Source organism: Salvelinus alpinus, chromosome 6 (genome assembly GCF_045679555.1).
Source record: "Salvelinus alpinus chromosome 6, SLU_Salpinus.1, whole genome shotgun sequence".
In the NCBI taxonomy this organism is placed as follows: Eukaryota; Metazoa; Chordata; class Actinopteri; order Salmoniformes; family Salmonidae; genus Salvelinus; species Salvelinus alpinus.
Genome location: NC_092091.1, coordinates 52,570,582 through 52,631,760, shown reverse-complemented (window position 1 = coordinate 52,631,760; position 61,179 = coordinate 52,570,582). Strand labels below are relative to the sequence as shown.

Below are 61,179 nucleotides of genomic sequence, written 5' to 3'. Positions count from 1 at the left end.
AATAAAATCATTGAGGATCATTAGGGAGGGTGGGTGGTAGGGTAGGACACATGGTGCTAAACATTTCTTTCCTTTGTGTACTCTGATCTGTGTACTTGGCTCTGATGTCAGTCAGTATCAACAGTTCTACAACTGGCCACTTGAGGGCGCATTAACCAAGGATGATTTCCTCTGCTTCTGCAAGGTTGACTATTTCAGTTGCAAACAGTGACTTTTGTTCAAAATGCAACTGTTTTCTAATTCCTCTGCTCACTTGGTACAGTAGTGTATGTATAGTAGAATTACCTCTTTCCTCACTTACTCCTTGACAGTCCACTCCTATTCAAATATTTGATACATTTCTCCTATTGTCCCAACTATCTAGCCTGGTGGAAGCAGCCCGATCTCTGCTGGTTCCACCAGCCTACGAACAATCCCCATTACATGCCAGCATGGAAATAAGTAATAAAAAACTAACAAATAAATAATACCACAGCTCTGGTAGCCTCTTTTTATTCAACAAAAATCATCAATGAAACAAACAGTGAATTAATTGATGTAAAAACAATAGTCTTCTCCTACACAATAGCATGCCACGTTGTGAGGCACTTGCACATGAACAAGTTTTTTTGGTTGAACGCAGTTTAAAATAAATGTCACACTTACAGAACAACATATTGGCAGTGTTAGGGAAGCTACTCTGACAATATAATTTATCAAGCTACCAATTACTTCACACTGGAAGAAGTTAAGCTAGACTAAATCTACCCTTAAGAAAAATATAGTTTACTTAACTAAAGTCACTTTGAAAAAGTAGTTCTCTACATCCAAATCGTGAAAATTATGATATGTAAATCTGAAATGTCATTGTCTACAAATTGCAAGAATACATAAAGTTGGGGTCATATGTTAACAGAATATGTAATTTAGCCTGCTAAACACAAAAACGATGTTTCAAGTGAGAATTAGGCAGGTCTGAGGTCGAAAAAGAAAGGAAATGATTGCCTACCTCACCCATTTTTTCTTTTCTTTTTGCAAAAAGAGTAGTGTTTAGTTCCAGTAGTTAGCTACACCACTACATGGCAAAGAAAGTAATTAACTAATGACAACACTACCTAGATTTTAATGTAGTTCAACTACCAACAAGCTACTGCATAATTTAGTTAATTTACTAGTTGAACTACATGTAGTTCACTACTACACAACACTGCTTATTGGTGTTAAAATTAATTTGGACAGTTAAGTGAAATATTTAATGTGTTTAATACATTATACCAAAAGTTCAGTATGTCCTACAGAATATGGAATTCACAGTTGAGATTATGATTTGGCCTATACATTTTGGCCTATACATGTATATTATACCACAAAGAAAAATAACAAAGAAAATCAGTGCACAGATACAACATTAGTGAATAAATACATAGAATACAGAATACCTTGAGGGTAAAATACTACTTTAAATGCTGGAATGGATAGAGAAAAAAAATACATGACATTGTATTACAGTACGTGCCAGTACCTACAGTATATCCATAAAAATAGGTTCTTCATCTGCGTCATATCATACTAACTTAATCCTATAATCTACCTTTGTCACTTGTAACAAACATACATACTAACAATAAGAATAACTGTTGGTGAAGGAGAGAACAAGGTATATTTCTAGACGGTAAAATTGTCTTCAGATACAGCAGGTTCTTGAAACTGACAAGTGACCCAGTGAGCAAAACTGGTCAAGCATGAGTTATGGTAAAATTTTATGCTGATTGTAAAACGTTTTTTAACTTCTCTTTTTAGTGGACAGAAAAGGACATCTTCTCTTGGTTCTAATTTGGTTATCTGACGTCTCTTCAACCCGTAAAACCAAATTAGAACCCAAAAATTACACTTTTATGCATTTTTCCAGTTGGGGAAAGGGAAATACTTTTGTGATCAAACATCGCTTTCAGTACTTTTGCGCGACAGAAAGTACACATTCATGGGCTCCTTCTTGCCTTTCATGGTGATGGGTCCTCGGTACTCCAAATGAAACTGGGGGTCAGCATTCTCTGCCGACTGCAAACATCTGAAATCAAAGGTATTTCCCACATTTTCACAGAATTCAACAATATGTTGTTTCCAAAGGCTGCTTCAAAAGAAGGTGTTTTTTTCCCTTTAGCCCAACCCCCAAGACACACACATACAGAAGGGTTGAAGGACATGGTCAGCAACAGTAATATACCATGCCATGCACGATCTTACAAAGAATGGATCAGCACTTCACAGCAATGTCTCATTCATCTAAATAACGGCATATTTATCCTTACCTGTAAGTATATTCTGAAATGTTGATTTTTCCCTTCTCTCCTGTGGTTTCTGTGCGGCTGGTGAGGTTGACAGTATTTCCAAACAGGCAGTAGCGGGGCATCCTTTGACCTATGACCCCAGTTACCACCTCTCCTGTGTGGATCCCAATGGTTATCTAGGGAGAGAAGAGGATTGTCAAGAAAACTGGGTTTCCCATACAGAGTCACGTTCGAGTAAGTAACACTCCTGGACAGCATATGTACATGCCTCCCCAATGGAGACCGGGGTTTGATCCCCATTTTCAACCCTACCTGCCTGTGTCCCAGCACTTGTTTTATGTCTGTCTAATAAAGCATGAAACATACTAAAGGTAGAGCAGGATTACACTCTGTTTAAAAAACACTTTTATTTAATCCCTGGATTCCCACAATATTGGCACATGCTGAACAGTATGCATGAATCTATTGACTTCATCAAGCTGTTTGGACTTTTCAGTGTCTGATCACCTGCCATGTAATAACCCAGTATATATCAGATAATTCACACAACATTCCTACCATCGTAACTTCCATATAGCTAACCATTTTGTAACCGACTGTCTATAGTAAATGTACTGTGTACATAACACCCACCATGACGTTTACATCTTTGTAACCAAATGTTAAGCCAACGTTAAACAATAGACAGGGTTGATGATTTGTGTTCCACAAAGACATGGATAAACACCAGAGACAAGATAACTAGTCGTTGGTCATGGAATGTTTAACAATGTATCTGCTGCAGTGTTGTTGTTTTTAACATCTCTGCAATGTGTCTAAATGTGAGCACGGTTGAAACAACTGCGAACAGGTTTTTGGAACATTAGTTTGGAGGTGTTACAAGGTCAAGGTTTCTCAGGATCTCTACAGTTCTTTACAGCTCTATGGGACTCAGGGCTGCGTTTGTCCGACCTCCAGGGGGCCCTCAACTGATGAGGTCATATGCTATCTGGGGGGGGGGGGGGGCAACCTCCAGGCGATTCACAACCGTCGATTCACAACCGACGTATTCTGTCTGCAGTGCCCCGTCCTCCTGGGGGCTCACAACCTACGTTTTCAAATACTATCTAGGGGGCCCCCAACCCTGTGTGCCCATTAGGTAATCCGGCCGTGATGGGACTGTGCCAATAGAACTAGGAATTGAGTGTAGCAGTCAAATTGCCATGATCCGAGTATGTTAGTATATTTATATGACTGTGCCAGCCCCTTCCACCCCTTATTGCATGAGGATCCATTTCATTTGACAAATAAGAAGTCTTTACACTGTTTAAAATGTGGCACTGGCTCTGTGTGCCTAGCTAGATGAGCACATAAAAAGAGAGAACATGATAGATGAAGACTGTTATAACTGTTTGTTTTTGGGGAAATTGCTACGGGCGAGCAGTGTTTTGCAATATGCAGTCATTTTTGGACTCTAAATTTCCTGTTTATAGTAGACATACCTTCAATACCTGGTGCCATGATTGGAACTGTTACACTAGCGTAAATACAGGTAATTTGTTTACATATGCCTACATAATGTAATGATGGTATTTGTCATTTAAAACTATGTGTAAGGTGAAAGAAAGGGCACGTAAAATGAAATGAAATATTTAGACTAAATGAAATAACAAATCCATAAACATTCCATTGAATGTAGCAGACCCTCTATTTGTGTCTCTTACGGGTTCAGGACCTTCAGTGCTCGAACAGTGAGAACAGAACACAAGCTGAACACTAAATGTTTAGGATAAAGTGGAATGAGGACCTATTTTTTTTAACCTTGGGCAGTGAGATGATTGGAGGTTGTTTCTACTGCCAAACTGGGATCCTCTCCACCCCATGCCATGTGTCTGATAAACAATGTTTTGTTAGCCAGATGTGATTTTCCAATGCCAAGTCTCCAAGAGTCACTGATACAATAACAAACTCAATCCGCCAGTTAAACAAAAAGTCTGCTGTTTAACATCCAAGTTACAGCTCTTACAATGTCTTATGTGGACAGTGGCTTTAAAAAAAAAAGAGTTTATAAATACTTGATGCTAAAAAATACTAGGGGGTAAAGCGACGAAAACAAATCATTCACTCATTTCTGAGACGGGACGATAAAAAAGAGATGATTAAATAAGAGTCAGTACTGTATATCGCAATATTCTTATAATTTGTTTAATGTAATATGATACATATTTCATGAATGAAATATGCTTATGATTATAATTTCCTGGGTTTATGATTTGTGATATCAAGTATCTTGCATCATATCCTTACTATTTACTTATCTCACTTTCTTATTAATAGGACTAACAAAACCAAACATAGATATACATCTACAAACTTGCACTTCTCCACATTACAACTATAGCCCTGACAACTGTGGCTTGTTTCGGGCCTGCTCTAGTGGTTGTTTCACACACTCTCGCGCTAGCCTGCCTAGTCAGTGAGTCAGTTGAATGAGTTGAACTGAAAACTGAAGAGAAAAGCAGCAGATAAACAAATTATTAACGTTATCATCACGGTGAGTGAGTTATAAAGCATAGGATATGAAACACCAAGTTAAGCGGAGTGTAATGATATAATTGTTATTTTTTATAATATTAGTTTAGTTAATGTATAAAAGACCATTAGCATAGAAGCTAATGTCAGCTAAATTTAGTGCCAGTCAAGATAGCCTGTCGTAGTCATGGCGACAAGAAATGTTCAAAACAGAGTGCAAACAAAGGGAAACATTGTATTTTGCTGTTGTTATGAATATGTTGAGAATTACATGATGAAAATGTATTTATAAGATAAGATGATATTTAATACCATTTTAAATATATTTTTGTTGTACAGCACAAATATCATACCACCCCAAAAATGCTAACCTCCCCTGTTATTGTAATGGTAAGAGGTTAACATGTTTTGGGGGTATAATATTTGTGCATCTGTAACTTTCTCACTCATCATTATTCACGATTCATCCAGGACTATCCGTAGTTATGGTAGCATCCATATTAATGCAAAGTGTTTAGAAACCTATTCTATTCTTATTTACAATAAAAGTGACTCCAAAATGACACTACATTATTTACCATTAATTTCTATGGAGCACAAAACAATCTGAAACACAACCAAAACAAACAGCAAATGCATCCAACAAGTTTGTAGAGTCACAAGCTTGATGTAATCATTGCGTACTAGGAATATGAGACCAAAAAGAAAACGTGTAACTATTTTAATACACATAAGTGAATTTATCCCAATACTTTGGTCCCCTAAAATGGAGGCAATATGTACAAAAAGTTCAGTAATTTCTAAACGGTTCACCCATTATGGATGAAATTACCCTCACATTAAATCTGACAGTCTGCACTTTAACCTCATAGTCGTTGTATCATTTTAAATCCAAAGCGCTGGAGTACAGAGCCAATTAAAACAAATAATTGTCACTGTCCCAATACTTTAGCAGATCACTGTATGTTATTTTCAGAAGTACTGTATACTGGCTCTGGCAGCCAAAACAGCCAAATACTCCATCTGAACAAATTGATTATCAATTGCGATACGATACGATACGGAAACACAAGGCCCTTTACTTTCATATCACATCAAAATAATTTCTCAAATGAAAAATGTACAGTTACTGTACACTGATTTATCCCGGCTTTATCACAGGTACAGTCAACAGTATTTTTCAGTGACAACACGTTTCTGGTGGCCTTCTTCCATTACACACAGGTGTTCAGAGCATGCTAGATAGCTAATTAGCACAGGTGGTCCCTCTGTCTTCCGTCTTCCGTAAACACGCGCTGTAACATGGAGATGTGGCCGTGTGGGAACACTAGCCCTAGCAAGGTGTGTATCAATTTAACCTTTAGTTTTTTCTCTTATTATCTCTCGCTGATATGAAAGATGAGGTCCTTATGCTTCCAAAACCGTACCGCAAGGGATCCATGTTAATGTTCAGACCGAGCATCTTAACAAAACTCCCCCGTACAGAAGACGCCCTCGTCCAATTACTCTTATGTGTAATGTAATGGAACAGATGAACAACGTGGAACAAGGGGTAATCTAGGATATGTACAAGTAAGTATCCCATATTAGGTACTACTACTTGGATAGATAGGAGGCAGAGGTTGCAAACAGATGTAGATACTGCGTACTGTATGTTTGCAAGTCATTACAAGTCATTACTTGGCAGTGATTGTGCCACCCAAAGACACATTGTGTCACACACTGTGAACAGACTGTGTGTGGAGCACCCTTTCTTCTCGCAGGCAGGCACTCAAATGAGTTGGACTTGTTGCTGTCATGTTGCTGAGTTGTGTCCCGATTCTCCTCCTTTCGACCCGAAGTGTGCACTTGCATACTCCCAAGATGAGGAGTTGGCAAGTGCACACCATAAGAGAATTGGGATGTGGCCCTCACGTGCTCTCTCAACCACCTATACGCCTATTCCTGTAACTGAGGGCTACAGCAATGTTACAATGAGAGGATTCGATTAAGCTGACCCGGGTGGGCGGGGATTGCACCAGGAGAATAGTTAGAATAGATTGTTTTGAAAACCAGGTTGCCTCCCAGGCGGGAGCTGGGTGCCCCGGTCAAAGCCCACTGCGAAGTAGGCTCAAAATAAAGTGACATGTCAAGAATGTGGTGTAATAATTTAGGATTCAGAGTGTTCACATGCAAAGTGTTGTTTGCTCTTGGTAAAAAAGAAAAAGTACTTGATCTGCCTTCCCAAGTAGAATTATTAAAATTCTAACATACAGTGCTTCCGGAAATTATTCAGACCCCTTGACTTTTTCCACATTTTGTTACTCCCTTAATCTAAAATGGATTAAATAAAAAAAATCCTCAGAAATCTACACACAATACAGGACAAAGCAAAAACAGGTTTTTACACATTTTTACAAATGTTTTCCTTTGAGTCCACTTGTGGTAAATTCAATTTATTGGACATTATTTGGAAAGGCACAGTTGACAGTGCATGACAGAGCAAAAACCAAGCCATGAGGTTGAAGGAATTGTCTGTAGAGCTCCGAGACAGGATTGTGTCAAGGCACAGATCTGGGGAAGGGTACCAAAAAATGTCTGCAGCATTGAAGGTCCCCAAGAACACAGTGGCCTCCATCATTCTTAAATGGAAGAAGTTTGGAACCACTAAGACTTTTCCTAGAGCTGGCCGCCCGGCCAAACTGAGCAATCGGGGGAGAAGGGCCTTGATCAGGGAGGTGACCAAGAACCCAATGGTCACTCTGACAGAGCTCCAGAGTTCCTCTGTGGAGATGGGAGAAACTTCCAGAAGGACAACCATCTCTGCAGCAATCCACAAATCAGCCCGTTATGGTAGAGTGGCCAGACGGAAGCCACTCCTCAGTAAAAGGCACATGACAGCCCGCTTGGAGTTTGACAAAAGGCACCTAAAGACTCTCAGAACATGAGAAACAAGATTATCTGGTCTGATGAAACTCTTTGGCCTAAATGTCAAGCATCACGTCTGGAGGAAACCTGGCACCATCCCTAAGGTGAAGCATGGTGGTGGCAGCATCATACTGTGGGGATGTTTTTCAGCAGCAGGGACTGGGAGTCAGGATCAAGGCAAAGATGAACAGAGCAAAGTACAGAGAGATCTTTGATGAAAACCTGCTCCAGAGCGCTCAGGCCCTCAGATTAGGACGAAGGTCCACCTTCCAACAGGACATCAACCCTAAGCACACAGCCAAGACAATGCAGGAGTGGCTTTGTGACAAGTGTCTGAATGTCCTTGAGTGGCCCAGCCAGAGCCCGGACTTGAACCCGATCTAACATATCTGGAGAGACCTGAAAATAGCTGTGCAGCGACACTCCACATCCAACCTGACAGAGCTTGAGAGGATCTGCAGAGAAGAATGGGAAAAACTCCTCAAATACAGGTGTGCCAAGATTGTATCGTCATACCCAAGAAGACTCGAGGCTGTAATCGCTGCCAAAGGTGCTTCAACAAAGTACTGAGCAAAAGGTCTGAATACTTATGTAAATGTGATATTTTTATATATTTATTTATAAATTAGCAAACAATTCTAAAAACCTGTTTTTAATCAACTTTAGAATAAGGCTGTAACCTAACAAAATTTGGGAAAAGTCAAGCGGTCTGAATACTTTCCGAAGGCACTGTATACTGAAAAAAAATTCAATTTTTCAGACACCTCAATAGATGTGAACAAATTGGTCCCCAAAAAAATGTGTCACTCAGTTGAATTTCAAAATCCCCATGTGGCCCTCGATGTCACGATCGTCATGGGAAGAAGTGGATCTAAGCGCAGCGTTGTACGTGTTCATTCTATTTATTTATTTAATGAACACCGACAACAACAAAACAAAATATGAACGTGACGTTCTGCAGGGCAAAATAACAACCAATGCAAAAATAAGATCCCACAAGTGAAAGAGGGAAAAAGGACTGCCTAAGTATGATTCCCAATCAGAGACAACGATGGACAGCTGCCTCTGATTGGGAACCACACTCGTTAAAAAACAAAGAAACAGATAACATAGAATGCCCACCCCAAATCACACCCTGACCTAACCAAATAGAGAAATAAAACGGGCGTGACACTCGAGCCAAAATTATTGCCCACCCCTTGTCTAGCGCTTTGTTGTTTCTGGACAAGGCTGCTGATATGGCTCAGCCAGCACCAGCATTTCACGTTTGCTGCATTTCTCAATTGATTTTGGTCAAAATGTTGGAAAAAGGAAACATATCCCATCTTCACCTGTACTGGATCTTCATCCACTTTGACCTGTCCAGCAATCTCCATCATGTCTAGGGCCAGGTGGCAGATAGATTGAGCGTGGTGGGTACATGGTTCTGGCAGCCCACTGACTGTCATGTACTTATCACCCACTGTCTCCACCTATAGAAAGAGAGACATTTTGGTTACTAGGCAGAACGTTATATCAGAAAATGCTGTGTGATGTAAGTGGTTATATGTGAAAAGGACGTGAAGTCTGTCATTTTTAACACTATTCTTTTTGAAACTTTTATATCATGCACTGTTTCCACCTATTGGTAGAGAGAGCTATTTCTGTTACTATGCAGAATGTTATATCACACAATATTTTTTCCCCTTAATGTAAATCCTTATGATGAAAAGGATCTTTGGACTTCAATGGTTCATCAAACTATAAAGTGCCACTTGAGGTCACAAACCATCAAATAAATCTCTAACCAATACATTGGGGTATACAGGTAACTGCCAAAATAAAGAAACCACTTGATTAAATGAGTGATAGAGTATATTGAAAGTAGGTGCTTCCACATAGGTGTGGTTCTTGACTTAAATAAGCAATTAAAATATCCTCATGCTTAGGGTCATGTATACAAATGCCTAGTTCCCTATTACTTTGGCTACCATGCCTAGAAGAAGAGATCTCAATGACTCTGAAAGAGGGGTCTCAAAGGAACTTAGGGGGTTAAAGGGTGTGTGTGTGTGTGTGTGAATCAAATCAAATCACATTTTATTTGTCACATACACATGGTTAGCAGATGTTAATGCGAGTGTAGCGAAATGCTTGTGCTTCTAGTTCCGACAATGCAGTAATAACCAATGAGTAATCTAACCTAACAATTTCACAACAGCTACCTTATACACACAAGTGTAAAGGGATGAAGAATATGTACATAAAGATATATGAATGAGTGATGGTACAGAACGGCATAGGCAAGATGCAGTAGATGGTATCGAGTACAGTATATACATATGAGATGCGTAATGTAGGGTATGTAAACATTATATTAAGTGGCATTGTTTAAAGTGGCTAGTGATACATGTATTACATAAAGATGGCAAGATGCAGTAGGTGGTATAGAGTACAGTATATACATATGAGATGCGTAATGTAGGGTATGTAAACATTATATTAAGTGGCATTGTTTAAAGTGGCTAGTGATATATTTTTTACATGTATGGCAGCAGCCACTCAATGTTAGTGGTGGCTGTTTAACAGTCTGATGGCCTTGAGATAGAAGCTGTTTTTCAGTCTCTCTGTCCCAGCTTTGATGCACCTGTACTGACCTCGCCTTCTGGATGATAGCGGGGTGAACAGGCAGTGGCTCGGGTGGTTGTTGTCTTTGATGATCTTTATCGCCTTCCTGTGACATCGGGTGGTGTAGGTGTCCTGGAGGGCAGGTAGTTTGCCCCCGGTGATGCGTTGTGCAGACCTCACTACCCTCTGGAGAGCCTTACGGTTGTGGGCGGAGCAGTTGCCGTACCAGTCGATGATACAGCCCGACAGGATGCTCTCGATTGTGTATCTGTAAAAGTTTGTGAGTGCTTTTGGTGACAAGCCGAATTTCTTCAGCCTCCTAAGGTTGAAGAGGCGCTGCTGCGCCTTCTTCACCACGCTGTCTGTGTGGGTGGACCAATTCAGTTTGTCCGTGATGTGTACGCCGAGGAACTTAAAACTTTCTACCCTCTCCACTACTGTCCCGTCGATGTGGATAGGGGGGTGCTCCCTCTGCTGTTTCATGAAGTCCACGATCATCTCCTTTGTTTTGTTGACGTTGAGTGTGATGTTATTTTCCTGACACCGCACTCCGAGGGCCCGCACCTCCTCCCTGTAGGCCGCCTCGTCGTTGTTGGTAATCAAGCCTACCACTGTAGTGTCGTCTGCAAACTTGATGATTGAGTTGGAGGCGTGCATGGCCACGCAGTCGTGGGTGAACAAGGAGTACAGGAGAGGGCTCAGAACGCACCCTTGTGGGGCCCCAGTGTTGAGGATCAGCGGGGTGGAGATGTTGTTACCTACCCTCACCACCTGGGGGCGGCCCGTCAGGAAGTCCAGTACCCAGTTGCACAGGGCAGGGTCGAGACCCAGGGTCTGGAGGTGATATGGTGGAGGTGATATGGTCCTTGACTAGTCTCTCAAAGCACTTCATGATGACGGAAGTGAGTGCTACGGGGCGGTAGTCGTTTAGCTCAGTTACCTTAGCTTTCTTGGGAACAGGAACAATGGTGGCCCTCTTGAAGCATGTGGGAACAGCAGACTGGGATAGGGATTGATTTAATATGTCCGTAAACACACCAGCCAGCTGGTCTGCGCATCCTCTGAGGACGCGGCTGGGGATGCCGTCTGGGCCTGCAGCCTTGCGAGGGTTAACACATTTAAATGTTTTACTCACGTCGGCTGCAGTGAAGGAGAGTCCGCAGGTTTTGGTAGCGGGCCGTGTCAGTGGCACTGTATTGTCCTCAAAGCGAGCAAAGAAGTTGTTTAGTCTGTCTGGGAGCAAGACATCCTGGTCCGCAACAGGGCTGGTTTTCTTTTTGTAATCCGTGATTGACTGTAGACCCTGCCACATACCTCTTGTGTCTGAGCCGTTGAATTGTGACTCTACTTTGTCTCTATACTGACGCTTAGCTTGTTTGATTGCTTGATGATTGAGGAGGGAATAGCTACACTGTTTGTATTCGGTCATGTTTCCGGTCACCTTGCCCTGGTTAAAAGCAGTGGTTCGCGCTTTCAGTTTCGCCGAATGCTGACATCTCCTATACATGTCCTGATAAACTCAGTCACCGTTTCAGTCTGCACGATGAACTGAGAATCCCTCTGGCTGGATCGATTTCGACAGAGACATGTTTCCGTGAAACAAATTATGTTACAGGCCCTGATGTCTCTCTGGAAAGAAATCCTTGCCATGAGCTCATCAACTTTGTTATCCAAAAACTGAACATTAGGGAGTAATATACTCAGGAGGCGCGCTCACCACCCACCGCTTCCAAGTCAAACAAGCAGGCCGCTCCAAGTGCCTCTCCTCCGCTGGCGATGTTCTGGGTCGGCCTCTGGAATGAGTTCAATTGCCCTGGGGAGAGCGAACAAAGGATCTGCTTCGGGGAAGTCCTATTCCTGGTCGTAATGCTGGTAGTTCTGGTAAATTACCGCCACTCTGATATCCAATAGTTCCTCTCGGCTGTATGTAATGACACAAAACATTTCCTGAGCCAATAGGTAAAAAATAATACATAAAAATCTAAATACGGCAAAGTTTCCTAAGAGCTAGTCGCGAGGACGTCATCTCTGTCAGCGCCATGTGATCAATACTTAAGTGCCTTGTTGCAAACAGGATGCATGTTTTGGAATATTTTTTATTCGGTACAGGCTTCCTTCTTTTCACTCTGTCATTTATGTTAGTATTGTGGAGTAACTACAACGTTGTTGATCCATCCTCAGTTTTCTCATATCACAACCATTAAACTCTGTAACTGTTTTAAAATCACCATTGGCCTCATGGTGAAATCCTGGAGAGGTTAAGAAGGATGCCTGTATTTTTGTAGTGACTGGGTGTATTAATACACCATCCAATGTATAATTAATAACTTCACCATGCTCAAAGGAATATTCAATGTCTGTTTTTTTTTTACCCATCTACCAATAGGTGCCCTTATTTGCGAGGCATTGGAAAACCTCCCTGGTCTTTGTGGTTGAATCTGTGTCTGAAATTCACTGCTCAACTGAGGGACCTTACAGATAATTGTATGTGTGTGGTACAGAGATGAGGCAGTTATTCACAAATCATGTTAAACACTATTATTCACAAAGAGTGAGTCCAGGCAACATAAGAACATTTTTACTCCTGAACTTATTTAGGCTTGCCATAGCAAAAGAGTTATTGACTCAAGATATTTCAGCTTTTAATTTGTTATTAATTTGTAAAAAGTTTGAAAAGAAAATTACACTTTTAAATTATAGGGTATAGGCCAGTGACAAAAAAAAACTCACTTTAATCCATTTTAAATTCAGGCTGTGACACAACAAAATGTGGAAAAAGTCAAGGGGTGTGAATAATTTCTAAAGGCACTGTATATATCTCAAACCAATTGAACACTTATGGGAGATTCTGGAGTGGCGCCTGAGACAGCGTTTTCCACCACCATCAAATGATGGAATTTCTCATGGAAGAATGGTGTCGCATCCCTCCAATAGAGGTCCAGACACTTGTAGAATCTATGCCAAAGCGCATTGAAGCTGTTCTGGCGACTAGTGGCGGCCCAACGCCCTATTAAGACACTTTATGTTGGTGTTTCCTTATTTTGGCAGTTACCTGTATGTTAGTGGGTATTTGTGTTAAAAGGATGTGAGGTGTTTAAAATAATACTACACTCATTATTGTAATCTTTTAGTAAGTCCACTGTTAATACAATCCTCAAGTGTGCATGTCAATAGTCAAGTTTTCAAGATAAAGCACAGTACAGAGCAAACACTGTCATGATAGTGCGATTTGCAGTAGTATTTCTTTAAGACACTACCCTTTTGGGCTCATCTAGCCCAACTCAGACCCCTTCAGGAGCAGACCGTGATAATGGCAGTTCTTTTAACCTCAGTCAAATGCCCTGCAGTTGAAACATCTCGACACAAACACTTAAACACTTACGTCAGCTTATAGACATTCAAGGCTCTTCGGAGCCAGATAACAACTTGGACCACCTAGTCATTGAGGATGGTAGCGTAAATATTACTTATTTTGGTGACCCAGTGCTGAAGTCCTTCCCTTGGATGTAGTAAGGTTTGTTTGACTTCTTAAAGTGCATTCTTGTCTGAAAGCCTAAAGTGCCCAGTGACGACGACTATAACATTTTGCTCAAAAACAAAATGGGGTTTTAAAGTGAAGTTTACCCAGTGAGGCTTTTGAATAGAGAAACATCCAAATGAATCAATTCTACAGTACATCACACTTGTGTGACAATACGACATTCGAAAAAGGTTGAATTGGTGCTACTATTAAAGGAGCAATCTGCAGTTCGAACAAAAACACACCGCCACTGATTTGGTAAACAGCTGAGGGATGGGGCTGGAGAAATGTAACCACTCTCAAACTCATGGACAGAGCTATGGATACAAGGACTGACTATCCATTATAGCAACATTATAGTTTTAACCATGTTTTAAGGCTATACAGTATTTTTTCACATTAACATTGTTTACAAACAAAGGAGCTAAAACAAGCTTATATTTTGGATTCTGATGGGGTACGACAGTTGAACTAAGCTCCTGAGGAATCTGTAAGTAAAATTCTTCAAGAATCAATGGGTATATACCATTAATATAAAAGTCTAAAAATGGATGCAGCAACTGCAGATTGCCCTGTTTAGTTGATATAATACTGTATACCACAGATTCCGATTAATCTCAACCAACCATTCTGCAACATAAACTGAAGCTTAAAATGGACTTGATTTACATAATGAAAGAATATCTTCAATGTAAATGTTTATAGAACATTCTATTTTTTCATACAGCCTTGCTTTTATACTGTACATTGATTACATTGATTAGTATCTAAAAGTAATTTAACCCTTAGCCTACAATTTCCACGCCGCCATGGAAATTGAATTAACATAAAACAATCTCCATCAAAATCCTGTTTTTTGCATGGGCTGCGCCTCAATCCACTGCATCCGCTAATATCACTATTCTGCATCTGCGGTGAAAGGTGGAAGAGCTAGACGGTGTTTGTAAAACCATGAGACATCCCAAAAATCTGTATTCTCACGAAAACATATGTAGCATTAGAATGGTTTGGACTACACACTAATATGAAAGCTGAGACTCTCACAAACACGATGTTGTTCTCTAGGACGCATGCAAGACTCGTCTGAAGGTCCCCGGTACCCGTTGAAACAAATTACGGAAGTATACAGTGAGCACCATAATTCATTGGACAGTGACCATTTTTTTGTTATTTTGGTTCTGTACTCTAGCACTTTGAGTTTGAAAGGATACAATGACAATGAGGGTGAAGTGCAGACTGTCAGCTTTAATTTGAGGGTATTTTCATACATATCGGATGAACCGTTTAGAAATTACAGCATATTTTGTACATGGTCCCCCCATTTTAAGGTACTACAAGTATTTGTTGAATTAGCTTCACAGATGTGTGTCGTTAGGCAGGTGTATTCATTTGTATCGTTAGTGAATGCATGAGAGCTGTTGATGAATAGTATTGATTCTAGACTTTGCTATTTCCTTTGGAGGTTGTTGTTGGGGTGTGACAACATGGGGAAGACAGCGGTGTCAATGCAAATGAAGCTGGCAGTCATAAGGCTCAGAAATGAAAATCAATCAATCAGGAATATTGCAAAAACCCTAGGCATGCCCAAGTCAACAGTTTGGTTAATCATTAACAAGAAAAAAACAACCGGTGAACTCAATTATGTCAAAAGACCCGGTAGACTGAGGAAGACCACTGTAGTGTATGACCGGAGAATACTCTCTATGGTGAAGAAAACCCCCATGACGACAGCCCAACAGATAAAAACACTTTCCTGGATGCAGGTGTAGATGTGTCAAAGTCTACCATACGTAGAAGACTACACGAGTAGGACTACAGAAGGTACACTACAAGATGCAAACCACTGATAAGCCTGAAGAACAGAAAGGCGAGATTACAGTTTGCTAAAAAGCACCTAAAAGAGCCCCAAGAGTTCTGAAAAAAAGTATTGTGGACAGAAGAGACAAAGATTAACATGTGCCAGAGTGATGGAAAGAGGAAAGTGTGGAGAAAAAAAAGATATGCCCATGATCCAAAGCATACCATCTCATCCGTGAAACATGGTGGAGGGGGTGTTATGGCTTGGGCCTGTATGGCTGCCAGTGGAACAGGCTCACTTGTCTTCATCGATGATGTGACTGCAGACAGAAGTAGAACAATGAATTCTGAAGTCTACAGAAATATTTTATCTGCTCAGATAAAACTAAATGCCTCCAAACTCATTGGACGGCACTTCATCATGCAACAAGACAATGACCCTAAACATACTGCTAGAGCAACGAAGGGGTTTTTGATGGCCAAAATGTGGAAAATCCTTGACTGGCCGAGTCAATCACCGGATCTGAATCCAATTGAACATGCATTTTACATGCTGAAGAGGAGACTGAAGGCAATAAGTCCCCGAAACAGGCAGGAACTGAAGATGGCTGCAGTACAGGCCTGGCAGAGCATCACCAGGGAAGATACCCAGCATCTGGTGATGTCGATGCATCGCAGACTTCAAACAGTCATTGCATGCAAAGGATATGCGACCAAATATTAACAATGATTACTTTATTCTACATTATGTTACTGTCCAATGTTTTTTATGCCCGAAAATGGGGGGAACTATGTACAAAAGCTTCTATAATTTCTAAACGGTTCATCCGATATGTATGAAAATACCCTCAAATTAAAGCGGACAGTCTGCACTTCACCCTCATTGTATCCTTTCAAACTCAAACTGCTAGAGTACAGAACCAAAATAACCAAAAAATGGTCACTGTCCAATGAATTATAGTGCTCACTGTATATGGAGACAGTTGAGTGCCTAAAATAAGGGGATAAATACAATATCCAATACAATACATATTTTATATTGTTTCCTGATCTTTCAAATATAGGACAGACACTTCAGAACAAACTTCCTTTTACTTTTTTGGGGGACTATCTGTTGTTCCATGTAGTGAATCTGTTATTCAAAGTGTTTCTATTGGCTAATAGAAGTAATGCAAAATGCAATGTTTCACCCCCCCCCCCGGCTTAGACAGGGCTTAGACTAGAGGGTTACGAGATTTTGATGTGCGGTACATATCAGACGATATGTTTACATAAAGCCAATTGGTATAATGCTTTATAAATGTTTTACATAAGCATGTTATAAGCCCTCATAATGTCTTATACCTGTTGGCTTTCAGTAGTGTGTTGTCCAATTAATTTCTGTGAGGGTAGCGAAAGGTCAAGCACCTAGTGACAAAATTAGCCTAAGCTAAGTAAGGGATAAACAACGAGGGGCTATGCGTTCTATGGAAAATAATGAACGACATGGAACTGACCTTCCACGGAGTTGCAATATTATCCAGAGAATGCATAGAGCCCCGAGTTGATTATGTCTATGATTTAACACATTTGCCACTAGAAATGTGTTCAGTTGGCGGTAGAAATGTGTTCAACATCCACTGAAGTAGCTAGCAAGTATACCATATAGTAAGGTGACCAGATTTCTGAAATTAAAACCGGGGACATTTCCAGTTCGGCGATCAATATATCATTAAAATATCCAATGTTATTATCTATGAAATAAAAAAGGGGGACAATTCCGGTTTCATCTCTAACAGGCACACTGTGATACAGAGAAAACCACTATATTACAGAAACACTACAGACAAGACAGAACTGTTCGATCTGAACAGCCATTCAGTGGTCCTGGTAGCCTGGGTAGAATAAGAGCAGAAGAGAACATGAGCAAAATTGAAAAAACAGACAATAATATTATTGTATATGTGAAATACTTAACATAGTAAATAACATGACGATGAGATTATATTATGTAGTTACCACTTATACCAACCTAATCTGTATATTTCTCAGAATAATGTATCTTCTTCAGGATTGCTCTGTCTTTGGCCAGCTTCTCCATGAACTCCTGGCAGGGGAGGTTGAAGTTTGTCTTCACAATAAGCATGGCCTTGACGGTAGGAACAGTGAACCTATTTCTTGCTGCTGTCCATATATCATTCATTTGGGAGAACACTCGACTGGTGCATTAATTCCAGGTAAGCACATGACAACAGACGCTAATCTAGCCAGGTTAGTGTGTGGGATGTCGTTCTCTTTGAAGTGGGTAACCACCGTGCTCCATCTCTGACTAATCGGTGTCTCCGATGTTTTCCATTCTTCAAGCGATCCCCCCTTTAGGAACTCTTGCAGGCCAGTAACCTCGTCAAACAATGCGTCCTCATTGATGGTCACATTGGGGCATTTTTCCTGCAGTATGGCTGCTACCTTCTGGATCTCTTTACGCTGAGGTTGCCTTTTTAAACGGAGACAATGTAAATCTTTTAGATTATCTGTGTGCTTTCCCAATGCCTGCAAGTAGTTCACAGCCGTAGTGAAGAATGATTGGGATGTTTTGAGAAAGCTCTATTTAGACATTGCACCATTTCCCTCTAGCTCTCTCAGGAGTCCTCTGACCAAAACTGGAATGAAGTTGTCATCACGTCTTGCAGTCAATTTTGCCTCAATGTTTCTCAGAATTGCAGCTGACTCCACAGCACAGCGGTCCTGGCCTTCAAGCATCTTGATCGTGTCACTGAATACGGTCAAGTTTCCATGGCCAAAGTCCAGCCAAAATTCAGTCAGTGGATCTTCGAACATTGTTCGCAGGACAACAGGGCATTTGTCTTCAGAAAGAAAAAAGGATTTCAATGGCACATACCTTTTTCAGCACTCTTTCTAGAGCAGGGAGCATGGACAGCCAGCAAACATTGCTGTGTCCTAAAATGTTATGGTACTCCTGGCCAACAAACTCACAAAAGCTCTTCAGTCTTTCTACTCTGACGGTGAAAATATGAAAATATCTTTGTGAGCAGGTACACAACATCAAGGGGATTCATATCCAAAGCTGTTCTGGCCGTGTTATGAATGATGTGGGCAGGACAACCTAAGCCAATCACCTCCCGCTGCAGAGCATTTTTAACTTTGGTATGAACATTGACCCTCCTCAGCCTATTCAGTCCTCCAAAGTTGGTATTTGTGTTGTCGGCAGAGAATGCCACGACTTTGTTTTGCAGGTTACATTTTTGGATGACCACCAGGACCTCAGCTGCAATCTCCTCTGCTGTTTCTCCTTTCAATTCAACAAAATCAAGCAGTTTTGTTTCCACAGATGTGTTGCCACTATATATCTTACAATATCTGACTACTATTGGCAGCAGCTTTGCATGTCCATGATTGGACGCATCAAAGGCGAGGGACACAAATTCAATCTGGTCTAGGTCCTGTGTTACCAAAGTAGTTGCCCATGGTGCTAACACGTTAATCACTGTGGCGTCACATTTTGTCCTAGCACATGTAAACTTCGGCTCATAAAACTTTCGTGTAAGTTGTGCTGTGCAGTCCATAGATCTGTAACTATGATTGTGTCGCATAGTATGGTATGCAAAGACACCCTCCTGCACAGCTAAATCATATTCTTCTTGGGAAGGCTATACCTTCTTGAAGAATGTGGTGACAGAGGGCATACCAACACGGGCAATCAGAGAGGCTTTATGCTTTTTTGTCTGTTGATGTTCTACCACTGCCGTTCTTCCTCTGCTGCCAATTGAAAAAGAGGAATTACAAAGGGTGCAGTTAACCATTCTATCGTCTTGACCTGAGCGTATAAATGGAAATTCTCTCATCATGTTGTCATTAAAATGGCATTTCCGTTTCTTGGAAAGAGCCATTGTACCTCCTCTGTCTGCTCTTCTTCACTCTCCTTGTGTCACTCTTCTTACTCTCAACTTTTTCTTCTCCTCCAATCGTCTTCCTGATCTTTCTTCCTTTCCTTCTCTTTACCTTTCCACCTCACTCTTCCACACTCTCCTCGCTTCACTCTTTTTACTCCCTTAATTTTTCCTTCTTCTTCTCCAATCTTTAATAATAAATAGTACACTATTAGATCAAATACTTTGGTTAACAGATTCCCATTGCTTGCCTCATTTTTGTATTTTATCTCAAAAACATTGTTTGGAATAATAAATTGGCAGGCTCTGTAATCATATCTTTATCTTTCCTCTATCTCTTTCACTCTTATTCCTATCCAGTCTTCCTCCTCTCCACTCTCTAACAGAAAACATTATGCAAATGTTACCCATGAAAATTTCAAAATATTTTTTCACACTACTTATAATGCCAAACCATTAAAATTGTAATCTACAAATAAATATTCTTATAATTCTGCATTCATTTAATATAATCATATTTTCAAAATAGCCCGTCCACTGCATGTTTACATGTGAATGTTTTTTAACCTAGCTACCATGACAGTAGCTGGCTACCCTAGCTAGATAACTTAGTCGACATAGCTAATGCTATTTAAAACCTTATAAAGCAGAGCATTTATCTATATATTAAGTTGTGACATAACATCATTAGCTAGTATCTCAAACGAGTGTAACTTACCTGGCTTGAAAAGACGTTTGTGGTGATGTTATGGATTCACTTGACACTTGCTAGCTTCTGGGCCAGTTTTACACAGCAGTTTTCTCTAAAACTAGCGCGAGCAAGTAGTTAGAAGAAGAAGAAGAGTGAATGAAGCTGATATAGCTAGCAGCCCCCTCTGCTGGACAAAACAAGCACAACGCGATTGAGACGTCAACCGGTAGACTGCTGCCCGGTCTTTCTTGCCACGTAAAATATTATTTGACGCAGTTAAACATTTCCGGGGACAGCTCCAGCCGGGGACAGGCCACTAAAAACGGGGACTGTTCCCAGAAAACGGGGACGTCTGGTCACCCTACCATATAGCTACACTAGTTGCCAGGGTAACCAAACATAGTTGCTAGTTTAGCTAACCAAACCATCAGTCCTAGCTTGCTATTATGAAAATCGAATTCAACTATAGCTATTGAATTCTACCGTGCAAATATATTGTGCGTTATAGGGAAATAATGCTCTAGAATGCCCTTCAAGCCAATCAGAAAGGAGTATTCAACAAACAATGCCATGGTATAAGGTGTGATAATGGTGCAATGCATCTGACTGTTGCACATTCAATGTGTCAATGTTACAATTTTATCTGTAAATAAAAGAGAAAAATAAGAAAATATCCCTTCAAACCTTGTACACGTAGGGGTTCTTTCTCGAGTCGGTCAGGATGTCAAATCGGGTGTAGACATCGTTGAGCAGGTTGACTATCTTGATGGCACCCTCGGCTGATGCGTGTTTGCTGCAAAAGGTATTGAATCCCACAATGCCGCTGAAGAGGATGGTCACATTGTCGTAGCGTTTGGCAGGAACTGGACGCTTGTGGCGCAACTCATTGGCCACCGATGGTGGCAGGACTGAGTAGAGCAATCTAAAGAAAAGTGAAAAGAAAACATCTCGTAGATTATTGTTTTTATTCCCCCCCAAAAATCCCCCGTAATACTGATTGTGGTCCTGTATGGCTCAGTTGGTAGAGCATGCTGCTTGCAATGCCAGGAATGTGGGTTCGATTCCAGGGGGCTCCCATAGGTAAATGTATACACGACTGTAAGTCGCTTGGATAAAAGTGTCTGCTAAATGGCATATACACTGAGTGTACAAAACATTATGAGCACCTGCATTTCCATGACATAGACTGAACAGGTGAAAGCTATGATCCCTTATTGATGTCACCTGTTAAATCCACTTCAATCAGTGTAGATGAAGGGGAGGATACAGGTTAAAGAAGGATTCTTGTATTTGTGACATTCAGAATGGGAAAGACAAAAGAGGGCCTTTGAACGGGGTATGGTAGGCGCACCGGTTTGTGTCAAGAACAGTAACGCTACTGGGTTGTTCACGCTCAACAGTTTCCTCTGTGTATCAAGAATGGTCCACCACCCAAGGACATCCAGCCAACTTGACACAACTATGGGAAGCATTGGAGTCAACATGGACAGACCAGCTGGCTGTAGTGTTTACTGACATATTCAATATCTCCCTGTCCCAGTCTGCTGTCCCCACTTGCTTCAATATGTCCACCATTGTTCCTGTACCCAAGAAAGCAAAGGTAACTGAACTAAATTACTATCACCCTGTAGAACTCCCTTCTGTAATCATGAAGTGCTTTGAGAGCCTAGTTAAGGATCATGTCACCTCCACCCTAGACCCACTGCAATTTGCATACCGCCCCAATAAATCCAAGGATGATGCAATCGCCATCAAGCTGCACACTGCACTATCCCATCTGGACAAGAGGAATACCTATATACGAATGCTGTTCATTGACTACAGCTCAGCCTTCAATGCCATAGTACCCTCCAAGCTCATCATTAAGCTAGGGGCACTGGGTCTGAACCCTGCCCTGTGCTACTGGGTCCTGGACTTCCTGACGTACTGCTCCCAGGTGGTGAAGGTAGGCAACAACACCTCCACTACGCTGATCCTCAACATAGGGGCCCCACAATGGTGTGTGCTCAGCCCCCTCCTGTACTCCCTGTTCACCCAAGACTGAGTGGCCACGCACGCCTCCAACTCAATCATCAAGTTTGTAGACGACACAACAGTGGTAGGCCTGATTACCAACAACAACGAGACACCCTACAGGGAGGAGGTGAGGGCCCTGGCGGAGTGGTGCCAGGAAAATAACCTCTCCTTCAACGTCAACAAAATAAAGGAGCTGATTGTGGACTTCAGGAGACAGCAGAAGGAGCACGTCCCCATCCACGTAGACAGGGCCTCAGCGGAGAAGGTGAAAAGATTAAAGTTCCTCGGCATTCACATCACTGACCATCTGAAATGGTCCACCCACATAGAGTGCGGTGAAGAAGGCGCAACAGAGCCTCTTCAAACTCAGGAAGCTGAAGAAATTTGGCTTGGCCCCTAAGACCCTCACAAACTTTTACAGATGCACCTTGAGAGCATCCTGTCGGGCTGTATCACTGCCTGGTTTGGCAACTGCACCGTCCGCAACCGCAGGCATCTCCAGAGGATAGTGAGGTCTGCCCAACGCATTACCCGAGGCACGATGCCTACCCTCCAGAACATCTACAGCAAACGGTGTCACAAGAAGGCCAAGAAGATCATCAAGGACCTCAGCCAACCGAGCCACGGCCAGTTCACCCTGCTATTATACAGAAGGTGAGGTCAGTACAGGTGCATCAGGGTACTGGGACCGAAGACTGAAAAACAGCTTCTATCTCAAGGCCATCAGACTGTTAAATAGCCATCATTAGCCGGCCTCCACCCAATACCCTGCCCTGAACTTCGACGCTGTCACTAGCCGGCTACCACCAGGTTACTCAACCCTGCCCCTTAGAGGCTGCTGCCCTATGTTCATAGACATGGAACACTGGTCACTTGAATAATGTTTACATACTGTTTCACCCATTTCATATGTACAGTTGAAGTCGGAAGTTTACATACGCACACTGTTGATTAGGTTAAATATGGCATTGTTGCATTAGGTTGGTGTCATTAAAACTAGTTTTTCAACCACTCCACAAATTTCTTGTTAAAACAAACTGTAGCTTTGGCAAGTCGGTTAGGACATCTACTTTGTGCATGACTGTCACGTCCTGACCATAGTTCTTATGTGTGTTGCTTGTTTTAGTGTTGGTCAGGACGTGAGCTGGGTGGGCATTCTATGTTGTGTGTCTAGTTTGTCTGTTTCTGTGTTCAGCCTAATATGGTTCTCAATCAGAGGCAGCTGTCAATCGTTGTCCCTGATTGAGAATCATATATAGGTGGCTTGTTTTGTGTTGGGGACTGTGGGTGGTTGTCTTCTGTCTTTGTGTTCTGCACCCGATAGGACTGTTTTCGGTTTTCACATTTATTGTTTTGTTGTTTGTAGTGTTCACATATTCTTTATTAAATTATGTTGAACACTAGCCGCGCTGCGTTTTGGTCCTCTCCTTCATCCCAGGAAGAAAACCATTACAATGACACAAGTAATCTTTCCAACAATTGTTTACAGACTGATTATTTCACTTATAATTCACTGTATCACAATCCCAGTGGGTCAGAAGTGTACATACTCTAAGTTGACTGTGCCTTCAAACAGCTTGGAAAATTCCAGAAAATGATGTCATGGCTTTAGAATCTTCTGATAGGCTAATTGACATCATTTGAGTCAATTGGAGGTGTACCTGTGTATTTATTTCAAGGCCTACCTTCAAACTCAGTGCCTCTTTGCTTGACATCATGGGAAAATTAAAAGAAATCAGCCAAGACCTCAGAAAATTAATCAATAAGGGATCATAGTGTATATGCCAAGGTCTGGTTCATCCTTGGGAGCAATTTCCAAACGCCCGAAGGTACCACGTTCATCTGTACAAACAATAGTACGCAAGTATAAACACCATGGGACCACGCAGCCATCATACAGCTCAGGAAGGAGACGCGTTCTGTCTCCTAGAGATGAATGTACTTTGGTGCCAAAAGTGCAAATCAATCCCAGAACAACAGCAAAGGACCATGTGAAGATGCTGGAGGAAACAGGTACAAAAGTATCTACATCCTCAGTAAAACGAGTCCTACATCGACATAACCTGAAAGGTCGCTCAGCAAGGAAGAAGCCACTGCTCCAAAACCCCCATAAAAAAAGCCAGACTATGGTTTGCAACTGCACATGGGGACAAAGATCGTACTTTTTGGAGAAATGTCCTCTGGTCTGATTAATAAAAATAGAACTGTATGGCCATAATGACCATCGTTATGTTTGGAGGAAAAAGAGGGAGGCTTGCAAGCTGAAGAACACCATCCCAACCGTGAAGCACGGGAGTGGCAGCATCATGTTGTGGGGGTACATTGCTGCAGGAGGGACTGGTGTACTTCACAAAATAGAAGGCATCACTAGATGGCATCAAAATTATGTGGATATATTGAAGCAACATCTCAAGACATCAGTCAGGAAGTTAAAGCTTGGTCGCAAATGGGTCTTCCAAATGGATAATGACCCCAAGCATACTTCAAAAGTTGTGGCAAAATGGCTTAAGGATAACAAAATCAAGGTATTGGAGTGGCCATCACAAAGCCCTGACCTTAATCCCATGGAAAATGTGTGGACAGAACTGAAAAAGTGTGTGCGAGCAAGGAGGCCTACAAACCTGACTCAGTTACACCAGCTCTGTCAGGAGGAATGGGCCAAAATTCACCCAACTTATTGTGGGAAGCTTGTGGAAGGCTACCCGAAACGTTTGACCCAAGTTAAACAATTTAAAGGCAATGCTACCAAATACTAATTGAGTGTATGTAAACTTCTGACCCACTGGGAATGTGATGAAAGAAATAAAAGCTGAAATAAATCATCTCTACTATTATTCTGACATTTCACATTCTTAAAAAAAAGTTGTGGTCGTAACTGACCGAAGACAGGGAATTTTACTCGGATTAAATTTCAGGAATTGTGAAAAACTGAGTTTAAACGTATTTGGCTAAGGTGTATGTAAACTTCCGACTTCAGCTGTATATTGAACTATATATATATTGAACTGTATATTGAACTATATGTACAACTATTGCTGTACATATACCATTATATCCTATTTTTTTTAAATGTATTTCACCTTTATTTAACCAGGTAGGCCAGTTGAGAACAAGTTCTCATTTACAACTGCGACCTGGCCAAGATAAAGCCAAGCAGAGCGACAAAAACAACAACACAGAGTTACACATAAACAAATGTAAAGTCAATAACACAATAGAAAAATCTATATACAGTGTATGCAAATGTAGAAGAGTAGGGAGGTAAGGCAATAAATAGGCCATAGAGGCGAAATAATTACAATTCAGCAATTAACACTGAAGTGATAGATGTGCAGATGAGTATGCGCAAGTAGAGATATTGGGGTGCAAAAGAGCAAAGGGATAAGTAACAATATGGGGATGAGGTAGTTGGGTGTGCTATTTACAGATTGGCTGTGTACAGGTACAGTTATCGGTAAGCTGCTCTGACAGCTGATGCTTCAAGTTAGAGAGGGAGATATAAGACTCCAGCTCCAGTGATTTTTGCAATTCGTTCCAGTCATTGGCAGCAGAGAACTGGAAGGAAAGGCGGCCAAAGGAAGTGTTGCCTTTGGGGATGACCAGTGAAATATACCTACTGGAGCCCGTGCTACGGGTGGGTGTTGCTATGGTCACCAGTGAGCTGAGATAAGGCGGGGCTTTACCTAGCAAAGACTTATAGATAACCTGGAGCCAGTGGGTTTGGCGACAGATATGTAGTGATGGCCAGTCAACGAAAGCATACAGGTCGCAGTGGTGGGTAGCATATGGGGCTTTGGTGACAAAACGGATGGCACTGTGACTGACTAAATCCAGTTTGCTGAGTAGAGTGTTGGAGGCTATTTTGTAAATGACATCGCCGAAGTCAAGGATGGGCAGGATAGTCAGTGTTACGAGCATGAGTGAAGGAGGCTTTGTGCGAAATAGGAAGCCAATTCTAGATTTAATTTTGGATTGGAGATGCTTAATGTGAGTCTGGAAGGAGAGTTTACAGTCTAACCAAACACCTAGGTATTTGTAATTGTCCACATACGTCAGAACCGTCTGACACAAGTTCTGACACAAGTCAGAACCATCCAGAGTAGTGATGCTAGTCGGGCGGGAGGTTGCGGGCAGCAATCGGTTGAAGAGCATGCACTTAGTTTTACTAGAATTTAAAAGCAGTTGGAGGCCACGGAAGGAGTGTTGTACGGCATTGAAGCTCGTTTGGAGGTTTGTTAGCACAGTGTCCAAACAAGGGCCAGATGTATACAGAATGGTGTCGTCTGCGTAGAGGTGGATCAGAGAATCACCAGCAGCAAGAGCGACATCATTGATATATACAGAGAAAAGAGTTGGCCCGAGAATTGAACCCTGTGGCACCCCCATAGAGACTGCCAGAGGTCCGGACAACAGGCGAGGCAGTCATTTGAGAAGCCAAGGCTATTGAGTCTGCCGATAAGAATGCGGTGATTGACAGAGTCGAAAGCCTTGGCCAGGTCGATGAAGACGGCTGCACAGTATTATCTTTTATCGATGGCGGTTATGATATCGTTTAGGACCTTGAGCATGGCTGAGGTGCACCCATAACCAGCTCGGAAACCAGATTGCATAGTGGAGAAGGCACGGTGGGATTCGAAATGGTTGGTGATCTGTTTGTTAACTTGGCTTTCAAAGATTTCAGGAAGGCAGGGCAGGATGAATATAGATCTAATAACAGTTTGGGTCTAGTGTCTCCCCCTTTGAAGAGGGGGATGAACGCAGCAGCTTTCCAATCTTTGGGGATCTCAGACGATATGAAAGAGAGGCTAGTAATAGGGGTTGCAACAATTTCGGCGGATAATTTTAGAAAGAGAGGGTCCAGATTGTATTCTTCAGATATACTACAAATCCTATCCATCCTACTACATATCCTACCCATATACTGTCCATAATGTCTATACATCCCATCTCTCTCACACACACACACACACACACACACACACACACACACACACACACACACACACACACACACACACACACACACACACACACACACACACACACACACACACATACACAGTACTCTGACATTGCTTGTCCTAATATTTCTATATTTATTAATTCCATTCTTTTACTTTTAGATATGTGTGTTTTGTTGTGTATTGTTAGATATTACTGCACCAATACAATTTGATTTGATTGAAGGCTGTTCTGAGGGCAAAAGGGGGTGGTGCAAATCAATAATAGGAAGGTGTTCTTAATGTTTTGTACACTCAGTGTATATTAATATGCTTTTAAATGACAAGAGAACTGTCTTTGGCTTCTTGTATTGTGTTTTAGGTCATTGGTAGTTGAGCAAGAAAATATAAACAATTGTATCAGTTTAGTAGGCCTATATTCTCTTGGTTTAGGTCTGTAACTGTTTATAATGAAGTAACTAATGAATTAACAAATTAAATAAACAGTATGTATATGAAAAACATAAATATACTGCATAATTGTATATAATATACAGGTTATGAGTACCCCATTGAGTTTTAATGGTCTCCCATTACACATCACCTCATACACCCTTTGGTAACCTCACCCTTTTCACTCAAGTCTTTACACAAGCTGGTCTCGAACAGGCAGGGTGTGGTAGTCATGGTAACTGACTAAAGCATTACCATCTGTGTCTACCAATGGGAAATGTCATAAATGATGTATCAGCATGGCAGGGCACATGGTGCATGCAAATATTTCTCTACACTGGCACTCTAAAAGTATTCTCTGAAACACACAAAAAAAGTAACGCAACCCAGGGATATGTCTGAAGCAGGGGTGTCAAACTAATTTAGCCCAGGAGCCACATTCGGTCTTCACCAAGTTGCTGACCCACTGACGTGCCATGCCATGAAAAGTAGAGGGAAAAATGTATTAATCTATCATGTTTTCACATTTTGCTATATCTGATATCTTTCTGATGCTGTCAAAATCTGCAAAATCTCCTTCCATCATTTTAGATTTTTTCTAGCTTTTAGTTGAGTATTTTTTATTTTTTATTTTACCTATACAAATCGTCTTAAATCGTCTTTCTATTATATACAGTAGTCTAATAAGACATTGTTTGCAACATATTTCAAAGGCCAAATTACACGTCTTATACTTTCATCACCAACCAATTGCATACCTCTAAAATGTGCTTTGAGAAAGCGATCAGTGTACATTACAATACAGTCTACCAAAATGAGAGAGCTTTGAATTCCAATCAAACGTAGTGGACCTGAGTCCTCTCCTGAGGCACACTCAGACCTCAGAACTACATGAAGAATATTAATGAAACCCCACCACGGCCAAGAGAGAAAGCATTTCCCAATAAGAAGATAGGGTGCTACACAGGCCCGGATTACCGAACTGGCACGCAGGGCACGTGCCCCCCGACCTCCAGAAGGCATATGATAGCAAAATGTGTAGAATAACAGGACATTAGCTTGAAAATGGCTAAATGTTCTCTGAGCCTCATGGCAAAATGTGAACAAAAGCATGAGATGAGCTATAAACAGCAATTATTTTCAATGCCCCATGGCAAAAAGTATAGAATTGCAGGAAATTCGCTTTAAAACTGCAACATTTTCTCTTGGGAGGGGGACCCCAGACCCCAAATGCCATAGTCCGGCCCTACATCTACAGCAGGCTTAACAGTGTGTGTATGTGTGTGTTTGTACAGTATAGTTAAGCTTAAGGGTTAGGTGTATGGTGTATGGTTTAGGGGTTAAGGTTATGGTTATGGTTAATGTTTAGTGTTAGGTTTTTTTTGGAGTTAAGGTTAGGGTTAGGCTAAGGGTTAGTGTTAGGTTTGAGGTTATGGTTAGGGAAAATAGGATTTTGAATGGTCAAAATTCTTACTCTACAAAAACTCCAGAAATGTCACTAAAATAAAGCTGTGTGTGTGTGTAAGCACATGTGTATATGTCTGTTAGAGGCCGTGACCGTAGGTGTGCATCAATGCGCACGTGCGTCTGTGCGAAACCTCACTCCAACCGAGGGAACTTTAAGTACGGTTCGGTTCGCTAGCACAAACAGCTGCCAGTGTTTACTGTACGGACGCACTGTTGTCTGTCTGACTGTGGTCGACGTTCCTGACCTCTGTTCTTTTGACCTTTCACCCCCCTCACAAAGCACTTTAAAATGCAGTCAGAGCTGCTGGAGGCACTCTCTCTCTCTCTCTGGGAGAAATAGTGGTGTGGGGGATGGGTGAACAATAATATATGGGCCATTTGTAAACAGCTGCCACCGAGGAAGCTGTGTTTGGGTTACAGTGAAAGGTTGTTGAGCCACCGAGTAGACAGAGGCAAATCATACAAAAGGGTAACTACCAGACAGAACGTCCACTGCGGAGAAGTAGCCTAGTAGGTACAAATATTACATTTGTTTGTGGTTTGACATAGAGGTCTTCACCGATATACACAAACCCGATAACCTGAGATCCGATCCGGTATGCGAACATGTCGGATCCAAAATTCAGTAGTTGACCCTTGGAAGCCGGATTGGATCAAGCTAGGTGGCTACCGACCTCGAATCTGCCTGAAAATATGTAATATACTCACCAGTGCCTAAATTATATTTGAAGAAGAAAGTATCCTGAGGAAAATAAATATCCTCTATAAATAACATTTGCTACACATGGCAGTTGGTTCAGTCAATAGCATTAATCTCTTAATGCTCCGCCTGTCTGCTTCTCTCGGTCTGGTTTGAGCTCTCCCTATTGTAAACTTGCAACATTGTTTCTACTGGGCGCTCACTGTTTCCCACGCCAAGGAGCTCGGAACAGACAGAGCAAAATGTTGCTATAGCCCACCGAGGTGCAGTGGTTACTTAGGCCTATCGGGAAGATTTTGGAAAGATGTTACAAATACAGTGATGAACTATTGCCGTTCGCAACGGATGTAAAACACTCTGTTGACTGTGTGAGATGATGAAAAAAAATGCAAACCTTTATAGGCCTACACTTGTGCACATCAGGCCAGGTACTTCTAAGAGTGCTCAAGCAAAATAAACATGAACAAACAAATGGCAAACAATTCACACAATGAAACAATGAATGTGCACAAACTAGCACTCCCTCATTTCGGACATATTTTGCGTCGGATCTGGTCCACCTCGAATGGTATTGGATCGGGAATTTATTTTTTATTTTTTATGGCCGGGTTCTGTTGGTGTCAGATTAGAATTTCATGGATCCAGTTCGGTTCGGACCTCAATTTCAGGATCCGAGAAGAGCTCTAGTTTGACATTATTATGGCAATAACATTTTAATGAGGGTACTTGACCAACACATTTTTTACCTAAATGCTTAATAAAATTGGACTTTGGATTTGACATACAGTACCAGTCAAAAGTTTGGACACACCTACTAATTTCAGTTTTTTTCTATATTTGTACTATGTTCTACATTGTAGAATAATAGTAAAGACATCAAAACTATAAAATAACACTGGTTGAGAGAATGTCAAGAAGGCAAAGGGTGGCTAATTTGAAGAATCTCTAATATAAAATATATTTTGATTTGTTAAACACTTTTTTGGTTACTACATGATTCCATATGTGTTATTTCATAGTTTTACATTTACATTACATTTAAGTCATTTAGCAGACGCTCTTATCCAGAGCGACTTACAAATTGGTGCATTCACCTTATGATATCCAGTGGAACAACCACTTTACAATAGTGCATCTAACTATTTTAAGGGGGGGGGGGTTAGAAGGATTACTTTATCCTATCCTAGGTATTCCTTAAAGAGGTGGGGTTTCAGGTGTCTCCGGAAGGTGGTGATTGACTCCGCTGACCTGGCGTCGTGAGGGAGTTTGTTCCACCATTGGGGTGCCAGAGCAGCGAACAGTTTTGACTGGGCTGAGCGGGAACTGTACTTCCTCAGAGGTAGGGAGGCGAGCAGGCCAGAGGTGGATGAACGCAGTGCCCTTGTTTGGGTGTAGGGCCTGATCAGAGCCTGAAGGTACGGAGGTGCCGTTCCCCTCACAGCTCCGTAGGCAAGCACCATGGTCTTGTAGCGGATGCGAGCTTCAACTGGAAGCCAGTGGAGAGAGCGGAGGAGCGGGGTGACGTGAGAGAACTTGGGAAAGTTGAACACCAGACGGGCTGCGGCGTTCTGGATGAGTTGTAGGGGTTTAATGGCACAGGCAGGGAGCCCAGCCAACAGCGAGTTGCAGTAATCCAGACGGGAGATGACAAGTGCCTGGATTAGGACCTGCGCCGCTTCCTGCGTGAGGCAGGGTCGTACTCTGCGAATGTTGTAGAGCATGAACCTACAGGAACGGGTCACCGCCTTGATGTTAGTTGAGAACGACAGGGTGTTGTCCAGGATCACGCCAAGGTTCTTAGCACTCTGGGAGGAGGACACAATGGAGTTGTCAACCGTGATGGCGAGATCATGGAACGGGCAGTCCTTCCCCGGGAGGAAGAGCAGCTCCGTCTTGCCGAGGTTCAGCTTGAGGTGGTGATCCGTCATCCACACTGATATGTCTGCCAGACATGCAGAGATGCGATTCACCACCTGGTTATCAGAGGGGGGAAAGGAGAAGATTAATTGTGTGTCGTCTGCATAGCAATGATAGGAGAGACCATGTGAGGATATGACAGAGCCAAGTGACTTGGTGTATAGCGAGAATAGGAGAGGGCCTAGAACAGAGCCCTGGGGGACACCAGTGGTGAGAGCACGTGGTGCGGAGACAGATTCTCGCCACGCCACCTGGTAGGAGCGACCTGTCAGGTAGGACGCAATCCAAGCGTGGGCCGCGCCGGAGATGCCCAGCTCGGAGAGGGTGGAGAGGAGGATCTGATGGTTCACAGTATCAAAGGCAGCCGATAGGTCTAGAAGGATGAGAGCAGAGGAGAGAGAGTTAGCTTTAGCAGTGCGGAGCGCCTCCGTGACACAGAGAAGAGCAGTCTCAGTTGAATGACTAGTCTTGAAACCTGACTGATTTGGATCAAGAAGGTCATTCTGAGAGAGATAGCAGGAGAGCTGGCCAAGGACGGCACGTTCAAGAGTTTTGGAGAGAAAAGAAAGAAGGGATACTGGTCTGTAGTTGTTGACATCGGAGGGATCGAGTGTAGGTTTTTTCAGAAGGGGTGCAACTCTCGCTCTCTTGAAGACGGAAGGGACGTAGCCAGCGGTCAAGGATGAGTTGATGAGCGAGGTGAGGTAAGGGAGAAGGTCTCCGGAAATGGTCTGGAGAAGAGAGGAGGGGATAGGGTCAAGCGGGCAGGTTGTTGGGCGGCCGGCCGTCACAAGACGCGAGATTTCATCTGGAGAGAGAGGGGAGAAAGAGGTCAAAGCACAGGGTAGGGCAGTGTGAGCAGAACCAGCGGTGTCGTTTGACTTAGCAAACGAGGATCGGATGTCGTCGACCTTCTTTTCAAAATGGTTGACGAAGTCATCAGCAGAGAGGGAGGAGGGGGGAGGAGGGGGAGGAGGATTCAGGAGGGAGGAGAAGGTGGCAAAGAGCTTCCTAGGGTTAGAGGCAGATGCTTGGAATTTAGAGTGGTAGAAATTGGCTTTAGCAGCAGAGACAGAAGAGGAGAATGTAGAGAGGAGGGAGTGAAAGGATGCCAGGTCCGCAGGGAGGCGAGTTTTCCTCCATTTCCGCTCGGCTGCCCGGAGCCCTGTTCTGTGAGCTCGCAATGAGTCGTCGAGCCACGGAGCAGGAGGGGAGGACCGAGCCGGCCTGGAGGATAGGGGACATAGAGAGTCAAAGGATGCAGAAAGGGAGGAGAGGAGGGTTGAGGAGGCAGAATCAGGAGATAGGTTGGAGAAGGTTTGAGCAGAGGGAAGAGATGATAGGATGGAAGAGGAGAGAGTAGCGGGGGAGAGAGAGCGAAGGTTGGGACGGCGCGATACCATCCGAGTAGGGGCAGTGTGGGAAGTGTTGGATGAGAGCGAGAGGGAAAAGGATACAAGGTAGTGGTCGGAGACTTGGAGGGGAGTTGCAATGAGATTAGTGGAAGAACAGCATCTAGTAAAGATGAGGTCAAGCGTATTGCCTGCCTTGTGAGTAGGGGGGGAAGGTGAGAGGGTGAGGTCAAAAGAGGAGAGGAGTGGAAAGAAGGAGGCAGAGAGGAATGAGTCAAAGGTAGACGTGGGGAGGTTAAAGTCACCCAGAACTGTGAGAGGTGAGCCATCCTCAGGAAAGGAACTTATCAGGGCGTCAAGCTCATTGATGAACTCTCCAAGGGAACCTGGAGGGCGATAAATGATAAGGATGTTAAGCTTGAAAGGGCTGGTAACTGTGACAGCATGGAATTCAAAGGAGGCGATAGACAGATGGGTCAGGGGAGAAAGAGAGAATGTCCACTTGGGAGAGATGAGGATCCCAGTGCCACCACCCCGCTGACCAGAAGCTCTCGGGGTGTGCGAGAACACGTGGGCAGACGAGGAGAGAGCAGTAGGAGTAGCAGTGTTATCAGTGGTAATCCATGTTTCCGTCAGTGCCAAGAAGTCGAGGGACTGGAGGGAAGCATAGGCTGAGATGAACTCTGCCTTGTTGGCCGCAGATCGGCAGTTCCAGAGGCTGCCTGAGACCTGGAACTCCACGTGGGTCGTGCGCGCTGGGACCACCAGGTTAGAGTAGCAGCGGCCACGCGGTGTGAAGCGTTTGTATGGTCTGTGCAGAGAGGAGAGAACAGGGATAGACAGACACATAGTTGACAGGCTACAGAAGAGGCTACGCTAATGCAAAGGAGATTGGAATGACAAGTGGACTACACGTCTCGAATGTTCAGAAAGTTAAGCTTACGTTGCAAAAAATCTTATTGACTAAAATGATATAGTACTGCTGGCTGGTGAAATAGGCTAGCTAGCAGTGGCTGCGTTTTTTGATGAGAGTGTTGCACCTCACACATTCATTGGCATATTGCAATAAAACAGAAATACTGAGTTAATGTAGGTATATAGTGTAGTATATTTTATAAAAATATGTTCATGTTCATCATGAAAAGTCAAAGCCGAAGGGAAGTCACCACTTTTCTGATTTTCAATGGAGGTGGGGTTCAGAAGTTCCTTCTGAGGCAATCCGCACTACTGAGCAGAATGGCGCTACTGCGCACAAAGTTCAAACAATTTGTGGTAATTAGGTTTCACATTATTTACGAAAGGCATTTTGTACATTTAACTAAATGTGTAAGTATTTTATCATTTTTGACAGTAAAAAGTTAAAAAGGGAGATAGACACAGAGAGAAAAGTGTCCACAACACGGCTCGAACACCTGTTGCCGGGGGGGGGGGGGGGGGGGGCGTATGTGGTCGGAGTTGGGAGTTTAGACCGCTACACCAAAGACTCCAACACAGCTGAAATTCTATTTGGAGTGAACCATCCCTTTACGTAAAAAAAAAATGGAAATGGGTGAAGGATTCTATCAAACTATGAGGGTGAGGGCGATGGGTCGGGAGTCTACGAACCTGTCCGTTTTCTTCTTCTCATCCTCCAGGGCCCGGAGGGTGTGCTGCAGACGGTCAGTCAGGATCTCCAGTTCCTGGGTCAGCTTGTACTCCTCACGGAACTGTTCTCCCAGCAGCACCAGGTCACGTGTGGCATCGTGCAACGGGATGTCGCTCAGGTACAGGCCTCTCCGCGTCAGGTCGTCCAGGTTCATCACACTGAACACACAATGTTGGTGACGCATCATCAGAGCCTGAACACTAAACAGTGGCTGAACACAACTCAACAGGGGCCGTTTTCAGCAGGGCACAACATATAATGCATTATGATTAGCATGTATACCCCACTTATAATAACTATAATAACTATCATCTTATAATGATTGACTAAATAAGTAATTTGGGTCAGTTGAAAATGTTATACATAAAGACACATCATAAAGGTGTCACGTTCTGACCATAGTTCTTGTGTGTTTTGCTTGTTTTAGTGTTGGTCAGGACGTGAGCTGGGTGGGCATTCTATGTTGTGTGTCTTGTTTGTCCGTTTCTATGTTTGGCCTAATATGGTTCTCAATCAGAGGCAGATGTTTTGTGTTGTCTCTGATTGGGAATCATATATAGGTGGCTTGTTTTGTGTTGGAGATTGTGGGTGGTTGTTTCCTGTCTGTGTGTTTTCTCTGCACCAGATAGGGCTGTTTCGGTTTGCCACGTTTTGTTATTTTGTAATTGTTGTAAGTGTTCACAGTTTCGTTTGTAATTAAACATGTTGAACACGAGCTACGCTGCGTCTTCAGACGAAGAGGAGGAAGGCTGCCGTTACAAAAGGCTTGTCCTCTTATGAACGCAGGAGAGCTAGTTACTTTATTTTTCTATCCCTTTGTCCAGTATCAAGAGCTCAATTCTCTCATCATAATCACTTTCAATAAACTTCAATCAAATACATTTCAATGAAAGGTCTAACAGACACAATGCACTCTAGATGCCACGCTCTCTGATCTAGACATAGTATTCAGCTGTAATGACTTGCAAGACTGACTGAACTGGGCCAAACTGATACAGTCGCTGATGAAAAAGTTAAGTGTCTTTCCTCCTGTAAACAACAACACCAATGTTGTTTCACCACCTGCTGGCACCATGCAGGGACACTACTTTCTCTAGATGATCACTTGATAGAAATACGGTTTTACCAGGTTCCAATTATCTCCAAGTGTGAACTTGTTCACTTTCCTTCATTGATTTGAAAGGACATCTAGCCCATGCCAACCAATGCTTCTGGTTGGCATGGGACAATACTTTCATGTTACACCTTTTAGTTTTCTTATTAAATGCTTTCAATATTTTACATGAATTTGTACAATTTATAGTTGGTTTGTGGTTTTTACGTCACTAAAATGTTGAACTATTGAAATGTGAACATATTGTCCCATATAAATTATGTAATTTATTGACGGTCCGTAACTAGCCCCATAGAGATAACCAACATGGTCAGTTTGTGGACATAACTTAAAATCAAACCCAACCCTCTGACATTTTGGGGGGGAAAATACTGACTTTATTACTTAAGTTATCATATTTACACTTTTTAGTCACTTCTGGGACTAGAAATGGTGTACAGTATATGACTATTACCAACAGGCCGTTTTCAACCAGAAAATGTGTTTTTTTTAACTAAATGTACTGCATTGTTAGACTTCATTAGCCTGTCTTATAAGACGCTCATAATGATGTGGACTGAATACAGTAACAGCTTGTTTGAGACATATTATAAACCTTGTTATAAAACAATATATAAATGGATGCTTTAAGTAAAGTGTTACCAAAGATTTTATAAATGGGACAATCTGTTGTTGCTACATCCAATTAATGATATATACCCATTGATTCTTGAAGAATATCACTAAATTCCTAATGAGCTTAGTTCAGCTGTGACACCTTGTCAGAACCCAAATAGAACCTTGTTTTACTCCAATGTTAGTAAACATTGCAAATGTAAACAAACACTGTATAGCCTAAAAACATGGTTAAAACTATAATTTTGATATAATGGTTGGTCAGTCATTGCATCCATAGCTCTGTCTATGAATCTGAGAGTAGTTACATTTTTCCAGACCCATCCCTCAGCTTTTTACCAAAACAAAGGCGGGGTGTCACTTTGTTATTGTTTCAACTGTAGATTTGCCCTTTAAGGCCAGACCATCTGCTGCACTACAGTAGCTGTGGTTTTGAATCCAATTAGGTTTCACACACCAACCAAGAGACATCCACCCCACGGCATCCATCCAGCACAGCCATCCACCCGAAGGCTAAGACGAAATCCCAAATGGCACCCTATTTCCTACATAGTGCACTACTTTTGACCAGAGCTCCATGTGCCCATTTGGACGCAGCCTAGAACAGCATATTGTCTTTGTCTAACGCCACAGCAGCAGGAAGGCAGAGACAGACTGAAACAGACAAACAATCTGGAACCAATGACGCCTCGTACTCTCAGAAAACCGACATGATCTTTAAGCTTTCCGTGCACTATGTAAGGAAAAGGGTGCCATTTGTGACTGGGACACAACCTTCAGACAGCACATAGTTTTCTAATTCCACAGCGGCAGAACCTGGGAGAACAGAGGAAGAGGATGTTCTCCGCCTCGGGCAGGTAGATCATCTGTCCCTTCAGCCTCAGGCAGCTGATCTCAGCACCAGTCAGCTCGTCCTCGTTCTCCGAAGTCTCCACGTTCAAGAGGCCCTCCTGGAAGGACGTAATACACATGCACAAACAAACAAACAGACAGAATCACACGCACATGTATGTATGCATGCACATGCAAGCGCAGACAAACACACATGAACACACAAGCAGCCAGAAAATATAAATGCAGCTTTCTATCCAGTTTTTTTTTTTTTTTTTGTATTATTTATTTATTTCTGATGTAATTTTAACGTTATATTAAAAAGCTAAATGTTTAATTAGTGAGTATTCTTGGCATACCTTGCTTCGCAGAACAAAGACAGTGTTGATGTGGGAGAGCATGCCTTGGAAGCTGAAGTCTATGTGTGGACGCACCAGAGAGAACACGGAGGGCAGGTTACAGATGCCCGGCTGGAGCTAAGGAATACAACAGCAAAACACTTCATAAGGGGGTCATACATGCTAATGACAAGTCTTAAAATACATTACAACCACATCATAATGCATTATAATTGCAGGCTACCTGTGAAGCCCATATCTGCAATGCATTATAAACACACTCATACTGAGTTATAATGTAGTCATAATGCAGTATAAGAGTAGTTATTTACACACATAAAATCTCATAACGTCCTATAACTAAATAGACATAAACCTGCGGCAGCACACGGAAGATGGCATTGCCGCACTGAGTGAGCATCAGGTCCCTGTCGAACATGAGGTGGAAGGGGAAGGCCTTGCAGAAGGTGTAGGGGCTGATCCGGGTCTCCTGTGTGCCATTCTCCTCGAAGCCGTCCAGATCCTCATAGAAGGCCTCCTTCTCCGAGTCCTTCTCCTCGATCAGGAACTTAATGTGGTCACACTCCTCACTCTTGTGCTGGATCACCTGGTGAAGGAAGAATGGATTTCATAAAGGGAGGAAGGTACAACCATAAAATTAGAATGAGTGCATGCTATGCTTCCTGTGTTAATATCCTGCTTTACTTTATAGGGACACTCAAAATGGCCGCCAGTCCACCCATTATGGCAAGAGATAATGTAAGAGATACCGGTGGGTGGTTGGTAAACGCATAGACATCGAAATACTGTATGTCTTTATATAAATATCTAAGGTTTGGTGTGATGGTTTTAAACACAGTGATGTTCTTGTGAGGGTTACTGCCTGGCCACAACAAGTCCTTTTTAGTCTATACACTGACGTCAATGGCTTGACTCTGACGCACATGGTTGCCGTGGCAACGGCGGATAACATTTCCAGAAAAGCTGGTGTCACATTTGGAGGGTCTGTCAATTCAGCTCCCCCATTTAATTTTACGCTGAGTCTGGAAGAGAAAAATACATACTGACATCTCTATCTCTGCGATATGATTAGGTTTGATAGTAGAGGTGGCTTTCTCTGAAAATGAGGAGGTATCTTAAGTGCCCAGAGACAAGATTTTTGAAAGGACTATCCAAGTCTATACCAATGGTGTATACTAATTCCACCTAGTATTTGCTGCATGGACTACTTTGCTATTAAGATTGTGCATAACTTATTCACATATCCCTAGCTTTAAAATTAGAATGACAGATATCAATAACTTATTCACATACTCCTAGCCTTAAAACTATCATCACACATATCAGTCTAATAATGGTTAGACACTTTAAAATATACTATCTTACACTATAATTACTAGCTATTTGTTAATTGCATTGTCACCTTCTGGGTGTACTAACATTCTGCCCCTTCCATAGACATCTGACCCAAGTCAACAGAGACCCACCAGCATCTCAACAAATGCCCACTGTGGGTGACAATCACCTAGCAGTTGCTAAGACCCAAACAACTCCTGAATTTTAAAAGTCGACCACTGTCCCATTTTGGACTGAAGGCAAGATCCCCAAGAATCCGAATAGCTACCAAGGCACCCAAAAAAACAGTGCCAGAGTTAGGTCTAGGTGTAGTTAGCATTGGCTCGCAAAACTACCTCTTAACTTCATTCATACTGAACACAGAGACATAGAAATGGTATCCATGAGTTCATCTGACTCTGGGGAACTTGATAAAGGGCCTCATTGCCAAAATCCTGAACTATCCCTTTAAGTAATAATATACTTATTTTCTTTGAAACAGCATACCTTCATTTCTATTTCTGTGCCGTGGATCTGTTGGGCCACCGTCTTGATGATGCCGATCACGATGTCCTGGAGCCCCTCCCTCTCCGAGTAGTAGTGCAGGATCAGATTGTTGCCCTTCTCCGCGTCCGTGCAGCGGAAGGACGGAGCCCTCATCCCAGGGTAGATGGTACCTAGGTGGTCGTGGAGGGCATCCAGATTCTGTATGGGGGTTGCATAAATGATTGAAACGGGAGTTTCTCTCCATTAAGAATCCACTTAGACTGGTCCCATATCGGTTTGTGCTGTATAGCCTACTCCTGTGGTCATTGTCATGCCAAACACTGTAGGAGTTGGCTACACAGCTTAAACAGACCAGGGAGCAGGAAAGGTTCCTTTAGAATAAGGTTGCATAACTCCAGTCCTCGCTCCTTTATCTCAGTTTCAACCCAAAGCGAAGCCCTACATTTTGTGTTTGTAAACAGAGGGTTTGGTCTTGGCAAATCTAAGCATTAAACTTTCAAATAGCTCTTTGTTGACTGTTGCTGGGTGCTATCGTCCTCCATCAGCACCGGCCTGTACCCTACCTGCACTAAGCTCTCTCTTAGCCCCTTACACTAAATCTGAATTTGTCCTGCTAGGTGACCTAAACTGGGACATGCTTAAACCACCTGACCAGGTCCTAAAGCAATGGGATTCCCTAAATATTTCTCAGATTATGACCAATCCAACAAGGTATGACTCCAAACACCCAGAAAAGGCTACTCTCCTCGATGTTATCTTCGCAAATAATTGTGATAGATATCAAATCAAATTGTATTAGTCACATGCGCCGAATACAACAGGTGTAGACCTTACAGTGAAATGCTTACTTACGAGCCCCTAACCAAAAGTGCAGTTTCAAAAATATGGATAAGAAAAAGAGATAAAAGTAACAAGTAATTAAAGAGCAGCAGTAAAAAAATAACAATATTTACAGGGGGGGTGCCGGGACAGAGTCAATGTGCGGGGGCACTGGTTAGTTGAGGTAGTATGTACATGTAGGTAGAGTTATTAAAGTGACTATGCATAGATGACAACAGAGAGTGGCAGTGGTGTGGAGAGGGGAGAGGGGGGCAATGCAAATAGTCTAGGTAGCCATTTGACTATATGTTCAGGAGTCTTATGGCTTGGGGGTAAAAGCTGTTTAGAAGCCAGTCTGGTGTTTTCTGTAATGACCTTAGTGATCACTGTTTTACAGCCTGTAATGGCTGCTCAGTGAAATGACCTGTCCTGATTTGTCATAGACGCTTGCTCAAAAACTTTGATGAGCAAGCCTTCCTTCGTGAACTGGCCTCTGTAAAATGGTACAGAATCAGCTTGATCCCCTCTGTCGAAGACGCTTGGACCTTCTTTTTTGATATTTCCAAAGGTATTGTTCATAAACACGCCCCCATAAAGAAAATGAGAATTAAAAACAGGTTCAGCCCCTGGTTCAACCATGATCTTGCACTCCACCTCAAGAATTTAACCTTGTTCTGAACACCTCCAAAACAAAGGTCATGTGGTTTGGTAAGAAGAATGCCCTTCTTCCCACAACTGTTATTACTACCTCTGAGGGTTTAGAGCTTGAGGTAGTCACCTCATACAAGTACTTGGGAGTATGGCTATACGGTGCACTGTCCTTCTCTCAGCACATATCAAAGCTGCAGGATAAAGTTAAATCTAGACTTGGTTTCCTCTATTGTAATCGCTCCTCTTTCAACCCAGCTGCAAAACTAACCCTGATTCAGATGACCATCCTACCCATGCCAGATTACGGAGACATAATTCATAGATCAGCAGGTAAGGGTGCTCTCGAGCGGCTAGATGTACTTTACCATTCAGCCATCAGATTTGCCACCAATGCTCCTTATAGGACACATCACTGCACTCTATATTCCTCTGTAAACTGGTCATTTCTGCATACCGTCGCAAGACCCACTGGTTGATGATTATTTACAAAACCCTCTTAGGCCTCACTCCCCCCTATCTGAGATATCTACTGCAGCCCTCATCCTCCACATACAACACCCGTTCTGACAGTCAAATTATTTTAAAGGTCCCCAAAGCACACACACCCCTGGGTCGCTCCTCTTTTCAGTTCGCTGCAGCTAGCGACTGGAACAAGCTGCAACAAACAATCAAACTGGACAGTTTTATCTCAATCTCTTCATTCAAGGACTCAATCATGGACACTCTTACTGACAGTTGTGGCTGCTTGTGTGATGTATTTTTGTCTCTACCTTCTTGCCCTTTGTGCTGTTGTCTGTGCCCAATAATTTTTGTACCATGTTTTATGCTGCTACCATGTTGTGTTGCTACCATGTTGTTGTTATGTTGTGTTGCTACCATGCTGTTTTGTTATGTGTTGCTTCCTTGCTATGTTGTTGTCTTAGGTCTCTCTTTATGTAGTGTTGTGTTGTCTCTCTTGTTGTGTTGTGGGTTTGTCCTATATTTATATATATGTATTTTTTATTTATCCCAAGCCCCAGTCCCCGCAGCAGGTCTTTTGCCTTTTGGTAGCCCGTCATTGTAAATAAGAATGTGTTCTTAACTGACTTGTCTAGTTAAATAAAAGTTAAATAAAATAAATAAATACATTTGAATTACAAGGTCACCTCCCCCAAATCCAAAGATGAGAGGGCGGTCACAGAATTGTTTTGGCACTGTACAATTAAAATACAGGTCATATTTAACTTACGTTGAAGCATTCATGACATTGAAGAGTACATTGTTTTACATTCGTTTCTGTTAACTGAAGAAAGATTAAGAAGGGAACTGGAGTGCTTACCTGCAAGAATTCACGGACATTGGAGCCTAAAACACGCAGGATGGTGTCATACCCTGATTCTTGGCAAAACTCAAAAAACATCTTCCCAAACATCTGTAGGATACACCCTGCATCAATCTCTGCAAGATAAAAAATATATATATATCCACTTGTTGCATACACCATCTCAGTCCCATTGGTAAAACTTTACAATAAGTTACCATTTATAAAGGGTTACCATATTTTAAATGTGTTCCCGTACAATTATGTTACGAATAAACTGGTTCAAATAATGTATCTTGTATCTCAAAACACTATAAAAAAAAACGTACTGAGAACTTTGCTTGCAGCAGCAACAAGGTCGTATGTTTTGGCATCTTCATATATGATTCTGACAAGGAACTGACCCTCTACATCGAGTTGCGCCTCCCTCCTGATAACAAGTAAGAAGAAAATAGAATTATTAGATATCATATTAATGTGATTATTACCTATGTAATAAAGAGGCTGTTGACAAGAGCATATGAGAACATATTTGTTGTCCTCTATAGTTCCATTAAAACTAGCTTCATAACATTGTATGCTGTTGTTTCTGCCTGTGACTGACAGTATAGCGTCTTATATAGTTGTTATTAAGGCTTAATGAATGCATACATAAAGGCCTTCAGTAAAGTGACACCTACACTTATTGGGTCCAAACAAAAACAATCAGTAACACTTTACTTTAGGGGATATACATAAGCCATTCATAACACCGTTATGAAACCAGTCATGACACCTTCATGAATGTTGCAGTACCATTAAACTACCTTTGAGCATTAACTGCATTGTAGGATTATCTATATTTAGAAGCTACAATGAGAAAATGTATTTGGCATGCTAATAAATAAGACTGTTATATATCCTAATGAGGTCTATTTGACCTGATTACTGAGTTGATCTGAGAAAACAATACTGATTTGCTGTGCTGGCTAGCAACCACTTTTTCTGAGCATGTGATCAGCTGAACAAACACACCAAGCAATGTAAAAATGTAGTGAAAATAAGATTTCATTTTTCAATTGCTCTGAGCTGCAAGATCTGAAAATATAACCTAGCTTGAATAATTAGGCATGTAATAATGTTGAATTACGTCAGCCAAGATAAGGTTGAGATAACATTAAGCTGCAATATTTCTTGGGAGATAAAAATGACCAGATTCCTCAAAACACGTTTTTCGGAGAGGCAGCTGTGCATCTGTTCTTATAGGATGGGATGAAAGTCTGGGTCCTGGAAAGCGAAGACCGAGGAAGAAAAATAAATGTGGATCTTGCCAAATATTTGAGCACTTTGAAAAAAGGGGATTGTTATCATAATGCAACAACATTCACAACCTCTCTTTATCACCACTATTATAAGGCTAATGAAAATTAATGATTGAGTAAAAATATGGCTCGCCTTCTCATAAGAGTGATGAAATTTAAGAATTAATTGATTCATTATATATTGTTTTCTTTTATGTTTGCTGGTGATTTATGGTCACATGTTTTAAGTTACAGATAGGCCAACTACCACTATATCTATATCTGCTGGTCATGTATCATCAGTGGAATATCTTGACATGGCCATTCGTTATCCACTCTGTTTAGCAATAGGGGGAGATTATTGATTTCAAAACTATAATATGGTTAATGGACATATTTTTGTCCATGTCCATGGACATATTATTATCCATGTCATATTAGTAGGTTACATAAAGTTGTGGTCAAGACAATGTTGTAAACAAAATTAAAGTGTAATAACAATGTAAAGTAACAGCAATTGTTATTACATGGTAATTACATAGGCAGTAGTGTAATTTGTTTTTTGTATTTTTGTATTTATTAAGCAACATTAAGGCAGTTATATACAATTTCAAATATTACATGACATTACATTTCATAACACTTTTCACAACACATTAAGTGTCTGCCCTCAGGCCACTACTCTCCTACCACATATCTACAATACACAATCCATGTGTTCTGTGTAAAGTGTGTTACTACACAGTTAGGAGCAACTTAATGTGAAGTGTTAATAACATATCTATGTAATGACCATATCTGCTAATTCTTTGTTTTGCTATTGCAACATGGCCACATTGAGTTTTTATTCTCATGTTCTGCTTTGAATTATGATATGCAAATGCCCTGTGTCATTCACAAATACAAAATTAATCTTTAAACTTACTTGATGTCTTCCCACACTTCTTCGCCATAATTTCTTAATACAAGTAGTTCCAAGGCGTGGTTGACAAAACCATACTAAAACGGAAATAAAACAGAATACAGAAAGAATAGAGAAACATAAATCTGAAAATACTGGGAATAACAAGTATGTAAATAAATGCCTTAGAGTGATGATAGTGTTATGATTCCATTGTAATTGCAACGAAAGGATGCTTAAATTGTACAACAGCAAATAATGTTTTAATTGATGCAGCATGATTATTAGAACGATAATATCGCAGTCGAATAACGAATTTCGGTGGTAATTTACAGCAAGAAACGTTAGCATGGTGAACGAATACTGTAGCCATAGGCTGATAGTTCGTTCTCATACGGAAAACACACCACTACACATCAAAATAGCCAAGGCAATCAAATGTCGCCGTGGGATCTAATATGTCGATGTTTACATACCATTTTTACGACCAGTTCTTCCCGATTCCCTATCAATGTAAGTAAGCTGTTATGTTTAAATTATCACGGCACCTTCACAGTTTGCAGATGTTACGTTGCGTCTTCATTCCTGAAAACATTCCCCAAATTGACGTCGAATATGTCCAATGAGAGCGCAAGGAAAAAAATACTCACTCGGCAACCGACCACTGAGGAAGAAGTGAGGGTTGCCCGTTGAAGACAGCGTTGTTTATGAAAACAGTCCCATCAAACGTTTTATTTATCCACTGCAAAAGAAAGACTACAGAACGAAACCAACCTATTTAAATTCCACAATCAAATGATAGAAACAAATATTTGGTAGAATAGATTATAAACTGGGTGGTTCGAGCCCTGAATGCTGATTGGCTGAAAGCCATGGTACATCAGACCGTTTACTATAGGTATGACAACAAAAAAAAATTTTATACTGCTCTAATTACGTTGGTAACCAGTTTATAATAGCAATAAGGCACCTTAAAGGGTTTGTGGTATATTACCAATATACCACGGCTAAGTGCTGTTTCCAGGCACTCCGCATTGCGTCGTGTTCTAGCATACTATTTTACAATGGTTTTTAGTTATAAAGAAATAACAAAACATGCCAAAAAGCTACTGTGTTGTTCAATGTACATGTATTCAGGTCAGAAATCCCGATCTATGGTTCACAATGCTCCCAAGTAGGGGATTAGAGATTCAGGCTATTCGGCGTGGGAGAGTGGCTTTGTGTGTGGAAAACGTTTAATCACAGGTAAGACATTTAACTTGTTTAGTATAATCCGTTTGTAACTCCACTCACTACTTGAAGCTGTATAGTCCATTTGTTTGTGTTGTTGGTTTTGGCTAGCTCAATGATCTGGCTAACACTTACTCACGTGGCTTCTAGCTCCATCTTGAAATGGGCAGTGGTGGAAAAAGTACCCTATTGTCATACTTGAGAAAAGGTTAAGATGCCTTAATAGAAAATTACTCAAGTGAAATTGAAAGTCACTCAGTAAAATACTGCTTGAGTAAAAGTCTAAAAGCATTTGGTTTTAAATATACTTAAGTATTGCAAGTAAATGTGATTGCTAAAATATACTTAAGTATCAAAAGTAAAAGTATAAATCATTTTGAATTCCTTATATTAAGCAAACTGGCACCATTTAATTTTTTTATTTACAGATAGCCAGGGGTATACTCCAACACTCAGAAATCATTTACAAACGAAGCATTTTGTGTTTAGAGAGTCCATCAGATCAGAGGCTGTAGAGATGGCCAGGGATGTTCTCGTGATAAGTGCGTGAACTGGAGCATTTTCCTGCCCCGCTAAGCAGTCAAAATGTAACTAGTACTTTTGGTTGTCAGGGAAAATGTTTGGAGTAAAAAGTACATTATTTTATTTAGGAATGTAGTGAGGTAAAAGTAAAAGTAGTCAAAAATATAAATTGTAAAGTAAAGTACAGATACCCCCACAAAAAAAACTACTTAAGTCAAAAGTTTGGGCACACCTGCTCATTCAATGTTTTTTCTTTATTTTTACTATTTTCTACATTGTAGAATAATAGTGAAGACATTAAAACTATGAAATAACACATGGAATCATGTAGTATCCAAAAAAGTGTTAAACAAATCAAATCAAAATATATTTTATATTTGAGATTCTTCAAAGTAGCCACCCTTTTCCTTGACAGCTTTGCACACTCTTGGCATTCTCTTAACCAGCTTCATGAGGTCATCACCTGGAATACATTTCAAATAACAGGTGTGCATTGTTAAAAGTTCTTTATGCATTTGAGCCAATCAGCTGTGTTGTGACAAGGTAGGGGTGGTATACAGAAGATATCCCTATATGGTAAAAGATCAAGTCCATATTATTGCAAGAACAGCTCAAATAAGCAAAGAGAAATGACAGTCCATCATTACTTTAAGACATGAAGGTCAGTCAATCTGGAAATTTTAAAGAACTTTGAACATTTCTTCAAGTGGAGTCGCAAAAACCATCAAGCGCTATGATGAAACTGGCTCTCATGAGGACCGTCACAAGAAAGGAAGACCCAGAGTTAGCTCTGCTGCAGAGGATAAGTTCATTAGAGTTACCAGCCTCAGAAATTGCAGTGTAAATTACACTTCTCAGCATCAACTGTTCAGAGGAGACTGCGTGAATCAGGCCTTCATGGTCGAACTGCTGCAAAGAAACCACTATTAAAGGACACCAATAAGAAGAAGAGACTTGATTGAATAAAGAAACACGAGCAATGGACATTAGACCGGTGGAAATCTGTAATTTGGTCTCATGATTCCAAATGTGAGTTTTTTGGTTCCAGCCGTTGTCTCTTTGTGAGACGCAGAGTAGGTGAATGGATGATCTCCGCACGTGTGGTTACCACCGTGAAGCATGGAGGAGGAGGTGTGATGGTGTGGGGGTGCTTTGCTGGTGACACTGTCTGGGATTTATTTAGATTTCAAGGCACACTTAACCAGCATGGCTACCACAGCATTCTGCAGCCATACGCCATTCCATCTGGTTTGCGCTTAGTGGGACTATCATTTGTTTTTCAACAGGACAATGACTCAAAATACACCTCCAGGCTGTGTAAGGGCTATTTGACCAAGAAGGAGAGTGATGGAGTGTTGCTGTCACGGATTTCCCTGGTACTGCTGCTCATTCCGTTCACCAGCTCCGGAGGTCTACGTCACCGGCCTTCTAGGCGTCACTGAACTGGATCATTACTACCAACCCCGGACTGTCTTGTCTCATTACGCACACCTGGTTCCCATTCCCCGTGATTAGTATGTGTATATACAGTTGAAGTCGGAAGTTTACATACACCATAGCCAAATACGTTTAAACTCAGTTTTTCCACAATTCCTGACATTTAATCCTAGTAAGAATTACCTGTCTTAGGTCAGTTAGGATCACCACTTTATTTTAAGAATGTGAAATGTCAGAATAATAGTAGACAGAATTATTTCTTTCAGATTTTATTTCTTTCATCACATTCCCAGTGGGTCAGAAGTTTACATACACTCAATTAGTATTTGGTAGCATTGCCTTTTAAATTGTTTAACTTGGGTCAAACGTGTCGGGTAGCCTTCCACAAGCATCCCACGATAAGTTGAGTGAATTTTGGCCCATTCCTCCTGACAGAACTGGTGTAACTGAGTCAGGTTTGTAGGCCTCCTTGCTCGCACACACTTTTTCAGTTCTGCCCACAAATTTTCTATGGGATTGAGCTCAGGGCTTTGTGATGGCCACTCCAATACCTTTACTTTCTTGTCCTTAAGCCATTTTGCCACAACTTTGGAAGTATGCTTGGGGTCATTGTCCATTTGGAAGACCCATTTGCGACCAAGCTTTAACTTCCTGGCTAATGCTTGAGATGTTGCTTCAATATATCCACCTAATTTTACCTCCTCATGATGCCATCTATTTTGTGAAGTGCACCAGTCCCTCCTGCAGCAAAGCACCCCCACAACATGATGCTGCCACCCCCGTGCTTCACGGTTGGGATGGTGTTCTTCGGCTTGCAAGCATCTCCCTTTTTCCTCCAAACATAACGATGGTCATTATGGCCAAAAAGTTATATTTTTGTTTCATCAGACCAGAGGACATTTCTCCAAAAAGTACGATCTTTGTCCCCATGTGCAGTTGCAAACCATAGTCTGGCTTTTTTTATGGCGGTTTTGGAGCAGTGGCTTCTTCCTTGCTGAGCGGCATTTCAGGTTATGTCGATGTAGAACATTTAGAACTGTCCAAATGGACAATGACCCCAGCATACTTCCAAAGTTGTGGCAAAATGGCTTAAGGACAAGAAAGTAGCTTTTTTTATGTTGAGGGGTGGACAGGTTTTACCTCCTGCTTACTGATCCATGTTTCGAGTTGTGCAGCCTATAATGACCAAGGGCTACATGATTGTAATAATAGAAAATAACAAAATAAATGTTTTCTTCCTTACCTTTTTCTCAACCCCCATCCACTCTATTAACATAGGCCGAATTGCATCTGATCTCCTCTAGGCCTACCATCACAGCTGTTACAACCAAGTCTGTGTCTGAAATGGCATCCTATTCTCTGTGTACTGTAGTGCACTACTTTTGACCAGGGCCACTAGTGGCAGGTAGCCTAGCGGTTCAGAGCGTTTGGACAGTAAGATCTCTGGTTCGAATCCCTTATCTGGCAAGGTGGAAAGGTCTGCTGTTCTGCCTTTGAGGAAGGCAGTTGACCCCCAACAACAACTGGTCATCGTCAAATAAGGCAGATAATTAATTACACCCACCTAAATCAGTCCCTGATTAGAGGGTTAGAATGAAAAAACTGTCTTTGAGGTCCAGAGATGGAATAGAGTGCCATTTTGGACACAATTTCCTTCGTGTGAAAATGCAAAACAAACTTGAACAAATGTTTGATCCTCACATTGTTGCAGTGTAATATCAATTGTGAGAGTGAAATTGAAAGATTATGTTATAATACCGTTATTGCATCAAATGGTTGTTTCATGGAATAGAATAGGGTTCTTAGAACACCCTCATCTGTGCGTAGTCTTCTGAGTTGGGCCTCTGGGAGCTTAATGCTGACAGTGGATTTACGATGCCTTTGGTGATAAAACCTAAAGACCGCATTCCATAGTTAGTGTTTGTGTGCTGGGAGGTACCAGGGTGGAGATGGCTAGGGTATGGATAATGATGAGAGGAACTTTGTTTTGGGGGCCAGACCCTGGTTTCCACACAATGAGAACAGTCTTTACAGCAGATATTTGCTGTGAATGATTAATTTCTTTCATAGAAATCCTAACCTTGTGATCCATTCCACACAGCTGTTGGTTGTTATGAACATTCAGGAGGATGTACTTTGTTATAAAATGCTGTGGCTCAAATCAGCTCGTTGGGCTCTCAATGAATCATCTAAGGGTGGTTCGTCAACCAGCTTCATTATTGCAATAATTCATCGATGTAATTAATATGTTTTGAATAAAGAAATATCCTGATTGGTGATTGACCTTGTCTCTCGTCATTATTGATTACATTTTCCACGACACAATCTACAAGTAACTTCTAAAATAATGGAAACACTTGAGTAAATGAGGGATACAAAGTATATTGAAAGCAGGTGCTTCCATACAAGTGTGGTTCCTGAGTTAATTAAGCAATTAACATCCCATCACGCTTAAGGTCATGTATAAAAATGCTGGGCAGGCCATTATTTTGGCTACCATGGCTATGCCCCATAGGATGACAATGCTCCCATCCACAAGGTAGGACTGGTCACTGAATGGTTTGATGAGCATGAAAACTATGTAAACCATATGCTCAGTCACCACATATCAACCCAATTGAACACATACGTGAGATTCTGGAGCGGCACCGGAGACAACATTTTCCACCACCATCAACAAAACATAAAATGATCAAATGTATCGTGAAAGAAAGGTGTTGCATTGGATAGTTTCCAGACACTTGTAGAATCTATGCCAAGGTGCATCTGGCTCGTGGTGGCCTAATGCCCTATTAAGGCATTTTATGTTGGTGTTTCCTTTATTTTGGCAGTTACATGTACTATGACTACGCTCGCAGGAAAACTGAAAATATATTCCAAACATCAGAGCAGTAGAAGTGTAGACACACAAACCTGTTAATCACAATATTTATTGTCGCTTGGACAATACAAAAATAATCACAGGAATAAATGCTAATTGTAATGGAACCACATTCATTGTGTTCTAGCCATGCCGTGAAATTAGTTATTGTGTAATTCTCTTTAAAGGGATAGTTTAACCAAATTACAAAATTGCATATGCTTGGCACTTAGCCTGTATGCAGTCTAAGGACAAGGTGAGAGGCGAAAAATGCAGGGATATTGACTTGCATTTGGAGAGCAGTTAATTCAAATTAAAGTATGGATTGCTTTCTTACCTTGTTCACAGACTGCATACAGGGTAAGAAAACCGATATGTAATTTGGGTGACTATCCCTTTAAGTCCCAATGTGTGATTAATACCTATGTATTTACATGGTAGTTACATAGGCAGTTGTAGTGTAATTACAGTGTAAGAAAGTATGTGAATCTGGTGAGGTGAATAAATCAGTGAAAGCATACAAAATGTACATCTAGCGATTTTGTAGGAGAATAATCAACATTTCTACATCACCTAAAGAAATCTACAGCAACGGGTGCTAGCTGTATTTAGACCTGGGTACAAATATTAGTTTCTTTCAAATACTTTAGCTCTGCTCGATTGAGCTTGCATTGCGCAATGAATCCAGTGGAATATTGCTAAAAGTGCAAACTGCCCATTTGGTGCTCCAGGCAGGCTCAATCAAACGCTCAAAGATTTAAAATATTAATTGAACCCAGGTTGGGCTGTGTCTCATCATACCATCTATGTTTGCTCAGCCATGAAGTTTGTATTGCTGTAGCATGGTTCATCGGTCTCACAGTCACTTGTGGTTTTGCCCGACCATTGATCAAAAGCCTCCAAGAAGTAACAAACACCAGGAATATCCGGCGGGAAGTTTGGCGGAAGATCCTGTCTGGTCCGGGGAATGAAGACGAACTCTGGACAATCTTTCAGCAATCTGGAAACCCAAAAGGACAAATGAACCATCTTGAATGTAAATACAACGTTTTAGTATGTGCTGCAGATAGAAATGGAGGCTACGGGGCTCTCTATTCAATCAACATTGGATCCTGTTTCCTGTGCAAGACCACATAAACAATTTATCTTGTACTGTGAGAATGTGTGTATGAATTTATTGTATAACACAGTTACTGTCTGAAACCAAAAAGCAACAACTGGATAGGAAGTTAAATACGTTCTCTTGAAACACACAAACAATGTTGTTTTGCCTTCCTTACAAAAAACATACAGTAACATAATCAACCAGTACACTGTAATTACACTATTAATAACAATGTATTAACATATTAGTAATTAACATAACATTAACATATCAGCATAACATATTAACAATTCTCGCTATACACCAAGTCACTTGGCTCTGTCATATCCTCACATGGTCTCTCCTATCATTGCTATGCAGACGACACACAATTAATCTTCTCCTTTCCCCCCTCTGATAACCAGGTGGTGAATCGCATCTCTGCATGTCTGGCAGACATATCAGTGTGGATGACGGATCACCACCTCAAGCTGAACCTCGGCAAGACGGAGCTGCTCTTCCTCCCGGGGAAGGACTGCCCGTTCCATGATCTCGCCATCACGGTTGACAACTCCATTGTGTCCTCCTCCCAGAGTGCTAAGAACCTTGGCGTGATCCTGGACAACACCCTGTCGTTCTCAACTAACATCAAGGCGGTGACCCGTTCCTGTAGGTTCATGCTCTACAACATTCGCAGAGTACGACCCTGCCTCACGCAGGAAGCGGCGCAGGTCCTAATCCAGGCACTTGTCATCTCCCGTCTGGATTACTGCAACTCGCTGTTGGCTGGGCTCCCTGCCTGTGCCATTAAACCCCTACAACTCATCCAGAACGCCGCAGCCCGTCTGGTGTTCAACTTTCCCAAGTTCTCTCACGTCACCCCGCTCCTCCGCTCTCTCCACTGGCTTCCAGTTGAAGCTCGCATCCGCTACAAGACCATGGTGCTTGCCTACGGAGCTGTGAGGGGAACGGCACCCCCGTACCTTCAGGCTCTGATCAGGCCCTACACCCAAACAAGGGCACTGCGTTCATCCACCTCTGGCCTGCTCGCCTCCCTACCTCTGAGGAAGTACAGTTCCCGCTCAGCCCAGTCAAAACTGTTCGCTGCTCTGGCACCCCAATGGTGGAACAAACTCCCTCACGACGCCAGGTCAGCGGAGTCAATCACCACCTTCCGGAGACACCTGAAACCCCACCTCTTTAAGGAATACCTAGGATAGGATAAAGTAATCCTTCTAACCCCCCCCCCCCCTTAAAAGAGTTAGATGCACTATTGTAAAGTGGTTGTTCCACTGGATATCATAAGGTGAATGCACCAATTTGTAAGTCGCTCTGGATAAGAGCGTCTGCTAAATGACTTAAATGTAAATGTAAATGTAACATATTTTTTACATCTTACTTTAGTAACTGCATTTGAATAATAAAGAGCAATGCAGAAATTTGTAACAAATGTTAATGTAGTAATTACAGTGTTATTACACAGGTGCAAGAAGGACTTTATTGAAAGGGCTAGCAAATACCCAGGTAATGTTTTGGACACACATTTCAGAGGCCCTACACCAGGGCTATCTTATTACAGTCCGAGAGAACAACCATAGCCCTTCTGGTTTTCATTATTTCCTTCCAATCAGGGACAGATTTAGACTTGGGAAACCAGGTGGGTGAACTTTCTGGCCAATCAAGTGTTTTGTGAAACTGTTTTCAACTGTGCCCCTAAAGAGACCACACTGAACATCCTAGAACGTGTGTAGTAAAGACCTTGGCTTTGTTGACTATGACAAATGTTGGGTAGCCAAATCAGGGTTCTAATTCTGTGCCCAACAGTGGACGTAGTGTATGGTCAGTGCATCTTTCATTATCACGGTGAGTTATAGGTAGCTTGTCATTTGAAAAACACCACACAAAACATAATTTACTGTGTGACTTTTGTGATAAACAGTGTGATCCAAATTAATGAGACATTCAAATAAAGACATTATAAATACATACATGCTAATGACATGTCCAACGATGCATTATAACCACATCATAATGATACATGTGATCATCAATGCAAAGTGTAAACACAAGACTCTTCAAAACATTTTTTTTTATATATAAAACATTAGCTAGTGGCTGAGCTTAGGGAGATCTGGCAGTGAAATTAACTATAAAATATTTTGGTAGTGCAGAAGTGTTAAGTCACCTGTGGGTTGTGGGGCTAACGTTGATTCTTCTAGGTACGCTACAGGACTCAAACTTATTTGCCAATGTGACGTTGTTGCCAAACAGACAATAGCGCGGCATCATCACGCCAACAACACCGGCCAGAACTGAGCCAGTGTGTAGGCCAATTCTCATCTGTAAATAAAAAAAGATAACTTGCATTGAAGGAAGAAACTGCAACATTAAATCAAAGCTTCATTGATTATATTAAGTTTTCCTTTGAAGTGACAACTATAAGGTGAAATCAACAAAAATCCAATATAAATGTGTATTCGAAAAGTAAAGTTCACCAAGGTGACTTCAAGGAACAACAAATTGTGATTGTTCTTCAAAGACTGTCGTGGAAATCACAATCAAGTCATTGCAACTCCTATCTTTTTGGGAAATCACATTTTGACTGTAGTAAATATAATTTAAATGTAATTTGATGATAATAACTCAAGAACATTTCCCATGCTATCGGCTGTGATGCTTTATGTGATATAACCTTATCCACATGTTCTACTTCTGAATGGATTATTTAGCCAAATTATGACTTTGATTTATTGATTGAATTTATATATCAATTTTCCAGATGCTGCTTTCATAGTAGGGAGGAAACTCACCTCATCCACCACCATCAATGTGTGGCACCCACTTTGGTCATGCAAGGCAACCATCAGGTAGCATGGTGTAGAGGTGAGGAGTGATATACTATGCCAATTATTAATGATAGGGATGATTAGGTGGCCATGATGGAAATGGGGCCAGGATACCCCTACTCTTACGATAAGTGCCATGAAATTGTAATGACCACAGAGTCACCACAGAGTCAAGATATCCGTTTAACGTCCTATCCGAAGGAGTAGGGCAGTCCCATAACTGACAGCAGAGAGCGTTGGATTCGAACCCACGCTCACAACATTACATAGTATGTGTGTTCTCTGTGTATTCTAGAGGCAGCGGCTTAGACCGCTTGACCACCCTGACCACAAAGTTGTATTTTAGAAGTTACTTGAATGTGATTTAGGCCTGCTTTTTGGAGCATGTTAACCAGAGGGGTATACAATGAAGGATCTATGAGTTAGCCAGCTACTTTGGAAAATCAACCAGAAATAACTATAGATTTTCTAGTTCAATTAGAGGAAAGCTAAACTTAGATGTGTTTTTGGTTGTTTAGTATATATGACAATGCACATTTAAAGCGTATCTTCCTAAAGAGCTGGCTAACTCCTTGATCCTGCTTTGTAGTATACCCCTTGTTTTGTGTTCAATGATGCTAATGCTAAACTGTAGCAAAGTGAACGAATCCAAATCATGGTTTGGGTCCATAATCTGTGTTCTAGGTATTCATAAGTTGGGGTCAACTACCTCTAAGCTTTCAATATCATGTCAAATGTCAAATAATATATCAAAATACAGAAAGACAGGAACAGCTGCAGCTTTCTTATTATAATCTCAAAATTTGAGATGTTGATGAGCCATTGTCAGGTTGCTAGGGAGGTTACTAGCCGGCCTGATATCTGCCCATCCTCTTGACTCTGCAGGTCACACAATACACAGTCTCCCACAACATCTCTGTCTCTGCCCATCAACAACTGGACTCATTCATACTATATCTCTGGACTTGTGGGTTGGTGTGCATGACCAAAGTGAGTGTGACATGCATATACTGTGACATGTATATAATTCCTGCTTGATGTTCGTATAGTTGTTATATGCTGCCTTTGTGTATAGCTGTATTGTAATATGTGCAGGTAGCATATACATTCATACAGTCCTTCCCTTGTTAATAACCTTGTTACTCTACTTGTGCTATCACTTATTGCAGGGGTTCCCAACCTGGGGGGGCACCAACATTTTGCGGGGGGGGTAAAAATTACTACAAATAACAATAATAATAATAGCTAATCATTTACAATTCACGATTGTTTATACCAATCTAAAATTATGCATAAATCTGCGATGCTTTTGGCAAGAAACAAGCTGTAAAATGCCAGAGGAAGACACGACTCTGATGCCAATGGGAATATATTTTGTTTGTCTCTGTGATATTCAGAAGTTGAGCTACAACCTTCTAAAGTCGAGGAGTCAAAGAAATTGGACTTTGCTTGGGAAGTAATCTTATACGATGTGTGACTGTCGCTATCAATTGATCTCTTCACTTTCTGAAAAAGAGAACATGTATAATTAAATTGAGGGTTTATATAAATGATCATAATAAAACATATTTGGTAGCGGAAAAACATTTGGGTAAATCGGGTCTAGAGTTCCATATCCATTATTATTATTAGTAGTATTATTAGTAGTATTATTTAGCCTACCTAAAAGATGTAATGAGTTTTGTTAAACTACGTAGAATTGCAGGAAATGAGCTTCAAAACAACAACATTGTCCTAGGTCCGTCAAGTTAAGCAAAATAAATTATAAAAGCTGTATTTAATATAGGCTATCTCAATAAACATGAATTAATCAAATGTGAAAAGGGGGGCCCTGGGGGAAAATGTTGGGAACCCTTATTGCATTGTGTATGGTGTATTCATTACCTCTGTTTCTCCTGTTTCAGAACCATTACCATTCTTCATCCCCATGTACATCTCTGTCTGTGTGTGTGTGAATAAAATTCTTTGTCTGTAACTCTGAGGTTGCCTCATCCCCCTCTTAATGGGGGAGGTGCTAGCGTGTCATAGATCAGCACAAACGGAGAGTCACTCTCTTTCAGATGAACAATATTGGCATTCTAGATATTAACAAAAACCAGCTACCAGGGAACAACTTTGTCTACATCTTGAGCAAATGGCGTAACAGTAGAAAAGCCTGAAAATCAGTTTTGTGTACAAAACTCTCTTGCCCAGGCAACTTCCTGTGCTACTCAGTGCCATTCTGAAAAGGGCTTTCCATTGATGGTTTCACACCGTGGATAAGGTAAGCTGTAACACTCACCTTGATTGGCTCACCAGTGGGCGTCCTGACCTCATCGGACAGCTCCATCATCTTCAGCGCCATGAGGGCAATCTGCACTGCATGAGTCTCGCTCTCCTTGTGCAAGCCACCGGCCACACAGTACGCATCACCGATAGTCTCCACCTAGATACAGTCGAATAGAATAGTTTAATATCCCATAGACAAACTACATGGCATACAGTTAACTTCATCACAAGACTTGTATAATATCAGATAGCATAGATCAGAGAGAGGGAACCATTCAACTTCTTTTTTTTTTAAAGACGTGCCCCCATTGTCTACAGACCCTCTGATCTTAATTTCTACATTGACTGCACAGAGAGAGAATAGTTGTATAGTTGTATGATGTATGCATAGGACTTTAAATTGAAGGATTGTTTTTCTAGCCCTCTTAATTCCTTGATTTGTGCGTTAGACCATTCCAATTCATATACTCCTAATGAAAAGCACAAGTAATGGAAAACACGTCAAGTGAGCAAAAACTACTGTACCTATTTTAATTTGTCACACAGTCTTCCCCTACGGGTAGATGTTGACACATTCGAACACAAACACATTAAAACAATCATCAGGGCCAATTTAATCCGTGTGAATTAGCATCAAAATAGTTCTTCTGGGAGGTGTTTATGTTTTACTCCACAGCAGGAGAGCACTCGACAGACAGTGTGGTGGTGGTGAACAATGTGAGGTAAAAGTTGATGTTCCAAATGGCACTCCATATAGTGAATTGTAGTGCACAATTAAGGGAATAGAGTGCCATTTGGAAAGCAGACAAAATCTATTTTTGGACCGGGAATGGAAACAGAGGTCCTAAAGGAACCTCTGACTTCCCAGTACTTTACGAATGATCCGTCAGACATGCTGCTCTCCTCTGTTATACTTCAGTGACACACTGATTACATTAGCCAAACTCCCCGCAGATTAAAGGACAGTTGGCTGAGAGCAAGCAAGTTTGGCCATGAGACAAGTACAGTCTGTTCTTTAAGAAATATTAAACCTAGATAAAATGGTGGAATTGTGTCATTTTTGTCCAAAACTTGTGTAATCTATGAGAGAACGCAACGAAAATAACTTTTCTACCATGAACTTAAAGTACTTTAGTGCCTAAATCACATAACAGTCTCATCCTGACAAGGTCAAAAACAACTGTGCTCTTTCCCCTTTTTGGAGCCTGTGCATCTCTTTTATATTGCAGACTCTTATTTTGGAGTAGACCTTTTAATTATTGATGGACTGTTAAGAATACACAACTATTATTCTCTCTAAATTGCTTTGGTCAAGACATAACTGTTAAGTATTGTCTATATTAATACATTGACGAATTATTGCTAAATTATGCAAAAGAAAGAAGTAAACAATCCTCCACTCTCAAATGATTCATATCAGTTAACACATTCTTATAAAACGCTATCGAAGAGCAACATAAGGCATATCTAACCTTTTTACTTCCATGGCTAAATTAATTAAAATGAAGCCGTATTCATGATGGGATGAACATAATATGGGAATGCCAGCAAGGGTCTGCAGTCAACAACATAGATTGTTGTTCTAAAAATAATCTGTTGATATAAACATAATATTACATAGAGGGCCTTGCCTATTCAATCCAACCCCATAACAGGGGTTGTGGAATAAGACTAAAGAAACATTTTGGGCACATTTGGAGTCCATTTTCCCAATAATGTTCATTTTAGCTGTTAACACTGTAAGGCACTTTTTGCTGTTCCATTTCAACTGCTGTTTAACTGCTGTTTTACTGAGAAATAATATTATATCCTCGTACTTTCTGGTACTTAATTCCACACAATTGATAACTGCATTGTACCAGATGTTGCGTAGTATTTCAATTAATTCAATCGATCCCCATAAACAAATATATTCTGTGGTTATTATTCTGAATTTAGTTTCACCTTTATCAGTCCAAGTAATTACCAGGCACTTTGTAAAATAAAGCGTCACCACTGAACAATGTTTAGTTTTATCTGGTAAATCCAGTTTTGATTGAGAAGTTCCCTGAGTTTCCTTGGGCCTTGCTGTAACACACACCTTGTATACATCCAGCTCCCCGCAGTGGTGGTCAAAGCGTGTGTACAGCTCATTGAGCATGGTGACCACCTGCATAGGTGTGCAGCGTGAGCACACGGCCGTGAAGCCCACGATGTCAGAGAACAGCATGGTGACATTCTCAAACTCCCTGGCATCCACCGTGTGGCCTTGCCAAAGTTCCTGGGCCACCGTCCCCGGGAAAATGGTGAAAAGCAGATCCACCGTCCTCTTTTTCTCTTCCTCCAGGGCGAGGTGAGCGTGCTCCAGGGCCGCCTTGGCCTTGCCTAGGCGCTTCTTCAAGCCATCCTGAGCCTTGGCCTGCTCGCCCACCAGGACTACGTCGCGCAGGGCGTTGTGAATGGGGATGTCAGACAGGTAGAGGCCCCGGCCAGTCAGCTCCTCCAGCTTGTCTACGCACGGGGAGCCCAGGAAGAGGATGACATTGGACTCTGAGATGTAGATCATCTGGCCTTTCAGGTCCATGAGCTAGAAGAGGGAAACAAGACATGAGATAAATGTCTTTGTCTGGGTTCTCCATGCTAAATGGTACATACACAGTCAGGTCCAAAATTATTGGCACACTTGATAAAGTTTAGCAAAAAAGACTAAATAAAAGAAATAATACAAATACTGAGCTATTTTGTATTCTCAAATTCAATTGCTCAGAGAAAGAGATTTGGTTTAACAAGTCATTTAAAGCCTTTTTCTAAAATGTTTAATGAGACTGGAGAACACATTGGGAGGGATCTTAGACCATTCCTCCTTACAGAATCTTTCCAGATCCTTGATATCCTTCATCTGCTCTTATCTGCCTTCTTCAATTCAAACCACAGGTTTCCAATGGTACCTGTACTGTAGTATGGAGACTGAGATGGCTATTGCAAAATGTTGATTTTGTGGTCAGTTAACCATTTCTTTGTGGATTTTGATGTGCGCTAGGGGTTATTGCCTTGCTGGAAGATCCACTTGCGGCCAAGTTTCAGCCTCCTGGGAGAGGCAACCAGGTTTTTGGCAAAAAGTGTCATGGTACTTGGTCAAATTCATGATGTCGTTGACCTTAACAAGGTCCCCAGGACCAGTGGATTGCCCCATAACATCAAGTTTGCTAACCAGTATTGGCACTTGAATTGGAACTGGAGCTATGGTCAGATGACATGAAAATAGAGCTATTTTCTCACACTCACACTTGTGGTGGGTTTAGCATCAAAAGAAGGATGCATATGTAGAAAATACCTACTGTAAAAATATGGTGGTGGAACTTTGATGTTATGGGGATATTTTGCTTCCACTGGTCCTGGGGCCATTGTCAAGGTCAACGGCATCATGAACTACCAAGTACCAGGACATTTTAGCCAAAAACCTGGTTGCCTCTGCCAGGAGGCTGAAACTTGGCCTCAAGTGGATCTTCCAGCAAGACAATAACCCCTAGCACACATCAAAATCTACAAACAAAAAGGTTGATTGACCACAAAATTAAAATGTTGCAATAGCCATCTCAGTCCTTTGCAATGGCCATCTCAGGACATTAACCCCATTGAAAACCTGCGGCATGAATGGAAGAGGGCAGTCCATAAGCGCAGACAAAGGACATCAAGGGTCTAGAAATATTCTATATGGAGGAATGGTCTGAGGTCCCTCCCAATGTGTTCAATCTCATAAAACATGTAAGAAGAAGTCTCACTAGCCGTTATCCTCGCAAGGGGAGGGTGGCGGAGTATGGAAAACAGTGGTGCCAATAATTTGGACCCCTATCTTTTTATGATTTTTTTGTATTACTTGTTAAACAAAATGTATTTCTCTGAGCAATTGTATTATTATAAAATAATATAATTTGCACAAAGAAAATGTGCATACAATATAGCTAAGTATTATTTCTCTCAGATTTTGTGTACAAATTTATTTCCATCCCTGTTAGTGAGCATTTCTCTTTGCCAACATAATCCATCCACTTGACAGGTGTGAAGAAGCTGATTAAACAGCATGATCATTACCTTGTGCTGGGGACAATAAAAGGCCACTCTAAAATATGCAGGGATATGCATATAATATGCATATCCACACAACAATGCCACATATGTCTCAAATTTTGAGGGAGTGTGCAATTGGCATGCTGACTGCAGGAATATCCACCAGAGCGGTTGCCAGATAATTTAATGTTAATTTTTCTACCATAAGCCCCCTCCAACGTCGTTTTAGAGAATTTGGCAGTACGTCCAACCGGCCTCACAACCACAGACCTTGTGTAACCACACCAGCCCAGGACCTCCACAACCGGCTTCTTCACCTGCGTGATCGTCTGAGACCAGCCACCCAGACAGCTGATGAAACTGTGGGTTTGCACAACCGAAGAATTTCTGCACAAATTTTCAGAAACAGTCGCAGGGATACTGATTTGCATGCTCGTCTTTTTTGTATTGTTATCCCCAATTTCATCATATCCATTTGGTAGTTACAGTCTTGTCCCATCGCTGCAACTCCCATACGGAC

The 61,179-nt window shown here is 41.5% G+C and overlaps 2 protein-coding genes and 1 long non-coding RNA gene across 5 annotated transcripts in view; all 3 read right to left on the bottom strand.

The window, feature by feature from the left end:
- Window positions 1-476: 476 nt before the first annotated feature.
- LOC139578874 (guanylate cyclase soluble subunit beta-1-like) lies at window positions 477-45,027 on the bottom strand. 2 transcript variants are annotated; one of them, XM_071406984.1, is made up of 13 exons: window positions 44,842-45,013; window positions 44,390-44,463; window positions 42,514-42,614; window positions 42,203-42,321; window positions 39,415-39,612; window positions 37,949-38,179; window positions 37,594-37,710; window positions 37,220-37,353; window positions 34,635-34,832; window positions 20,869-21,106; window positions 9,017-9,157; window positions 2,289-2,443; window positions 477-2,047 (listed from the first exon to the last, which is right to left on the bottom strand). In XM_071406984.1, exons 1-13 carry the CDS (start codon window positions 44,842-44,844, stop codon window positions 1,915-1,917), a joined length of 1,842 nt encoding a protein of 613 aa, XP_071263085.1. In that variant the 5' UTR covers window positions 44,845-45,013; the 3' UTR covers window positions 477-1,914. The 2 variants fall into 2 exon arrangements, 1 of the variants encoding a protein (XP_071263085.1); XR_011675634.1 differs by lacking the exons at window positions 477-2,047; window positions 2,289-2,443 and adding an exon at window positions 12,014-12,210 and having other exon boundaries at window positions 9,047-9,157; window positions 44,842-45,027.
- LOC139578875 (uncharacterized) lies at window positions 15,035-20,858 on the bottom strand. The gene is made up of 2 exons (XR_011675635.1): window positions 20,212-20,858; window positions 15,035-19,681 (listed from the first exon to the last, which is right to left on the bottom strand). It is a non-coding gene; the product is annotated as an uncharacterized lncRNA (long non-coding RNA).
- A 5,437-nt stretch (window positions 45,028-50,464) lies between the features above and the next one.
- The window catches only part of LOC139578853 (guanylate cyclase soluble subunit alpha-1-like), a 15,681-nt gene continuing 4,966 nt past the window's right edge, over window positions 50,465-61,179 (bottom strand). For both annotated transcript variants that reach the window (XM_071406952.1, XM_071406951.1), the window contains exons 5-8: window positions 58,693-59,178; window positions 56,626-56,769; window positions 53,684-53,838; window positions 50,465-51,414 (exon numbers count right to left, since the gene is read on the bottom strand). In XM_071406952.1, coding sequence (XP_071263053.1) covers window positions 51,219-51,414; window positions 53,684-53,838; window positions 56,626-56,769; window positions 58,693-59,178 — 981 coding nt within the window. In that variant the 3' untranslated portion in view covers window positions 50,465-51,218. The remainder of the gene's footprint in view (window positions 51,415-53,683; window positions 53,839-56,625; window positions 56,770-58,692; window positions 59,179-61,179) is intronic.

Coding starts and splice junctions, on each gene's coding strand:
- LOC139578874 (XM_071406984.1), bottom strand. Junction 21,107..34,634: donor GAGAAGAAGAAAACGGACAG/GTTCGTAGACTC, acceptor ACTTTTCTTTAG/ATTGCTCTACTCAGTCCTGC. Junction 2,048..2,288: donor ATTTCAGAATATACTTACAG/GTAAGGATAAAT, acceptor CTTTGATTTCAG/ATGTTTGCAGTCGGCAGAGA.